Source organism: Homalodisca vitripennis, chromosome 4 (assembly GCF_021130785.1).
Source record: "Homalodisca vitripennis isolate AUS2020 chromosome 4, UT_GWSS_2.1, whole genome shotgun sequence".
Taxonomy (NCBI): domain Eukaryota; kingdom Metazoa; phylum Arthropoda; class Insecta; order Hemiptera; family Cicadellidae; genus Homalodisca; species Homalodisca vitripennis.
The window spans coordinates 154,471,590-154,543,678 of record NC_060210.1 but is presented as its reverse complement, the minus strand read 5'-3'; positions in this window follow the sequence as shown (position 1 = coordinate 154,543,678).

Genomic DNA, 72,089 nt, shown 5'->3' with positions numbered 1-72,089 from the left:
CTTTGTTTCTAAGAACCTTATGTGATATGATACTAAGTTTCAGTACAGTACTAAACAGTTATACTGTACCCTCTGGAAAACATAATTTTCTTGTTCCTGATTTAAATCTACCCTGTATACATCCTTAAAAGTAACAGAAGAACAATATAAAACAATTGCAAACCATAAAAATTTAAATCATTACGAATATTGGCAAAATACATAAAGCTTAGTGCAAGCAATCAACGTAAAAAATCCAGGGTATTACGCGGAATTTGGAGTGTTGCGTGTAGTTTTTGCCCATCAAGTACAGCCAAGGCTTGGATCCCAAAAGGCGTCTGACAAGTGTCAAGGATTTTTTATTTCATCATTAATATTTCGAAAAAAGTATGAAATTAGTGACTGTAAAAGGCAAAGCCGACTCAAATTGGTAACATGTCAGTGGACAGTGACAGCTACTCGCAAATAAATGTCAATAGGATGTTCTCTGATGCGGTGACAGCTACATTAATTACATTATTATTTATCGATCATCACCTTTTGTGTTGCAACCTACCTTTCCTTACCAGTGATCTTAGTCTTCATCGCTAAGGAAATAATAGTTCAAATTACTGCTTCAAGTAATAACATTATCTATATACCAATTTAGTTTTATCAATATTAGTTTTAAACTAAACTTTTTAAGTGCCAAAGTATTCCTTTAAACTTTAACTTAACGTTTTTAGGTACATAACTTTACTATTTTAAATCTAGTGAGATTGACAAACAGCATCACTAACCTATTTTAAGAAATGTATTGAGAACGTTCTCTTATGCCTAATACAAAATCTGACAGATCTGTCGAAACTGCAAAATATTTTGGCCTGAAGTAGTACTCTGAAACATTTTTGGATACATTGACAGGTTTGACTGTGGCATTGAACGTGTCATATTTTGTATGACATTAGTATTAAAAAAACTGTCACATAGTAAAAAAAAACTGCTCAGCCTAGTATAGAATAATGAATTTTAAAACTGTTAACATGTTATATTTTGTTATGTAAATACATTTTTGGGAAAAAATCGAATAATTTTACGCTACTTATTCTACGATTCTTTCGTTGGCATCATGGTTATCCGTAAGACTAATGTAAAAGTATTTGATAACGCTCAGCACAATTCATTCAAACTTAATTTTTGAAGGTAACTCTTCCTTTTTTATAATACATTTTATAAAATAGTATTTCAAAAGCCAACATTAGAAGATGTTTCACATTTACTGCACACAGCAGGCTAATCATCGTTATCTAACGGCCGATTAAATTTGTCGTAATCAGTTTGGAGCACGGAGGGAACTTAAGGAGGCGACACAACCTCTAGCCACCCCCCCCCCCCAACAGTCCATAGCTTAACTTGTACATTCTACCTTGTCATCGAGTTGTCCTTACTTAAGCTACGCAGTGTACACAGTGGCCGTGTCTTTATTTGTATTGCAAATACATCTTATATATAAACAACACCATATATACTTACGTATATACTTACTTATATATATATATATATATATATATATATATATATATATATATATATATATATACTTTAGAATGGTATGTCATTCAAATTTTAGTACTCATTAAAAATCCTACAAAACTTTTGAACCTACTAGCTTATTTTGAACATGGCTGTTGCCACATTGGAATCATGCAGTTATTTAAAATTTGTGTCGCCAAATCAAAACTTTAAGTAACATTATTTTTTAATAACACAGTTTTTTACTTCATTGAATTAATATATCCATCGGGTCGAACAGAAATCCTCACTTCGTATTGTACTAAATATCGGTAAATATAATATATCGGTAAATGTAATGCTTTAGTTATATTTTTTATATTGATAAAAACATCAGCCATTGCATGTAGCAAAAGAGATTTAGAAAATATCTTAATCCCGTCACTACTACTTAATCAACTGTGTTGGTTAGACTTTCATTCAATTCTAACTAACGCATCACCAATAGTATGACAAGGTATTTCTTGAATTGTAAAATATAATACCGTTCTTAAAACAAATCATTTTAATTTCCTGAAACACATTCCCTATGCTGAAATGTCACGTATTACAAATTATTAATGATTTAGTATTGCCGCCAGTAATATCGTCTTCATTTCTTGTAAGTATATGATGATTGGGTGTGAAAGTTTGTCTCCTCAAAACGTAGTTTTGGTACGTTTAATTCACCTTAAATCTCAACCATTTAGGATATAATACATGACATCGTCTACCGAGATAAACTATTAACGCTACAGGGACTGCATTGATGGTACCAACCCTTCCTATAATTTATGTTGTTGTAATAACATTTAATCTTCATTTAAGCTTTGTTATGAAAATCTAAACAAAATAAAATTAAACTGTAGTAGTTATGAGATTTGGAATAAACATCGGTGATCGGTGGGTGAACCTGCCGGGAGGTCTCATACGTCAATACATCTGACCATAAATCAGATAATGCCCAAAGGTGATTAGAGATAATCCTGTAGCAGCCATCATGGTTGGTCATAAGACCTATGTTAAAATGTTTTCAATATATTTTAACTTTAACCTTCTGTTCTATCTTGTACCAAGAGTATATGGTTTTAAGTTTCTAAAATCTGTCTACCAAGAGGGACAGACAGTTACTATTTTACGAAGGATCTGTCGGCTTTTTTATAATTCATTCCAAATGAGAGTGTAGAAGATGGATCGAGGAGTGAGAGCGATGTGTTACTGTCAAGTAGTTCTTCTATAACTACTCGTAGAACAACCGTCGTGAAGTACCCTAATATTGAGAATAGTTTGAAACATATAACTTTCTTAACATAGTACATTAAGACTAAGGAGCTCTTTATTTAGTTAAGAATGTTTCTCACTATTAACCATTGCGTTTAAATAATAAAATATAAATAACCTAATATGAGAACATTTAATCTGGCAAATCAATACATATCTTAAATATAAAAAACGATGAATTTTGATTTAACGTTACGTTTACAAAGTTCAAACCATATTTATTAGAATGTTTATATAAGTTTTAAGTACAACAGTAGCGATTCTAATTAATATTAATGTAGTGAAATGTGAGTTACAGTTCATCTACACCTAAAGCATAATTTCTTTGCTTGTTATATGTAAGATCATAATTTGCTCTGATGCATGTATTAAATATGGACACGATAGTAGAAGAGAACGTAAATATAAGATTCATAACTAGTTTCTTTTTAATTTTGGCAGGCACTAAAAAATACTAGATGATCTCAATTCGCTAAGGGAGCAAAAACCCGGTTACAGAATCTGGATATATTAGGGAACAAAATTACTTTCTGGTCAACATAACTCCCAAATGTGATACTTATAATTATTAGAACATATCAGAAATAAATCTAAATGTCACCGAAGATGGCCAAATATGTATTATAACTAGTTCATGTTAAATGGATGTGTATAACCATCTTACAATCCTTTTCGAATTTCAAAACTACATATATAGTACATAGTGAATATTTAACAAATTATACATAGCTCGGAACTCGTCGTTTATTTTAATACAAAACAACAACCATTAGTTAAATACAATAATTAGTTAAGTAGACGTTAGAAGAGAACTTCAAAATAACAAGTAATTTTGAATCGTAATTGGTATTAAATTGTCTCTCATGAACAACGGTATAATTAATTAACCTTACAAAATAGAAATTTAATAATAACAACTATTTTATTCTTGGTTGAATTTTGTATTGTTTTATGCCATGTAATTCCAACCTTAACATTAATCGCTAATGAACTTTACAATGTTTCAAACCAAGTATTAAATGTTTGGACAGACGAATGATTGTAAATGAACATTCGTTTTGTTCTGAAAAGGCTGACGTACGCGGCTAATTGCAGTGACGAGCTCGGGGCAGAAAGTTAGTTTAACAGCGGATATTACAGAAAGCAGTCCCATGTGGACAACTTATCTGGCCGCGGGATAGGAATGGTCCCTCGCCCCATCGACATGCGCCGCGTCCTTTTTACGTTTTTTCTGTTTCAAAACAACACCAAAGCTCGAAAATCTTTATCAACAGATTTAGAATACCTGTTATCCGCGGCTTCTCAGAAAAATTTCATAATGGAAGTCATCACAGTCCTTAATAAAAGCGCTTATGATTTCAAATTATGAAGTCCTATGAAATGTTTTAATTATGAGTATGAATACATCAGGTACATATTATTTCAATATCCATGCTCTAGAAAACCAGTTTTACCTATTAAAATCATTAGGAGCATTTCTGGTACAAATTAATTATATTTTCAACACCACAACTGACATTGCTATGTTGCCCAGATAAAAAATACAAACGCATAGGTCTCGAAAATCAGCTTCAGTCGAAAAGCATTTAATGTAGACGTATAGACAGTACTTATACACCATTGTAATATAATACAGTACTTATGGATCCATTCTCATGAACTTCCGGTCTAATATATTTCCAGTGCTATTCCAGAGTTTGCCTTGTTGTCTGGACAAATAAACATATGTACATACTTAGGTCTGAGAAACCTACTTTGGTTAAAAAGTCTACTTCAGACCGTATAAAATCCCTTACGGTGCCACAGTTGTGTTTTCTTTGTTTCACCGATCAAAAAATAAATACGTATGGAGCTAATAAAAATCTACTTTTGTCAAAAAGTGACTACTTCAGGCTTTTTTTCCCGAGCCTTAATTGAGTTTTTGTTGCTTTCCCAATTAATAAAATATAGATACATACGTAGGACTGAAAAGCCGACGGTCTAAAGGAAGATCCTAGCTACTTACTATTCATTTCCGGTATAAGGAGGAATTTGATTCTTATTAAGTTCATGCAACTTTTTTAAATAATCGTTTATAAAATGTTGTCTTGTTGTTTTTTGCATTCCTTTCCAAGACTCCATTATTTCCCATAATGGATAATTGAGATATTTAGTACTTATTTCTTAGTTTTTCCTTAAACCACATGTGGGAGAACTTCTCGTACAGGTGAAGTATACAGTATTTTCAACGTCCTAGCTGGGATTGTCTTGCTACCCGATCAAGAAAGTACAAATAAGAGTATGACTGGAGAACCTATTTTACGGTTTACTTCTACCCTTTTTTAATGTACTTCCGTTCTAAGAAATTTCCGGTGCCATATTTGAAGCAGAGAAAGTCTATACTAAATAAAACTAAATTCACGCCATACAGGTATAAGATAAGGAACCTAATCTTCCTTATCAATATCAGTATTATCTGTAGTGAATCAGTAAAGCTGTATTTAGTTTCGTCGTTTCATAAAGTCACGCAAATTTAATTAACATAACAAATTAAATGTGATGTGATTAACAGCAAAGTTGAAATATTTCCAGTTTATTGAGAATCGCTGGTTTTATATTATTTATACAAAAAGAAAGTTTAAAAGAAGAATATATGAAATGTGCAATTTATTTCCGGAAGACAAATGCAAACATATCTTGCAGCAACCTGATATCTTGTATATTTTGGATCTAGAGCAGTGAGAAGTATAATGTGCTGTTTTCCATAGACAACCCAGATGTGCCACTCAGATACAGAGTAAAATAAAACTCCTACTTGTTAAGTTGTAATGTTAAATCGTGGTAAAGCTATTAATGATTTATTGTGTTCATATAATTAATTAATCATTAACATAGACCATATTAAATGGGCGTAGCTATAAAAATCTAATTATTTGTTTCTATCAGAATGAAAGCTGTAAGTTTTTACGAGCTTACTGTTGAAAGGACGTTATATTAGGGGAGCACATTGTGTCATTGATTGCAGAAGCGGTAAGTTAGCATTGTTTCCGCACAAATGGCACTATTATTCAAATGCCTTGTCAAGAGTTACTGTGTTATGTAAATATCTCCAGAACAGTTGAATACAAATGTTGAATATCGCAGCGCCCTCCGAGCTTGCGGAGGTGAATTTGGCTTGTTCTTTATTACCTAATATTTTTATATTTGCTGACGGAATCTTTGTTTTTTCACAATATCGCAAAAAAAAAACTTATTCTTATTATTTAGATTCAAGGGTAAAATACAGTAAACACAGTTGCGATATTCAATATGGATGCTAAAACAAAATGAGTTTTACTATCATGAAAACAAATTACTAATGAGTTTCACTTACATTTTTAGCATTGACTGTTTATTTTGTGAACCGAATAAAACAATGTATGCCAGTAATTTTAAATATTATTATATCAATCGCCATTCTATGTTGGTAGAACATAAGAGATTTTTAATCTCTTCACACCATTCATTACATTGTATTTTAAAAGAGTGTAAAGTTTCAAAATTATCGGCAAGTTGAACATGTCATGAGGCTCAAAAGAGTAAACCTCTTTATGGGAAACTTATAATTATAATTACTTATAAACAACACTGATGGATAATGGAAAACAAATGTTTAATCATATTGTAAAAATAAAATAAAATTATTTTGATTAAATATAGAACAATTCTGTTAGTATGTTCAACAATAAGTTGGATGGGTCGGCAGACGGAGACGTTTATTTGTCTTTATCGCCAGTTTGTACTGAAGCTATCGACATTTGCATAATACAGGAACAGCTAAGGATTACTGACTCTGTTCTGGTATAGTACGTTTATTGCACATCACTTTCAATAGCTATGTTGATAATTCTTACAACAGAAAGAAATAAGAACAGTTTCTTTTTTAATTGATATTACGTAGTACTAAAAGAGATTTTTTCAGTAAATACAAAACTCCATTTTACACAAAATAAAAGATTATAATACAATAATCGTTAAAATCGATTACTTTTCTATTTATACAGTATGATGAAGGTTGCTTTTTAGGGACTACTCTAATTAAGGGACAACAATAAATTAATAATTGTATATACATAACGTAGCTATTGCCGGAGTAGTTGATTGGTTGATTCAATAACAATATTCAATTTACCTCCACTTGTCCTCCCTCTTAGTACAACGCCTGAATTCTGAGAAAAGCTGAACACAACATTCGTGGAGAATGGTATGTTGTCAAATTTAATATTTTGTAAATATGTTGTATTTAATCATATCGACGCGTATCACTGTGCAGGATAAGTTGTATTTCATAAAGGGTTTGCTTAAACAAGCAATACAGGAATATTACGGTCCTTCGTAGTCAGAGTTGACAAAGAACTCATCATCGTGTTACTTTTGAACAGGGGCAAAAATAAACAAGCAAGTGTAACACATGCATACTGTAGTCCTTCTTAATCAGAGATGACAAAGAATGCATACTGTAGTCCTTCTTAATCAGAGTTGACAAAGAACTTGTAACTGTGTCACCTTAGAACAGGGGGGAAATAAAATAGTATATGTAACACATGCATACTGTAGTCCTTCTTAATCAGAGATGACAAAGAATGCATACTGTAGTCCTTCTTAATCAGAGTTAACAAAGAACTTGTAACTGTGTCACCTTAGAACAGGGGGGAAATAAAATAGTATATGTAACACATGCATACTGTAGTCCTTCTTAATCAGAGATGACAAAGAACTTGTAACCGTGTCACCTTAGAACAGGGGGAAATAAAATAGTATATGTAACACATGCATACTGTAGTCCTTCTTAATCAGAGATGACAAAGAACTTGTAACCGTGTCACCTTAGAACAGGGGGGAAATAAAATAGTATATGTAACACATGCATACTGTAGTCCTTCTTAATCAGAGATGACAAAGAACTTGTAACCGTGTCACCTTAGAACAGGGGGAAATAAAATAGTATATGTAACACATGCATACTGTAGTCCTTCTTAATCAGAGATGACAAAGAACTTGTAACCGTGTCACCTTAGAACAGGGGGAAAATAAAATAGTATATGTAACACATGCATACTGTAGTCCTTCTTAATCAGAGATGACAAAGAACTTGTAACTGTGTCACCTTAGAACAGGGGGGAAATAAAATAGTATATGTAACACATGCATACTGTAGTCCTTCTTAATCAGAGTTGACAAAGAACTTGTAACTGTGTCACCTTAGAACAGGGGGGAAAATAAAATAGTATATGTAACACATGCATACTGTAGTCCTTCTTAATCAGAGATGACAAAGAACTTGTAACCGAGTCACCTTAGAACAGGGGGAAAATAAAATAGTATATGTAACACATGCATACTGTAGTCCTTCTTAATCAGAGTTGACAAAGAACTTGTAACCGTGTCACCTTAGAACAGGGGGAAAATAAAATAGTACATGTAACACATGCATACTGTAGTCCTTCTTAATCAGAGATGACAAAGAACTTGTAACCGTGTCACCTTAGAACAGGGGGAAAATATAATAGTACACGTAACACATGGATACTTTAGTCAGGATCAAAATATACTTTATTAATAGTATTAAATGAAAACATGATTAGAAATAAACTAACAATATTGATAAATTTATATTGATATCACTGTTTATGAAAGACGACAATATATTTATTTAATGGATAGTATAATATGATGTAATTCAAACACGGTTGTACAAAAACGACAATGTACCGTACAATATTACTACGATACATAAGTACCAAGAAACAAACATAAATAATACAATGAACGGTAGCTAAACAATATTCCTAACTAGACTTTGTGACCGCATTAAGCGTGACGACCGAGGTGACGTCATTCACTGATCCCGTTGACTGATCCCGTTGACTGATTACTGCTGTCCAGATGTCTCGTTGAGAAATGGCTACAACAGGCAAACTCTTTCTCTCTTTGGTGCTAAATAATAAACCCAAACAATGCAATAAAACTATTTTATGCAGTAACGTATATGTAACATGTCACCTATTTAGTTATCGATATAAGTATAATTTATATATGTTATCCGTGTCAGAAAGTATACATGTAACAGCCGTATGTACATAGTAATGTACAGAATCAATCCCCAATCACTATAATGTTTTGAAACGGTCTGTAAAGGGATCCGTATAAAATCCGCGTAATGTTGTGTTTAGTTCTAATAGTCCGGGAGCCCAGACTCAATGTTCATTGTTTGTGTTATGTGTTAAGACAATACTTTGGTTTCTTGTAATCTATAAATACATGTTCCCTAAAATAGAATTCTTCAGCCGCGGTATGTTTTGGTGGAGGTTTGAAAGGGTTTAAATTGTCAAATAATAATTTATCCCCATATGTTTGTCTTAGTTTGACGCTTTTGAAACCCACTGTAGATAGGTAAATAAATATTAAATCAGCGTCAACTAACCATATATAGACGCTTGAAGTGTACTTTCAGCCACTTTATCTATTTGTGTGCGGTTTCAAGGTTCCATGGACATAACACCAAGGAAAATATAACCTGGAATAGGTTTATTGTTCTATATTATTAACTCTTTCAATACCCACTCATTTCGACCTCCGCCAAACCAAGTGATGTTGACGATCGATTTTTAAGGAAAACTCCTCTTTAGATTTCAATAACAACAAAGTGCAGTGTAGATTGGCTGTTGACTCCAGGAATAAAAGTCTGCTCTTTGATATTAAAAGTGGTGTTTAAGTACAAACTGTGAATACTAGTTAATGTCAGTGTACCGATTGTATTAAATAGTAATTTTTGGGGGTAACTGAATTACCGGTGGAAGGAGTAGGCCCAGAAGAATGATAAGGACTGGACAGTACAAAAAAGCCTTCTATCAGCGAGGCGCGCATCGCAGATAGGAGAGTTTGATAACGAAATTGAGAGGTGGGGTGAGGTAGACGTGCCGTACCTCCCGTCTCAGTTGATCTGTAGTAGTGGTAACGATATAAAGCCTTTGAAAGTGTTTAGAGTTGTTTCTTGCTAATCGTCATCGAACCTGTGGGTAAGTGAACTTTTAACTGGAGTCCAGACATTATTCATTCTTAGTTATTTTGAATAATCTTGGGGAAAGAAATATTGTAAAAATTAAATTTAATGGGAATTTAGGAACTTGTCCTTTTGATCTGTGCAATATAAAACTTGTTGGTGCAGTGAGCACATGTATATAACATTTTATGTAAAAAATACTAAAAGAGTTTTTTTGTTGTTACAGATGATTTCAGCAATTTAATTCTCTAACTCTGAAGAATATCTTTTAATATTCTCTGACAAAGAAGAATTTTTATAACACAAATATAGTTTGATATTTTAAAGTAAAAGTAAAGAAAATTAGTAACAAAATAAAATTGAATTTTTAAGATAAATTAAAGTGAAGAATTGCCAGATCAGATTAGAGTGTGAAAGTTTTGAATTTTGAAAAATTGAATAAAAGACAAGCTGTGAGAAATTTGTACGTTTTTTTTAGTGACGAATATATTGCAAAGTTTGAACTTTATAAATTTCAGAAGATTTTCGTTTCCTTTTTGAACCTTCACAAAACTTAAATTTCATAGCTAACCCCTTATGTGCCAGTAAAACGGTACATAATAAATGCGCCAATCTGCTAACTAGTTTTAAAACTGCTTACTAGTTTTAAAGTGCTAATTAGTACAAAAGTTTTGTAAACAATAAACATAACCTCAATTGACTTTGTATATCAAGTGAACTGTTATTTGAAGTTTTTTTTTTATTTTAAGAAGTTTGGTTTTATTTTTATTATTCAACATGGAGTCTGCACATGTTGACTTATTAAATAAGGAAGAATGAGTTATGAGTTAAGGTTCAGAGTTATTGACAGTACTGATGGCAATGTAGCCGAACTTAGGAAGACTTTAAGGTCTGTGCTAAAGTTAAAGGAAACTATGGTAATTTAAAAAGCAGTATTGTCATTTCCAGCAGAAGTAAGTCACATGTCTAATCAAGTAGATTTATTAAATATTAAGGCAAGCGAGTATGATGAAATTATATGTAAAGTTGAGTTGGTGCGTTTGCAATGTCTAGGTTAACCACTACTCAACCAGAATAGACAATTTGTATAAAATTTTTCAAGGTTACTCCCGAAAGTAAGATTGTTTTGGAAACTTTAGTAAACAAGGTAAAATAAGTCAAGAAACATGTAGGTGAAGATAAGTTGACATCTGAGGATGTATTAGCAGTAAATGAAAGTTTGTTGAACTTGAGTGTAGAAGAGGAAGTCTTAAATGAGCAGTTAAACCAAAAACCTATAGATAAGTTTACTGTAGAGACTGTCCCTACACTGGAAGTAGCTAGTGGGATGTCCGCCAGTATTGCTAAACTGCAGAATCCTGTTGAAAGATACCTATAAGCATTTAAACCGACTAACGGCTTAAATGTATTTCAGTTTGCTGGATTACCTTCGGGTTATGTTGCATGCATTGGTATCTGAAACTCCACTAAATGATAGTGAAATGTTTAAATATTAGCATAGGGTATGCTAATGGGCCATTGTACCAAAAGTTACTGGAATAACAAGGTAAGTGGCAAGAGTATTGTTGAGATTCATAAAAGTCTGATGAATTTCTTTGTGCCTTTTGAACCTTCACAAAACTTAAAATTTCAAAGCTAACCCCTCATGTGCCAGTAAAACGGTACATCAGCGTTCCTTCACGTCTTCAACAGGAGTGTTAACAAGCCATCGTACACATCCTTTCTTTACAGATAATACAAATTGTTGAACAACTTATTGCGTTTAGATTTATAGTTTCTATGCTATATCAATAGTATAGTATGCTATATTAATTGTATGACCTATTAAAACATTAAATACCACTATTGTGGAATTCTAAAGTAAGATATTTCTACAGTAATTTCTTGCAGAATTTTGGTATCCTGACCGAAAAACCGTAAATTTGGGAATGTTGGGAAGGACAGACGATACAGGTTCATCAATATAACTATTATTTTTCCTTCTTCCTGATTCAATTCTTCTGCAATAAGTATTCAAGCACAAATCTACATAATACTGCAGCGAATTTAAAATATATTAAATACATAGCTATTAACTTCGACGTTCTCGATTTTATATCCCATAAAACGACGTCTCATCACAACGTTTATGACACACACCTGTTTATCGTGAAAGAAGATATGGGGTTTTAAAACAATTTCTACGTTGCATTACATTTTTAATTGAACATATTGAAACTTTACATGAAACATTATTTCCATATACATAATATTGAGTTCGATAATGGATGATGTCACTTCATAGGATTTGGACCACCTTTAGCGAAAATATTTTGGTCTTATTAGTAATCAATCATTTTAGCAACGAGAAAATCTCAGAAATAATAAATTAGTAAACAAACTGAGTACAATCACTGCGAGTGTCACTCCATGGGATTTAGCTATGATTTCTGTAATATTTTATGTAATATTAGTAGTCATATAAGTAGTAGTGGAAGTCTTTAATTTCAAATTTGTCACTTTTATGACTTGCTTCTTAATTTCATGCATTTTTAAAATAGTTCTACAGTTATGTAGAATTATTTTATGAATATTAAATTTATTGTAAAATATTGTGAAAATTTAAATTATAAATATATAAAATATTAACTTTATGAATAGTTGTAAATATATATATATATATGTTTTATTGTGAATTTTATAGTGAAGAAAGATATAGTGTTTCATTTTCCTCAAATGCAAACTGGCCAGTTTTTGTACAAGATGAACTAATAAGGCACGGTTACTGTAAGCAATCAGCAAATCCAATTAACTTAAATTTGGATTTAACGAGTTTGTGTAACTATCATATTCCACTTATCGGCTGATACTGTGGGATAGCTGATTCGGCAAAGTTCAATAAGTGAGCTTATTAGTATTACTACGCCAACACTTTGATATGATAAGCTCAGAAGAGTTAATTAAAATAGCTTCCCAACTTTGCATTATAATGATGGTTCCAGAAATCATAGCTGATATTACTCTTCCTTAATTACCTCATTACAATGTGCATCTCAACTTGGTTTTCCTTTCTAAGTCTTTAATATTAAATATCATTGTTTTGGAAAGCTGTAATCAATGAAGAATTAAATCAATATAATAATCCATAAGTAATATGTGGTTCACCCTAAAGTCGGTATAGAATGAATTAAAAGTGTTTTCTGTTTTACAACACGTAGATTACACATTTTATTTTATTTAATAAAACGATAGCTATTAAACTACTTATTTTAATTTGAGTCTTTTTTAAGGATTAATCATAAAATGAAGTGATCCCCATCAATAAGTTTCTGCAGCTTCTCCTCAAGGGGTCCGGATTTTCTCGATTATAAATATCCTATATTACAGTAAAGAGCAGTTGGAGCTTTTTAGAATCGCTAGCAACATCATCAAAAACAAATGTAATTGGAAAGAATGTAATTGGAAAACGTCGTTTACAGGAAGGGCGGTGATATTCCAAGCTGGGACCTATGGTATTCGAGCATCTTTCACTTTGAACGATTGGATGACTACTTGATTTTGTGCAATCTGGAACTTTATATCAAACAACTAGATCGGTGGCTGTGACATGAAACGGTCCTAGCGGCAGCGCTCGGCGCAGCTACTGGCCAACAATAAGCAATCTTCGTCACCCGAGTCCATTAACTCCGATATATTTTCCACGCGTTCTTTCTTTTGTATCGTCTTTTCTGGAAGTATACCAGTAGAAAATACTACAAATATTTTTTGCAGTGAGTATTTCACACAATCACAATGCACAATATATACATTACCGGATTGTTCATCTGAACTGTTTTTGGCTTCATAAATATAGTTTAATGTTCAGTAAAACGAACCAATATGACAATCCTTCAAATATAAAAGGTATATAAAGTCAATTTTAACTATTTTAAATTCTTTAGCATATTTGAAAATTTATTTTTAATGAAGTGTGTGTGTGTGTGTGTGTGTGTTATGTGTGTGTGTGTGTGTGTGTGTGTGTGTGTGTGTGTGTGTGTGTGTGTGTGTGTGTGTGTGTGTGTGTGTGTGTGTGTGTGTGTGTGTGTGTGTGTACATAATATATATATATATATATATATATTATGTTATTAACTCCACTTATAGGGTTATCTATATATTAATGTAATGAAAATAACTAAAACCCTTTAATTAAAGGGTTTTAGTTATTTTCATTACATTAATATAATATATATATATAAAGTTTTTTTTTTTGTTAGTTTACACGTTCTCAGAAAGTCACGAAACACACTTAACAGCCACACGCAATAAAACAAAACTCGTAAGGGCCATACTATTCTACAATAATAAAGGTCGTCGTTGTGGTCGATGTCGATATAGGAGGGTATTGAAAGTGGTAACAATATGAAATGAGATTTTTTTCTCAGGTCATGTTTTTTAACTAGTTTGACGTTCATTTATGAATCTGAAGGTCGGTATTAACTAGATAAAAGTAGTATATAATATAATCTGAGAAAAAGGAAACAGGATTTTTCCGGACATTTGCCATCGTTAAGTGAAACAAGAAAACAGTAACACTACGTTTCGAGATCTGCAATCTGATCTCTTCTTCAGGTAAAGAACTAACCTAATACATAATTACAAACTAGGTTAAAATAAAACAAATCTTACTAAAGCGTTGTGGCACGCCTGAGTCAGGAATCACAACCTACATGTTGTATGTCAATTTTCACTAACACTAAAGACATGCACTCAACAAAAAAACTATACAAAACACTAATCACTAAACTAAACTACGGAATACAGGTCACAATATGTCTACTAACCATCTACGACTGACCAGAGGGGGTAGCCAATGGTAATCGAGACGGCCGGCTAAAACAAGATGGCGGAAATACAAGGGAAGGGGAACAGGAATGGGCCCTTTCGTTATTATTGGTTCATGCGAGATGAACTTCTTAAAACCATATTGTGACTCCGCATTGGTTTATTGCAAATATCCGATCCGTTTGATACTTTTGGTATTCTCTTTAGTTCATTTTTTAGAATTGGCAACCAAAGCGGCCTAATCTCGACTGATGGTTGACTGATTGGTTGGTCTGCCAATTTAATGTATGTTGCCTCAATTAATTTCCTTTTGAAGAAATGTGGTTCCCGATGTATTATGTGGGCTTCATCCCAATTCATATGATGGTCTTCGGACCAACAATGGTGTGCAATTTTTGACTTTTCTGTGAAACCCTTTCTCGTGTTTTCTTTGTGTTCTTTTATCCTTATGTTTAGTGGTCTTTTTGTCTCGCCTATGTATTCCCTATTGCAGCTACATTTTATACTGTAAACACAGTTTTTGGAATCCTGTGTGCCATTTTTTGGTTTTGTTTTTACGAGACTTTGTCTAAGAGTGTTGTGTGTTTTAAACGCGGTTCTAATGTTGTACTTTCTACCTACTCTTCTAATTTTCTCCGATAATCCCGGCACATAAGGGATTGACATAAACGCAAATTTATCACAATTCTGTTTTTCTGACTCAGGAATGATTCTTCTGGTTCGTTTGCACTTATTAATTACTGTGCAATTAAAAAAATAACCTGTGAAGGTAAAAAAATAACCTTCAAACAAAGAATCTGAGAAAAGTTACTATTTTATATTTTTATCCATTTCAATACCCTCAAATTTCAAACCTTCTGTCAAATTAGCGCGGTTGATAATTTCTTTATTTCTTACAAAACATTCTTACGACTTTATGAAATTATACGATGTAATCGGCTTGTTCCTTGATGTTTTAACAGGTTTCTTATACTTCGAGTATTATATTAATATTGACATGTGTATTTATTTACATGTGTCAATTTACTGAGGAATTCTTTTAGAAAATCACTTAAAGTCAGTGTTTATTCGGGGATTATTTTTATTTGTGATTCACTGAGCTATCATCATATTCTTATAATTAGGCTGATATTCTTTCATTCATTGCATTTAAAATTTACTGATGGGGCTTTAAACCCAACGATTACATTATGAAGTATTAGCACAGAATTTACAAGGTGTCTCAAATAACTTAAGTGCTGTTCAGCCAATTTGATCAATTTGGTTAAGTGCAGCGTTTTGCTCATAGAAAATTTAAGCGCCCTAGAGTTGTAGACGGTGTACTTCACCCTGATAGGAGACAGTAGAAGTAAAACCTGGGTACTTAGGGGAAATTTTGAGAACAACCTAAATGTTAGAGCCACCGACTTTAGCTACGATCAATAATTAACCATAGATCAGAAATATCATGTAAAATATACAATATATTTAATATAAAATATAAATAATACAATTTTTAAAGTTTAAGTAGTACATACTTCAAAAACCAGTACCAAAAATCCAGGAACTAAAAAGTTTAAAATAATTTTAATTGGAAAACATTTTATTTTTTTATAAAAATGGTTATTCTTATAATAAAATAAAGTAATAAAAACCCGTTGTCACCCAAATGAAGGTAACACCAAATTTAAAGTGTTACACATTAGAAAATTAATTCCAAAATTGTATTACAAACGCGAACAATAATGCGGAATTTTTCATATCAATCCAAAGCATTTATATTTAGAATTTAGAAAATTGAATTCGATAGTATAATAATAAAATTGTATTGGCCGTAATTTTAATTGAATTTATCATACAATTTATTATACTGTGTGTTTTTATATGTATAACAGGTTGTACTCTCATTGAAATTATGAATAATAAATTATTCAATAGCAGCACATAACAAAATTCAGTAGGAACGTATACTTATGTTAAAGAACAGAGATAGTGATATTTAATTTTGTTAATCTATATTTTAATAATAGATTTCACAATAACATGTGTACGTATGTGTATATATATATATATATATATATATATATATATATATATATACACAAAATTATATATTTAAATACGTCTTTTTATCATTTAAGCATGCATTCTTGCAATTACAATATATTCATAAGTTAAGTTTGCTATCATAAAAAACCCACTTCCATGAATACAAAAAAAGGCTAAATGTACGAACCTTAAATTAGAAGGAAATTTGTATCTTGGGTGCTCGAGTTAGGTACTCAAACCTTCGATGAGTTAATATAACGGGGAATATTCAGGGCAGTTTTGGAAAGCAAAGATGTAGTATCTTTAGAAACTATATTCCAGGGACCTTTACTGACAAAGCTAAAAGCGTGAACCGTAACATTAGATTGCACGTAACGGCACAGTTTGATGACTCTGTGGGGAAGTTAGAAAGTCGCTGAGGCCATGTGTTGCTTAATATTATACGTATTATACGGCAGTCATAATGTTTTCACGATAGCGAGACCAATGGCAGGTGGAGAGTGTGCGGTTTACGAGTTTATGTAAAACCTCACACACTCCTTAGAGGTCATTCGACTTCAACTGTGTTAATTGCGTGCGTAACAGAATATTTACCTCTAGAGTACTCGAATAATTCATGTAATAAGCAAATTAAAAGAGGAGTAAACATGGTCTCAAAATGAAATAAGTTCTGGAGAATGGTAGTGTTGAACACAGTAGTTAACTCATATGAGTCCCTTTCTAATATTGGGGCAGTATGTAATACGAGAAAATAGCCGTTACCTTGTAAACTCCTCTAGTTGGGATTTTCATCCTTTGGTTTATACGTGTTAATGTAAATGAAATTGAATAATAATGTAAGACATTGGAATCTAATTAATGAACTATAATGATAATAACACTCATTAAGTAGGAATTTCCTTGTTATCGCAGATTAAGCGTTCTTTTTTGTGGGTTAAAATATATCCATAGAGAATTTATCTCTTTACTTTCTTAGTAAGCCAAATCCGTAAGTCCATAAAACTTTGTAGGAACCACCTTATTTCACCTCAACAGGTTAGTGAAGTGTCTCAATCGTCGTTATTATTGATGGGAATGAATATCACTAGACTTAATCTCATCAAGAGAGATTAGATATCCTTCTCAAGAGAGAGCCTAGTAAGTAGCATCCGTCTTCTAACACCTCAATGGGCTTGTGACATGTCTCAAACATTCGTGAATATATACGGGATTGAATATCACTAGATTTAATCTTATCAAGAGAGATTAGACATATTTCTTAAGAGAGAGCCTATAAGTAGGAGCCGTCTTCTAGCACCTCAATAGGGTTGTTAAATGTCTCAATCATTCGTGAATATTGAAGGGAATGAATATCACTAGACTTAATCTTATCAAGAGATATTAAATATCCTTCTAAAGAGAGGGTAATAAGTAGGATTCGTCTTCTAGCACCTCATTAGGCTTGGGAAATGTCTCGAACATTTGTGAATATTGACGGAAAGAATATCACTAGACTTAATCCCATAAGAGAGATTGGATCTCTTTCAAGAGAGAGCCTCCGGACATCCCCAAAATCCACAATTTCTAGGATTAATGAAAATATACATCTACCAAGTTCTAAATCTAACTTTATCTATTTGTGTATATAATTTCACAGTAACCGGATTTCAATCATTTTTCTTCGCACCCTGTTGTACTTCTTAAGGGTAAATTCTGTTTTAGCGGCACTGATATCTGACCTGTTAACACTTTCTAATTAGTGAGGCAAATAACTACGATGAATTCAGTCATGCATTTATACATTTTTTATTGATAATTATATGTGAGAAATTTTATTGATTGTGTAACGAGGAATGGAGAAATTGCTGTTACAAATTGTGTTCATATTGTACCGTAAACATCTTAGTCTTAAATTTTATCAAATCTTATCGGTAGTTCAATCAAGAAATTCAGCTTCACGTTAAGGTGCTATGATAAGTTGCTAAACTTGCCAAGTTTCTTCCTTTTGGCTGAGTTGGCTACTTGGATTCCATGAGTATGTGGTTGCTTCAATGAGCAGAATTCGGTAGTTTTTGAAGTGATAATAGATAATATGTGACTAATGCGGTAGATCTTTTATCATCGATTTTGATTCCATATGGTTTAGGATTGAGCGCTCTTTCTACCATTCTTTTATTCTTTACTAAATAAATGTTGCCTTAAGAGGATTACGGATCCGGTAAAGCAGGCTATGTCAGCTCAGAGGATTATCTTCAATCTGGACAAGTCCAATGTTTTCTCTCGTCTCACCCGTCAAAGTTCAGATGCCCAAGACATGCACTTCGTTTCATTGATAGCTGCCCAAATATGCATTAAGAACTGCTGGATTATTCACCCCCCACAGTCACATAATCCTTACGCAGTACATTTCTCTCTAGCTTGATAGAGATAAGGAAACAAATAAATTACAAATTTAAAGGAAAAACATGAATAATTAAAAGAATACTAAATATACAAAAGTTTTCAAGAAACGATTTTCACAATTAATTATTTGGCCAAAGTAAGCTATGTCACGAAACGTTAATCAATAACTCTGCATAAATGTTCTTTAATATGTCACCACTATGACTCCGTAAATAATTCAACAAGTCTCATTCTTGTTTAAATAAATTCACTCTGCAGTCTGCATTTACTTTGATAAAAACCAGTAACAAGTATTCCATTTAAAGTTTCCATGTGACGTTTTTTAAAACAAACCGTTATTTAGATTGATCACAAAAGAAGCGGAACAATTTAATTTTGCAGGTGGACAGTGTTTGCAGCCTCTCTAACTGTTTGTTCAGTGGATTCGCGACGAACAGGCAGGTCTTGCTGATCCTTTTTTTTTTAAAAAAAAACTACTCTTTTATGGTGGTGCTGAAAAATTACGTTCTTTTTTGACGAACAAGTTGTAAAAAAACGCGCTACGCGGTTGGTAATAGTTCCTAAATTTGTCACTAGAGTTTAATAGCAATCAAACAGCATTATAGAGAGTTTAACTTAGTACAATAAACGCCACTAGATTCAATTAAAATGTATTTCCAGCTGTCATGCACTGCGTAACCAGACAGCTGTTGCAAGCGTATAAACATAATTGCCGAAAGATATTATTTTAATCTATATGTACAATTTATCACAGAAGAAGAGCGATACACTTTTTCTACTTAATATCCAAGTACAACAACACAAAAATACACTTTTACCTTTCAATCAAGTACACAAAACCTAAAAAAAAACTGTAAGTACAAGTTATATGTAGAAGTTAAAATTGCAATTATTCATACATTACAATATTCGTAAATAGTTATAATAACAGTAAGTGACCTGTCAGATGGTTGTATAGCTAAGATCAAGCCCGAGCCTATTGTAAAGGCGCAAGAAATTAGATTCATATATATGATTGGTTTCTCTGAAGATCAATAAAATTGGAACCCGGCACGATGTTCTCAACCCTCCCTGATTGTTTCAACAAGCTCTCCTCCCACCACCTGACAACCACAGCTAACGGAATCCACAAACATAAAACGTATAGACCTAATTCGTTGGAAATGTATAACATTTGAAATAATATTTTCTATATTATTAAAACTGTTTGAATAGTCACCAAGAAATTGTAATTTGTAAAGTACGAAATTTAAATGAAACAGATAATTAATATTCTTAAACATACGTTTAAACGTTAATTCATTATACATGACTATTCATAGTGGTAAAACCACAATACCCAATTTTTTTTAATGTTGTGTTAACCGTGTACACTGTATATTACTTTAAGAAGCATTTATGTATATGTATATTTATCTAGCGAACTATTTTGCTTACATTTAATAAGAATAAGATTTGGTCTAGGAAAACGTTCAAATACAAATGTGTGGTTTAAAAAGGCAGTAAACCCTTGTACATTTACCGTATTTTTAATAGAGCTCTCAAACATTTTTAATTCGGCTTAAATATCTAGGAAAATTCTTTGAGAAAGTAGTCGCATTACATACAAAAATAACCAAGATGTAATTTCAGTTATATACGATAGTAAAATTGTTTATTATCTTTACGACTTTACTATTTTTGTGTAATATGAAACATTTCACATTTTTCATCCGCCATTTAAAAATGGATATTTATGTGGATATATATATATCCACATATTATGTTGAAAATGAAACATAACTATCACACACACACACACACACACACACACACACACACACACTTTTCCACACACACACACACACACACACACACACACACACACTTTTGAATGTTTTAGTTGCGTATTTACATTTTTGGTTATTTTCTTTTTATTTGTTGTGTTTCTTGGTCTATATATAGAAGCTTGGTGGAAATATATACAAGCTTTATATCTTTCTTTTTCATTTAAATCTGTGAAACATATATATGTGTGTGTGTGTGTGTGTGTGTGTGTGTGTGTGTGTGTGTGTGTGTGTGTGTGTGTGTGTGTGTGTGTGTGTGTGTGTGTGTGTGTGTGTGTGTGTGTGTGTGTGTGTGTGTGTGTGTGTGTGTGTGTGTGTGTGTGTGTGTGTGTGTGTGTGTGTGTGTGTGTGTGTGTGTGTGTGTGTGTGTGTGTGTGTGTGTGTGTGTGTGTGTGTGTGTGTGTGTGTTTACATTACATTACACAGGTTTACTTAAAGAAATCTCTAAAACTTAAACCCAGATCTATGTATATTGGGACTATACTTAAATATTAGTGATTAAATACTGTTGATTTAGTGGAAACACTGTTGCCGATAATCCATTCTGTAAACATTTATTTGAGATGCCTTACCTGAAACACTCTGTATACCTGAATATCGGAAATTTAACAAAATTTGAAAGAAGATACTGAGAATCTGATAGAGTATGTGAACACAATCAGTTTCGAAGTAAATACTCGCTAAGGGTAAAGAACAAATAACTCGAGAAAACAATCATCCAAACGGATTTTAAAACGAATAAATAATGAGATAAATCCCTTGATCCCTGCAGATGCAGGTTGGATTATCTTGCAATCATGTATTGTAAATATAACAACTCTGCCATTGGTTAGATACAATCAAACCCGCAACTGAAAGTAAACATTATTTTTATATTACCAACTATAGATAGAATATTATTCTTCTTCCAAAATATCATTCTTTTCTTTATTGCTTCATCTTATGTATAAACTATTTGAGTTTATAAGATCTAGTATCACATTTCTATTATCGTGTCCAAATATTGATAACATTGTTTCGACTTGAAATATTCATCATTTTCATAAGTTAAGTTATACTATTGTGGAAATAAACAAATTTCAAAAGAATATTTTACCGATAAATGGACCTAAACTTTTAAATAAGTTCAGATATAAATTTCTTTTCAGCTCCCATAAACTGACTATTTAGGCCTATGGAATATGTTTGTTTTATTCCATTTAATTTTTCTGAGTAACTATATATATACTATAGAACTATAAAAATAAAAAACAAAGCATCAGTGTTTTCTACATCTATTTCAGTCATCTTTAACACAACTAGTGAAAATACAACCGTGTATTTTAATCAGACCCTAAGTAGCCTCGTTATACCTTCTCATATTTTTTTATAATACTCTGTTCTAATTGAGCTAAATTTTAGATGGTTATATGTAGGTCTAAAAATCCTCTATCGAGATATACTTATTGTTTAGAACAATAGTAACTACTTCAGTAAGTACTTTAAGTAATGTCCTTACCAACTAAAATAAAACCAGTCAGTTTAGAAGAAATTTCAGACAAGATTGCTTCTAGACTTTATACAATAAAAAAACTTCCAAATCAAAACAAATTATGTGAACCCAACTAAAAGCTAAGAAAAGGGATATGATTGTGTTTTTTGTTTTGTTTATTATCATACCTTAATTACAAACTAAACAGTGTACACCAAATTTATATATTCTATTTAAACTTTAAAATTCGATTCCTTGATTATGTTGAACACACAAGAAATTGTCTTTATTATCTAAACCTTTAACTTTGTGATAGTATTGTTTCTTGACAATATTAGATCTAATGCTTTCATTGACATAATACGCTACTACACTAAGGTGATTTCCTTATCCCACATTTCATATATCACGTGATTAAACCTTGAGTTTGATGAGGGATTTTTAATTTGTTACATGACTTAATTCAAAATGTTACCTACAAATTTATATCACTGTGGTAACTTTTCACTATGGAACATTATACATATTTGGACACTTCAAGTAAAATTTTAACATTTTATTTTATGCCAGTGTTTTCGTTATTTCCATTCATACTTGTTAGCCAGAGTAAGGGAACCAGAGAAAGAGAGAGAGCGATGATAAAGGGACAAATAGAAAGTTTGTGAGAGAGAGAGATTCTCTGGTTTGCTGCCATAGCCCACCGTGTACACAAACCTCGCCTCTTCACTGATTAGATTGCATTACATTGAGCCGCAATCACCACGTTTATTAAACGACAAATCCACTTACCATATACGCATCATCACCAATATTGGTATTGCCATTGTTTGCTTTTATACATTGTCAACAATAATGCGAAATTTAGTATCTATTGTAGTGGAAGAGTTTATGTTTCAGATATTTTATGCCATTATGGTTTGCTACTTTATTAAATTACACTATTTTAATATCTATGATTTCAGTAAGTACATATCCAGAACTAATAAACTTTATGAACGTTTGTGTATAAATTTATTAAGTATATACGATTATTAATTATGATGATTATTAACATTAACAGCGATTTTTTTAATTTTAAATTTAAATTATTACAAAATTTGTGATTCTATCATTAAATTCATCTAATTATATTGTATTAATTTATTACTATCGTTAACATAATACTTTGAAGAGTCAACAACCCATATTAATTCTAAATGTGGGATGTGCGTATGTAGGCAACGCCGACCTTGGCAATAAGGACGAAGTGGCTCATTTTGTAGTTTCTCTTGTAAAAATATTTAGATTGTTAAGTTATAAAAATTATTTTGATTGCCTATTTTTATATTAGTTCCAAAAATTTGTTCAGTTACATATGAAACCCGCAGAACTCTACAGCTGTATTTCTTCCGGGTTTGACTGAATGTTATCAGTTCTCTTGCTTTGTGGCACTCTTCAGTCACATAAGCAAATCATTATATTCTGGATAAAACACTACTGTAAGAATTTGCCTATGACTATCTCGACCTCTATTCGTTCCTCCCTCTTCATCTAAATGAGGGATAAGAAGATCATATTAAAGTGATAACGCTTCTAATCTTAGTTTGCCCATTACAAATTTCATAAATCGCCTATCTGGACTCTGTAAGGTCGAACATTGTTGACAAGGGTGTGTGAAATTAGATCTCGTACCCATTTGATCACTTCACTATCTGTAGTAGGTCTCCAATCGATATAACGGTCCAGACATCTCTTGTTTTTTGATACAGATCATTGTGCTTTTAAGCTTTGTCTTTAATATATCGGAGCATGTCTTGGTGTGATCTATTTAACGATTTCCTAACAATACATAATTTATATTAAATTTATCATGTATCTCCTCCGATGTTAGGTCTACAAAGTGCACTTTTTTCATTTGTTTATACAGTTTTTTATTAATTTGGAAGCAATTTTTTTCAGATAATTGTGTAATATATTTTAATTGCAGTATAATCCTGTAAAACATACTATAAGTGTTAAATATAAGTGATGGTACATTAATAATTTATTTACGTGCGTTCGGGAAAATGTTTTTTCTCTTTAATCAATGTAACAGCAGTCCAGACGGCGGTTATCTCATTATAAATCTGTCATACTGAGTATAGAATTCGCCTTACATGAAAAAAGTTGCAGAACTTCCTTTACAAAAGCTAATAATACAATGATTCAGTGATGAGTTTCGGAAAAGTTCGATTTTGTAAGTGGTTGTATGTCCTGTTTATAGATGTGATGCCCAAATACAAATGTAATTTACAATGCAATCGATAGCAACAAAAGATCATAAAACCTTATCGCAATGATAATATACCCCCCAGGTGTCAGAACTAGGTAGGGATAACAAAACACAAGTTGCTATAAAAAACAGTCTGTCCATTTGCTTTACAATATTTAAGAATAATAAGATTTAATATTAGTCAGACGTCTCGGTAGCAATTTTAATACTGGTTTCACCGTATAAGTGTATTATAGCAGCAGTTTATTTTCCACATCTTAGACTTGAAACCATTTGATTAATCTTTTGTTACAGACGACCATGTTTTTTTGTTTGTTACTATATTTATGTTTATGTGTGATATAATTTAAATTTATTATAAAGCTACTTTATCTTCACCTTAGTGAACTATGATGATCAAGGAAGGAAATATAAACAATACTTGTTAACATAATATGTCATCACAAGAAGATTTAACTAACCAACGAATATTTACAGAGACTAATAAACAAACTTTATACAAGCATAATTAATGCTGTGTGTCAAATATTCCGAACTTTTCTCTTTTTCAGCAATAGGGTTTTTTCAGCTCGGTCATCTGAACATGTATTTACCAAATGATGTACCTGTGGGTCTGCATGAAGTACATTGTTTGCTTGTGTACCACGGCTGTAGAAATTAAACTTAGGACCTAAGAAATCGCGTTTACAGCAACTTCCATAGTTGTTTGCAACAACGCATTGATGTTAACAGAAGCCATTTTTCTGATGGTAGTTCTCAAAAAAATAACATTATAACGTTTGGAAGGATAATACCCTACTAAAACATGTTTATAATCAATTTGTACTACAACTTCAATCTCTGTACTATTTACGGACTAATATTTTTATAATCATTTGATCCATTAAAGAGAAAAGACAAACAATGCTGAAAGAATTTATTTAAAAATATTAAGATTAGCAGAGAATTTATGCATATATGCGTCAGTTTTGGACACTTCCATTAAAGTGTCCTTCCTATAAGGATAAAATTATCATATCGGCTAAGAATTACAGAAATAGACTAGTACGTTTAGAGTTTTCAAGAAAAAATATTAATATTAATTCATAACTACTTTTTGAAGTAGGTAGTGTTTATCGCGTAGTATTATTCCTACAATAAAATTATGATAAACTATAATTATTTTGTTATTTGATAAATACAAATTGTTTATTGTAAGGCAAATTTATTCAGGTAAAGTAGTAAATATTATTAAATTACACACCGAATTTAATTCTTTACGTTTAAAACTAACGTTACGAGTTCAATTACCTAAAAAATATGTTATTCTCTTTTAACATTATTGTTTAAATATATATGAGGATGCTGGAGTCTTCACTAATTGACGGATCACAAAACCATTCCTTATGCATTGAGGGTTCTCTTACCCTTGTTGGTTATAGGTATACCAATTGTTGTGTTGATAACTATGAAAGTGGCAAGTTTTAACTGAAATTGGCAACTTACAGTCACTTTATCAGTGGTCTGGCGGTGATATAACTAACATTTGTATGTGCTAACCATTAGTGTCAAGTGCATTTAGCTAGGACAAATCAAATTTTTGAGAACAATTATAGTTTCATATTTTTAACCCTTCCATTCTTGCCTCCACCTAAACTATTGTGGCTGACGATCGATTTCATTATTAGGAACAATGCCTCTGTCGATTTCAATACAAACCAGGTTGTCTGCCTATGCAATGCAAATGTGACTGAAAAAGCGCACTGAACAACACATTCACATTCACCAAAGACAATAAAAGACTGGAAAACTGTGATTGAGGAAAAAAAGAATTCTAATTCATATAATAATGCTTTAGCATTATTTTTTTAGTTCACTTTACTTATTCTACGTTCGACCATTATAAATTTTGTTGACATTTCAACTCCGATCATCGAAAACAAAAAAAATCGTTATTTTCCTAGTGGTATTTTATATTTTGTATTAATACATTGGTGTTCAGACAGACAGCATAGTGAGACTCCCTGTCTTGAGAACATCGAGGTCTGACTCCAACTTGGCGGAAAACAGCAATACAGTACTTCATTTTTTGCTATAAGAAAACCAACACACTTTAACTTTCATCATTTTCTTGTTTTGTCTCAGAACTCTTCTCAGATAAGTCAAACTACTTTGAGATAAACAACCGAAATTTGCTATTTTACATTTTTGTAATTTGTAGCGGCATTAAACATTGCTGTAGTTTTTTTTTTCTCAACAAAATCTGTATGAAAATGCAACTAATTAAATTTATTTACTTTATGTACAGAGCTTTATTCGTGCATTTTAAAATTATGCTTTTAGTTTTTGCCGTTTATTCCAAAATAAGAAAGTTTAGTCTCCTAGGCTGGTGTAAATAGAACATTTGATTGAATAATAATTCACATTTCTTTATGATTATCTCCATAAATATTAACTATGTCTAATTAAGTGTGTTTATAAATTCAAACCAATTTTAATTAAATTGAAAGCTTGTAAAGTATTTTGTATAGTAATAACTAAGCTCAGCAATATTTTAAATAATTTCATAGTTAGATTTAATATACTATCTGTTTATAAGGAATTAAGGAGTACAAGAAAACTAGCAGTTACAGCACACTTGGATATAAACATGTGCATGCTGGAGTGTGAAGAACGGGTTAAACAGTGAAAGTTGCTGATGATTTTAGTTCCTAATCGCAGTTCTTGTAACTTGAATTAATCAAAGTGAGGGATCAATAAACAAGTGATCAAGTTTGAAGTTTAAACATTATACACTAGTTATTCTACTTTTTCATTGGCATTATTTGCCCTAATCTTTAACCATAAAAATGTAAAGGTAAGGCAGTATTAATAAAATGTACAACACCTGAAAAAGTTTGTAATCGAAACTAATATAGGATAACAAACTAATAAAATGTATTTGAGTCTGATTTTGTTAACAACATAGTGTTCGATAATGAAGCAATGTGATGTCAAATAGTACAAACTGTGATTCAATGACATACTATAGACATTAATCTCGTTTTAATATGTCACTGAATACAATAGACACAGCACTCTCATTGAATCAACAGTATACAAAACATTACTTTCCCTATTTCTTTTTGTTTGGTAAAAATTTTATCATATATAATCTGAAATTTTCTCATGCAATTTTTATCTTTAAATCACTTGTTCTTTTAAGTAAGACACACACTTGAAAATGTGTAGTAATAGGATGGGAACACGATGCAGTGGTGGATAAGGCACTTGTATCCATACCCAATATATCTTTAATGCCCAAGGGTCGAACTGTCTAACCAGACTGCTCAGGTCCCGCAACTGTGATGGGAACACGATGCAGTGGTGGATAAGGCACTTGTATCCATACCCAATATATCTTTAATGCCCAAGGGTCGAACTGTCTAACCAGACTGCTCAGGTCCCGCAACTGTGATGGGAACACGATGCAGTGGTGGATAAGGCACTTGTATCCATACCCAATATATCTTTAATGCCCAAGGGTCGAACTGTCTAACCAGACTGCTCAGGTCCCGCAACTGTGATGGACATTTTTTTCTAGTTTGAAATTTTCACAGCTTACAACCACCCAGAACATATTTTACTACTTTTTATATGACTAGAGTATCAGTAAGAAAACAAGTCATCCCGCAACTCTGATTCCTCTACGTACAAAATTGTTTATATAGCTCTCTCTCTTCCTGAGAACCCTTGTGTTGATTGCTCCAATTCAGACCTAATTAAATGGTTATTCACTCTGAGATTGCCAAATTCTGTGTATGTCCTTCCTCAATATCATACTTACGAAACAGACTGGGCACCATTAGCATTGAAGATAAGCTTTCAACGCATTGAAGATCTCTCACAACTCATTATGTGTCCACAAACATATAGCCACTTCTTCTATGGACCATATATCAGGTTTTCAGCGATCCCTATCAGTGTTGCTTAGTTGCTCATGTAAAGACACACTTCATTCAGCATCAGTATTTCCGTGATTATATTCTAGCCAATTCTAAAAATGTTACTTTGTATTCTATAGTGTGTGTACTGTAAATCGTGTTGCAATTGAGGTTTCAAATCCAAATATAAGAAAAGTTGTGTAGTTTAAAATAAAAGAAAGAGAACTTTTATGTCTGGTGACTCAAGAAATAAAAATCTTTAGATCTCTTGCGCCATTACTGAAATATAACTTATCGTGGCTTGAGAGATTTTAGCACAAATATTAGTTTCTGTTATTCCATCTGGTGACGTGTGCTTCAGTTGTAGAATAAATGTAAAACCTGTACTTTTATTGTATGGTATTGGCTTTTATTTTTATTGTATTTTAATACAGAACTCCCCACAATTAAGAAGATCTGATGATATTTACAAACAGAAACTCTTTATAAACAGGCATTATGGTTAGTTCCAACAAGATTAGTTGGAAATCTAACTAATTTTGAAACTCCCACAGCATCAAATCTCTAGCACTCATTTTAGCACTGAAATAGTAAATTTAACATTCTCAAAAATAAAAATTTAAAAACTCATACGCACGTATGTTAGGTCAGTGATAAGGTTATTTATTATCCTAATATCAATATTTTGTAGCATTTCGTTTGGTGTGATTGTACGTGTCAACTGCATACTGATCGCGAGAGAAAAGAAGAGACCTGGATTCTGGCCTATCTGAAATTTGCAGGCGCTACTACTAGTATGTTGCCGCGCCTTGTTTCGTAATTCCACTATTGTTTCACTGTTCCATTGCTATGATAATCAATTCGCAGGGTTGGCTGTGGGGGCGAAGCGCCTGAAATTACCGCGCGGCAACACACTAGTACACAGCTGTGCGCCGGCACGGGCCATTCTCTTCTTTTCTCTCGCCATCAGTAGAAATGTTCAATAAGTGTATTCACAATTTGTCAAATTAATTATATAACTCATAATTATTACTCTCTTTTCTATGTTTCATAATACTCAATTCGTTCATTTATATTCAGGAATATCTTGAGCGACGTTTAAAAGTTAAGAATACGATTGGCCCCAGGCTACGATTGATTAGCTGTCCTGACTGATGTCGACATCATTAATGAGAAAAGTTTATATTGAAACATCTTCTAAGAGTTGATTGAAACTTCGTTATCACTGTGCATTTAATATTTATAGAAATACAGTTTGCCCTTATAAATTAGAATTTTTATCTTCTTCTCCATTTGACTGCTACTAATAAGACTGATAAATGAACAGATAGACGTTACAGTTATTCCTTCCTTAAAGTCAAACATTATTTCCATTTACTTGCTACCTATTCACTACAACATAATTCTCGCAATATTTTTTTAGCTAACTTATTTTCTTCTAGAACTCATGATTTTATTATTTTGTTATTATTTACTATTGGGAAAATAGCGCTTTTGGGATTCAATTCCTATAGATATTGTGTAATAATAATAAATAAACAAGTTTAGTTGTGCATAGTGCCATATATTTGTATTATTTCATGTATGATAGAGTACATCACACCACTAGTCACGTAACACGTTTCGCTGAGGTTGCATGCAAAATTTCTAATCTGCAACTCATTTAATTCCTGAGATGTCCTGAGAGCAGATAGGCAGATAGAAAATAATACTGAAAATATATCGACAGAATTTTATTGTTGGACGTATACCATCATAGAACATATTCTTTTATATATAAAAATGGATCTACATGCAAAATTTAATTCTATGGATAAAATCTCTCTCAATTTATCTTGCCTCATAACACACTCATATATTTGTTCAATTAGTTCCATGGCAATGTTTAAATAAATACTACAACGCAAGAGTTAGCTGAACTCAAATGTTGTCACTTACTTTTAACATGTTTCCACTCCATTATTTTTCAATTTTACTTTTTGAATAAAAACTTCACATCCTCAAATCACATAAGATTTTAAGTTTGTTTTAAATTTATTTATTTTATTATTAAAGCTCAGTCACCAATTATACATTAAGTCGATTAAGTATTGTTTAACAGATTTTATCTCATTATGCAAATTTCACTGTTAGTTAAAGTAGGCTTTAAATTATTCTATACAAAAAATAGGTTCCTTATAAAACCAAAAAGTTTAGCTTTCTGACATTATGAATGGAACAGATAATTTGAAATCGTTATCTTATAAAATAAAGTTTTATAAAATGTTTTACATTGTTCCATACTGCTCAAACTATTTATAGAAATGAATTTCATTAAAATTGAAGTACAGATGAAATTTAACTAAAATTATATTAGGAAGAACTGCTCGAATAGACTAACTATTTTCTTTACTCCCTATGAAGAGAAGCTGTTATAGAGCAAGTGCCTTGAAGCCCCACAGTGAGTCTGTTCAGCAAGTATTCAAATATCATAAACTTTTATATCAATTCCCTAGAGTACTTTGCACGAAATCGTTTGGTTATCGTATTCAAATGAATCGCTAGCGTGACCATTTAGAAGGCGTATCTCCAATATTTCATACAGTACATTTTTCGTCGTTTATATATGTTTTTCTATACTCGCATCTATTTCAATTCACAATGACTGGTTGAGTAGCTCTTGGTTTTTATTTCGCATTCAATAATGCTATCTATTACGATCACTGTGCTTACAATTAAGCACAGAAAAATTCTTTTTAGTTTCCTCCATTTACAGATTTTGTCAGGAATACATATTACATATTATTAGGAATAGTGCAGACTGGCCTTATATTACAACATCCATCATCAATATTTTAGTAATTTCTTTAATAAACTCATTGATTTAGATTAAATAGTTCATTTATTCATTCTTTGATACGTTTTAACAAAATACTAAATGTCTTTTGAAAAATACATATCAGAATATCTCATTTATATACAGACTGCAACAATCTCCAATAAAAATTTATCCTATTGCATACAGTATTTCCATTTAATATTAATGTATTAAACTACACATTACGTTTTGGCAAAAAATTAGTATTATTTTTTAACTGAAACGCCCAATCACAAATCAGGATGAATCTTATGTTCTAAGTTACATCTAGTTAGTTATAAACAGTAACCATTAAAAATGTGTTTTAACATTTATGATTTTCTTCCATTTAAAATAGTATACCTATCAAAATATTGTTCATTATATACTACATTCTTTCACTTTCAGCATATAAAATTTCTTATGATTAACATTTATAATAATAGAAATAGTTGATATCAAATTATAGCTCCTGGACAAGGCCGATTAACGTTGAAGTACATATTTATTATAATTTACAATTGATTTATAAATTATTTAACAGAGGTTAGGTATAATAATGTAAGATATTATTGGTCAATATGAGATATAAATAAATAACAAAATAAACAAATCCGCAAATCTAAATCAAAGTTATATCAGATTTTATTAAGACGTATTACATAGCATTAATGTAAATTGTAACGTTACATAGCATTTATTTGAGGCATTATTATTGAAATTACATACTGCTTTACCATATGTTTAATATTTTTAATAAAACAAAAAAGTAAAATATAAATAAATTTAAAGTAAATGGTTTACGGTATCAATATACAATTTAAATTTGAAAAAGAGTTAGCGGAATCATTCAGTTTAACTCTTGAATACAAATTTTAAAATTATGTATTACAAATAAATGTAACAAATAGAATTACTTAATAGCATGTAGTGCAAATCTGTTTCCTGTCAAGAATCACGAGTAGTTTTGTTTTACTTAGAGATAAAGTGAAAATAGTGCAATGCACACTTTCTCTTACTAATTTTCTAGTGAGTTGCAGATATTACAGAACTGTTTCAATTATAAATAATGGTTCTAACTGTTATACTTAAAATTATTAAATCAATTATACATAAAAAATACTTTCCTTAGAAATGTTCGTTTCTATTATGTTATTTCATTTATCAGCCCCGCCATGACATACTTGGAACGGCGGTAATAAACTAGATAACTTTAAAAGAAACCGAGAATGATTACTTATACATTGCCCCGCGTCAATGGAGTGACCGCCACAACACAACGTGCCTCTCCGATGTAATCAGGGGAATGGACCTGAGTTTGATCTGGCGGTCCTAACACCTGATCTGTTGGGCTACGCCTCGCACTAACACTTGCTATGTATAGCCTGATACAATTAAATAGTTTGTAATCAAGAAGATTGACCTGGGTTTGATATGGCTGTCCTAACACCTAATCTGTTGGGCATACGCCTCGCACCAACACTGCCGTCGCATCCATGCTATATTGCCCTAACACCTAAGGAACTACCCTACGCACTATAGTATAGCCTGAATACAATTAAAATAGTTTGTAATCAAGAAGATTGACCTGGTTTTGATATTGCAGGTCCTAAAACACCTAATCTGGTGGACGATATACGCCTCGCTCTAGACACTTTCTGATGTATAGCCTGATACAATTAAATAGTTTGTAATCAAAAAGATTGACCCTGGGTTGATATGGCTGTCCTAACACCTAATCTGTTGGGCTACGCCTCGCACCAACACTTCTCTGTAATAGCCCTGATACAATTAAATAGTTCTTTGTAATCAAGAAAGAATGACCTGGTTTGATATTGCGGTCCTAACACTTAAATCTGTTGGCTACGCCTCGCACTAACACCTGCTATGTATAGCCTGATACAATTAAATAGTTTGTAATCAAGAGGATAGACCTGGGTTTTTGATATGGCGGTCCTAATACACCTAATCTGTTGGACTACGCCTCGCACTAACACTTGCTATGTACTAGCCTGATACAATTAAATAGTTTTGTAATCAAGAGGATTGACCTGGGTTTTGATATGGCGGTGTCCTGACACCTAATCTGTTGTCAAATACTACGCCTCGCACTAACACTTTCTATGTATAGCCTGATACAATAAAATAGTTTTGTAATCAAGAAGATTGACGCTGGGGTTTGATATAGATGCTGTCCTAACACTTTAATCTGTTGGTGCTTACGCCTCGCACCAACACTTTGCTCTGTATAGCCTGAATACAATTAAACATAGTTTGTAAATCAAGAAGATTGACCTGGGTTTGATATAGCTGTCACTAACACCCTAATTCTGTTGGGCTAACGCCACTCGCACTTAACACTGCTATGTTGTATAGCCTGATACAAATATACTATTGTTTGTAATCAAGAGATTGACGTAATACCTGGGTTTGATATGGCGGTCCTGACACCTAATCTGTTTGGGCTACGCCTCGCACTAACACTTGCTATGTATAGCCCTGATACAATTAAATAGTTATGTAATCAAGATATTGACCTGGGTTTGATATGGCGTCCTGATACCTAATCTGTTGGGCTACGGCCTCGCACTAACACTTGCTCTGTATATCCTGATACAATTAAATAGTTTGTAATCAAAAAGATTGACCTGGGTTTGATATTGCGGCGTCCTACACCCAAATTCTGTTGGGCTACGCCTCGCAACTAACCACCTGCTATGTATAGCGCCTGAGTACAATTAAATAAGTTTGTAATCAAGAGGATTGACCTGGGTTAGATATGGCGGTCCTGACACCTAATTTGTTTGGACTACTACGCCTCGCAACTAACACTTGCTATGTATAGCCTGATTACTATTAAATAGTTTGTAATCAAGAGGAGTGACCTGGGTTTTGATATGGCGGTCCTGACCACCCAAACCCCAAAATCTGTTGGGCTACGCCTCGCACTAACACTTGCTATGAATAGAGCCTGATACAATTAAATAGTTTGTAATCAAGAGGATTGACCTGGGTTTGATATGGCGGTCCTGATACCTAATCTGTTGGACTATACGCCTCGCACAACCACATGCTCAACACTTTCTATGTATAGCCTGATACAAATGTAAATAGTTTTGTAAATCAAGAAGATTTGACCTGGGTTTGATATGGCTGTCCTAACACCTAATCCTCTGTTGGGCTACGCCCTCGCACCAAACACTTGCTCTGTATAGCCTGATACAATTAAATAGTTTGTAATCAAAAAGATTGACCTGGGTTTGATATTGCGGCGGTCCTATCACCTAATCTGTTGGGCTACTACGCCCTCGCGCACTAACACCTCCTATGTATAGCCTGATACAATTAAAATAGTTTGTAATCAAGAAGATTGAACCTGGGGTTTTTGATATTGCGCGGTCGCTAAACACCTAATCTGTTGGACTACGCCTCGCACTAGACACTTGCTATGTATAGCCTGATACAATTAAATAGTTTGTAATCAAGAGGATTGACCTGGGTTATTTGATATGGCGTCCTGAAACCTAATCTGTTGGGACTACGGCCTCGCACTAACACTTGCTATGTATAGCCAGATACAATTAAATAGTTTGTAATCAAGAAGATTGGACCTGGGTTTGATATGGCGGTCCTAAAAACACCTAAATCTGGTTTGGACTACGTGCCTCGCACCAACACTTGCTCTGTATAGCCTGATACAATTAAATAGTTTTGTAATCACGAGGATTGACCTGGGTTTGATATGGCGTCCTGACACCTAATCTGTTGGACTACACTAATACCCCTCGCACTAACACTTTGCTATGTATAGCCTGATACAAATATAAATAGTTATAGTAATCAAGAGATTGACCTGGGTTTGATATGGCGGTCCTGACACCTAATCTGTTGGACTACGCCTCGCACTAACACATTTCTATGTATAGCCTGATACAATTAAATAGTTTTTTTGTAATCAAGAAGAATTGACCTGGAGTTTGATATGGCTGTCCTAACACTTAATCTGTTGGGCTACGACGCCTCGCACCGAACACTTCTGCACTGTATAGCCTGATACAATTAAATAGTTTGTAATCAAGAAGATTGACCTGGGTTTGATATAGCTGGCGGTCCTATACACCTAATCTGTTGGGGCTACGACCTCGCACTAACACCGCTATGTATAGCCTGATACAAATTAAATAGTTTGTAATCAAGAGGATTGACCTGGGTTTGATATGGCGGTCCTGACACCTAATCTGTTGGGCTACGCCTCGCACTAACACTTGCTATGTATAGGCCTGATACAATTAAATAGTTTGTAATCAAGAAGATTGACCTGGGTTTGATATGCGGCGGTCCTGATACCTAATCTGTTTGGGATACGCCTCGCACCAACACTTGCCTCTGTATTAGCCTGAAATACAATTTAAATAGTTTGTAATCAAAAAGATAGACCTGGGTTTGATTAATGCGGCGGTCCTCCTAACACCTAATCTGTTGGGCTACGCCTCGCACTAACACCTTGCAGATGTATAAGCCTGATACAAAATTAAATAGATTTGTAAATCAAGAAGATTGACCTGGTTTGATATGGCGGTCCTGACACCTAATCTGTTGGGACTACATACGCCTCGCACTAACACTTGCTATGTATAGCCTGATACAATTAAATAGTTTGTAATCAAGAGGATTGACCTGGGTATTGATATGGCGGTCCTAACACCTAATCTGATGGACTACCGCCTCGCACTAACACACTTGCTATGTATAGCCTGAATACAATAAATTAGTTTGTAATCAAGAGGTATTGACCTGGGTTTGATATGGCGGTCCTGACACCTAATCTGTTTGGGCTACGCCTCGCACTAACACCTGCTATGTATAACGCCTGATACAATTAAATAGTTTTTAATCAAGAAGAATTGACCTGGGTTTGATATTGCGGCGGTCCTAACACCTAATCTGTTGGACTACGCCTCGCACTAAACACTTGCTATGTATAGCCTGATACAATTAAATAGTTTGTAATCAAGAGGTATTGACCTGGGTTTGATATGGCGGTCCTGACACCTAAATCTGTTGGACTACGCCTCGGCACTAACACTTTCTATGTATAGCCTGATACAATTAAATAGTTTTGTAATCAAATAAGATTGACCTGGGTTCTTGATATGGCTGTCCTAACACCTAATCTGTTGGGCTATACGCCCTCGCACCGAACACTTGCTCTGTATAGCCTGATACAATTAAATAGATTGTAATCAATAAGTATTGACCTGGGTTAGATATGGCGGTCCTAACACTTTAATCTTTGGGCTACGCCTCGCACTAACACCTGGCTATGTATAGCCCTGATACAATTAAATAGTTTGAGATCAAGAAGATTGACCTGGGTTTGATATGGCTGTCCTAACACCTAATCTGTTCTGTTGGACTACGCCTCGCACTAACACTTGCTATGTATAACGCCTGATACAATTAAATAGTTTTGTAATCAAGAGGATTGACCTGGGTTTGATATGGCTGGGTACCTGACAACACATAATCTGTTTGGGACAAACTACGCCTCGCATTAACACTTTCTTCTCTGTATAGCCTGATACAATTAAACATAGTTTGTAAATCAAAGAAGATTGACCTGGGTTTGTGATATGCTGTCCTAACCACCTAATCTGTTGGGCTACGCCTCGCACCATACACTTGCCCTGTATGTAGCCTGATACAATTAAATAGTTTGTAATCAAGAAGATTGACCTGGGGTTTGATATTGCTGTCCTGACAACTAATCTGTTGGGCTTACGCCTCGCACTAAACACCTGCTATGTATAAGCCTGATACAATTAAAATAGTTTGTAATCAAGAGGATTGACCTGGGTTTGATATGGCGGACCATGACACCTAATCTGTTGGGGCTACGCCTCGCACTAACACTTTTATGTTTCTATGTATAAGCCTGATACAATAAATAGTTTGTAATTCAAGAGGATTGAGACCTGGGTTTGATATGGCGGGTCCTGATACCTAATCTGTTGGGCTACGCCTCGCCGACCAACACTTGCTCTGTAATAAGCCTGATACAATTAAATAGTTTGTAATCAAAAAGATACTGACCTGGGTTTGATATTGCGGCGGTCCTATACACCTAATCTGTTGGGCTACGCCTCGCACTAACACCTGCTAGATATGTATAGCCTGATACAATTAAATAGTTTGTACTCAAGAGGATTGACCTGGGTTTGATATGGCGGTCCTGACACCTAATCTGAATGGGGACTACGCCTCGCACTAAACACATTGCTATGTATAGCCTGATACAATATAAATAGTTTGTAAATCAAGAGATTGACCTGGGTTTGATATGGCGGTTCCTAACACCTAATCTGATGGACTACGCCTCGCACTAACACTTGCTATGTATAGCCTGATACAATTAAATAGTTTTGTAAATCAAGACGGATTGACCTGGGTTTGATATGGCGGTCCTGACACCTAATTTGTTGGGACTACGCTCGCACTAACACTTGCTATTTTATAGCCTGATACAATTAAATAGTTTGTAATCAAGAGGATTGACCTGGGTTTGATATGGCGGTCCTGACACCTAATCTGTTGGGCATACGCCTCGCACTAACACTTTGCTATGAATAGCCTGATACAATTAAATAGTTTGTAATCAAGAGGATTGACCTGGGTTTTGATATGGCTGGTCCGGATAACCCCCCCCTTTAAAAATCTGTTGGACTACGCCTCGCACTAACACTTTCTATGTACATAGCTTGATAGCAGTTAAATAGTTTGTAATCAAGAAGATTGACCTGGGTTTGATATTGGCTGTCCTAACACCTAATCTGTTGGGCTACGCCTCGCACCACACTTGCTCTGTGTATTGAGCCTGATACAATTAAATAGTTTGTAATCAAAAAGATTGACCTGGGTTTGATAGATCGCGGCGGTCCTAACACTAATCTGTTGGGCTAATAACGCTCGCACTAACACCATGCTATGTATAGGCCTGATACAAATTAAAAAAAAAAGACTTAAATAGTTTTGTAATCAAGAAGATTGACCCTGGTTTGATATGGCGGTCCTGACACCTAATCTGTTTGCGACTACGCCTCGCACTAAACACTTGCTATGTATAGGCCTGATACAATTAAATAGTTTGTAATCAAGAGGAATATTGACCTGAGGTTTGATATGGCTGGTCCTAAACACCTAATTCCTGATGGACTATCACGCCTCGCACTAAAACTTGCTATGTAAAGCGTCCTTGATACAATTAAATAGTTTGTATAATCAAGAGGATTGACCTGGGTTTGATATGGCGGTCCTGACACCTAATTTTGTTGGACTAACGCCTACGCACTAACACTTGCCTATGTATATAGGCCTGATACAATTAAAATAGTTTGTAATCAAGAAGATTGACCTGGGTTTGATATGGAGCTGTCCTAACACCTAATCTGTTGGGCTACGCCTCGCACCAACACTTGCTCTGTATAGTCCTGGATACAATTAAATAGTTTGTAATCAAATAAGATTGACCTGGGTTTGATATTGCATGTCCTAACACCTAAATCTGTTGGGCTACGCTCGCACCAACAACTATTGCTCTGTATAGCCCAGATACAATTAAATAGTTTGTAATCAAGAAGATTACCCTGGGTTTGATATTGCGTTCCTAACACCTAATCTGTTGGGCTACGCCTCGCACTCACACCTGCTATGTATAGCCTGAATACAATTAAATAGTTTGTAATCAAGAAAGATTGACCTGGGGTTATGAGATGGCGGTCCTAACACCTAATCTGTTGGGCCTACGCCTCGCACTAACACGTTGCTATGTATATCCTGATACAATAAATAGTTTGTAATCAAGAGGATTGACCTGGGTTTGATATGGCGGTGTCCTAACACCTAATCTGTTGGGCTACGCCTCGCACTAACACTTGCTATGTATAGCCTGATACAATTAAATAGTTTGTAATCAAGAAGATTGACCTGGGTTTGATATGGCGGTTCTAATACCTGATCTGTTGGGCTACGCCTCGCACTAACACTTGCTATGTATAGCCTGATACAATTAAATAGTTTGTAATCAAGAAGATTGACCTGGGTTTGATATGGCGGTTCTAATACCTGATCTGTTGGGCTACGCCTCGCACTAACACTTGCTATGTATAGCCTGATACAATTAAATAGTTTGTAATCAAGAAGATTGACCTGGGTTTGATATGGCGGTTCTAATACCTGATCTGTTGGGCTACGCCTCGCACTAACACTTGCTATGTATAGCCTGATACAATTAAATAGTTTTTAATCAAGAAGATTGACCTGGGTTTGATATGGCGGTTCTAATACCTGATCTGTTGGGCTACGCCTCTCACTAACACTTGCTATGTATAGCCTGATACAATTAAATAGTTTGTAATCAAGAAGATTGACCTGGGTTTGATATGGCGGTTCTAATACCTGATCTGTTGGACTACGGCTCGCAACCAATTCTTGATACGTGTGTAATTAACAACATTTTGTAATTAACTTTCGTCTGAAGTTTCTATTATAATTATTTGTACAGACGTATAGTTATGATAACGTATATCTTGGTAAACTAGATCCGTATTCTCATATGAAGGCTTCATACAGTCTTCTATTTGTTAGTCAATCTTACGCAATCTGCTCATTTTTATAACTTTTATTATGGTGTGAATATGGAACGAATAAATAATAGATATATTATTTAATTATGCCTTATGTGTTGTGGTTATAAGGTACCACATGAAGGTAAGTATTGAATACTACTGAACTTTTACGTAAGTCCAGTTATTTATACGTGAAGGGCTTTTTATGCGGCCTGAATATTTTACCTTGGTCCATAAATATTTCAACTGATTTACAACAAACCTCTCCACTTTGTGAGAAACTTATACATTATTCAGTGTTGTGTCGAGCCACAAATAAAGCGTTTGGTTTCTAACATTCTACTGTAATTGTTTAAACTTGGAAAATAAAATCTCTCTTAAAGAACTCTCCAAGTGCGGCATTTTAGAAAAAGTGTTTCTAAGATGAAATTTGCTTGTTTCCAGGGTTTTATTTTGGAGGCACTAACCCAGCGAACATTTAGTTCAAGATGTACAATAACGTTCCCTGGTGGCAACAGGCTTTATTCAGCGGTATGGCATACCTTGATAGAGGTAAAGAATTTTTCTAAAAGATCATAATTACTACCTAGAGCCTGGAAGTAGCAGACAGCCTAAATAAAAATATAACAAATATGACTCCTTGAAAACGACACTTCTGGGTTTAGTTTAGCAAGATAATAGTATGACAATTTTCTCTAAAAAATTTTTAATAGACTTAGGTATATTTTTATTCACTTAATCATTTATTCCATGAATATTTCAAAACACATTGTAGAACACTGTAAGACATACCCCTATGCACTCTCCTAAATCAAGGTTCACAACAGCACAAGTTGAGCAGCAAAAACCAAGCAACCAAGAACAGCACATCCGCACCCAACAGGAACTTTGAGTTGATCGCCACATACTTACTAGTGCTTTATGGTTGAGTATGCTTAACTTCATGCCATAAGGTATTTTGACACCTGAAAAGGTAGATTCTAAATCACGTCACATACATTAAGGGGAGATGTACGCCCTATACCAGCTCATGTTAATTTTCAAATATTTATGTTCATTTTTCTCAAGAACTATGATACCTAACGAATTGAAATTTTTAGCACTTCTAAAACATACTATTATACACAAGCCCTGCCACTTTTAAAGATTTCCAATCAATATTTTTGGCTTTAGAAATTTTTTAAGGATACTCAATGTTTTTTTCAATTATTTGTTTTAAATTTTTTTTTTTTTTTTTTACCTACACTTATGAAAGTGGCAGGGCTTGTATGAGTAGGTATGTTATATATATATATGATATAAATTTCATGAAGATTGGACAACTAGTTCCTGAGAAAAAAGGAACATTTATTTCAAAAAAGTAAATTTTCGGTAATTCACAAAACACTTTTATGTATACAAAAATATGATTGAAAAGTACCTTTTAAAACATTCCTGCTTCATAGTCTTGTTCCTTGGCCTTATCATCATTAATTAGTTTCTTCCTCACCATTCTTGCCCGTTTCCTAGCTTGCTTTGTCTCTTCTTCACCAGCTTTTTCGGCTTTCCTCACTCGGTCCTCATCAATCTGACGTAGGGTATAAACACAGTTTTGGCCTAGCTTTATACCTAGATCATTAAGCACTTTTATTCTGCCTTGACTTCCTTCATTAAAAGTAATAATACTGTCAAAAACACCAAATCTTAGTGTTTGCAGGCCTACAAAATTTAATTTAGGTATACGGGTCCACAACACAGAATTAAAACTTTTGTTTACATTATGTGTTTGACCATGGAGACATTTTTTAAACAGGTCTGGTGAAAATAATATTAAAATATTATTAAAATAATATTAAGTAATATTAAAAAGTGCAAGTTATGTATATTAAAATGCTCAAAACAATATCCTATCGTTCAGAACGTCTTCGATACGTCTGACCACGGATCCGTGCGCCCGACTAGCATGTTTATAATTTTTTTTAGCATATAAATATAACCCAAATATATATGTATTATATATCACTGAACTCAGAAAAATCTATACTTTAAGATAAAAATATAAAAAAATATTGATTTTTTTACAATATAGGCGTACATCTCCCCTTAATGTAAATGAACATATTATTCTATTTTTGTAACAATAACGATGGCAAATGTCCGAAAGCCTAATCATCCGTCGATAATAATAAACTTTAAATGACAAAATACCGATTATTACGATGATTAAAGCCGACATGTGCTGTATATATAGTACATTTAATAATATGTGAAATGTCCGTTATAAGTATATGTATGGACGGATGCTCTAGGCCCACATAGACAGAGAAGGCATGCGTCAGTGATGCTCGGGGATATCGTGTAATTAATTTAGATACCTCCGACTATTCCCTTGTTGGACACCAATAGCCTCTGTGTCTGATGTTATTGAATATGAATCAGGTATGTATATGGTAACTTATAATAATACATGTTACAAACTTCGGCTATCGTTACTGGACATTTTGGCTTTTGGTTAAAAGTACACCGATGCCTTAGTGAAATCAGCTTCTGGATTTAGGCCGATCAAAATGGATAATATTCTTATATAAGGATTTGCACAATAGGCGTACAGGCCTCAAATTTGGATCCTTTCTATCATCGAAATGAAAACTGCTTAAAGAATAGAACCATAGTTGTAGCTTATTAGGTTCTAATGGATAACTCGCTGTCGTGATACAAGTTCTCGGATTTATAAGTCTACTAAAAGTTACGGATTAAAAATTCCGTGTTAAAAAACTATTAGACTATTTCTTTAGATAAAAATGTATTATTTTTTTTTAGATCCAATACTTTAATTTAAGCCAGTGATAATGGGTTATACAATTTCCCTAGCAGTTTAAATTCATGGTCATGTAATAAATCTGACAGTTAAATTTAGTCTTAAATAAGAATGAACAATTCAGAATATAAATTCTAATAAGCATTAGTGGATAATATTTTAAATGAAAAATTCTAAATTACTTCTCAATTGTTTTATGATTTTGACGTAAGTAAATCTTTACATACAAAATTCTACTCCCTAAACATCTCATTATAGAATAAAGTTACACATGAAATTGGGCAGTAAATTTCGAACAAGTAAACTCAATAATACTTCTTATTTTAAAATGAAGATCATAAATGGTTAACTACAACTTGATTTTCAGTGCGAGAATCTCATTTTTACAGCTTCGTAACTACTTTCATTATATACATCGATAAATAAATCTATATTAAAAAACTGAGTTTATATTCAGCATTAAATAAATCTTTAATAACAGAACCGATGGAAGACATTAACAAAGAGCAGTAATATAAATGAAACTGTCGATGTGATCTACGAGTATGTCATAACGTCTACATCGCGTCTCGGCGGTGCTTTTATGTATTAGTTACTGCTGATAAGTTGAGTAGCGCACAGCTGGAACCGTTCTCTTGGTGCAATACAGTTCTGTATTTAGTCAGTAAAATATTTAAACAACACTATGAAAATTTAAATAATTTATTTTTAGGATTTGTATTAAGGTCAACCAAAACAATCACAGAAACAAACTATACTGTGTTGTAACAGCCCTAACATCACAACAAAGATATATAAATGAGCTTATCAAATTATATGCTGGATAAGCGAGTCGGACACACGGTGTTTAACTTGAAAGTGTTATATATTTTATAAGTAATTATCAAAAAAACTACTAATTACGAAAAGTTTGTTTTGATGTCTACACATATAATTTTGAACCCTATTGCCCTAAACAGTTTTATGTTTTAAAAACCTAAATATTTTTTAGATCCAGGAAAAATTCCTTTATTCATTGAATTTTCATCTTACCTTAGTGCTTGTTGAGTTAAGAATTTTGTAAATTCCATACATTGTACTTTAAATTGCATTAAATAAATTATTGTGCATACTTTTGAACCTTATTTCCCTAAACATTTTTATGTTTTCAAAACCTAAATATATGTTTAGATCCAGGAAAAAGTACCTTTATTCATTGAAGTTTCGTCTCAGCTTTGTGCTTGTTGAGTTAAGAATTTCGTATTTCGATTTGGCGACTAGGTAGGTATTCCCTCCTCTCCCTCCCATAGTGTTCACCATATCTTACAGCTTGACAGGTAAGATATCCTTGGTTGTTATGACAACATAACAATCCGAATGGGATGAAGAGCATGTTCTAGGCTTGAAATGGCCTTAGCCTGGAATGTCCAAATACACATGGAAGAAGGAATAGGCCAAAACACTTCACGCCTTTATTTGATGTATAGTTTTGAAGTTACGGAGAAGTTAAAATCTCTGTAGTACGGGTCAGAATATACTTCGATCGTTTCCGTTCACATAATCTCCTTCATAAAAATAATTTATAAAGGAAAACGATATTTGGAAATTCTGTCTCAAGTCCTGTTATAGAGTTGCGACCGATCTCTTAAATAATTTATTTTTAGAATTTGTATTCAGGTCAACCAAAACAATCACTCAAACAAACTATACTGTGTTGTAACAGGGTGTTTCTAATCAAACGTGTTGAATATGACGCATTAGCTCGGGCTTCATCCCATGATGATGGAGTGTGGCAAAGAAACAGTAATCCGACATAACGCTAAATACCCGATATGGTTGATAAAAGAGCCAACGACCTGCATGTCATTGTCACTCAGGTGATAAGTGGAATTCCTTTATTGAGTGATTCACACGCTGAGAAAGTAAAAAAATATAGAGATCACTATTTACTGACATGTACATTTTTCGTTGTTTAGAGTATTAAATGTTTAGATTAAATTTATAATTTTACTATGTTATTAAAAGTGCGAGTAAAAACATATTTAGTCCAAATAAAGTTAGTCTTTTAAACATCACAAGTGTACCAGTTCTGTAAAGCCTACTAACGTTTTAAGTGAGGAACATAGATTGAAAGTTTCTAAACACCAACAGACACATGTAAAATCAGAAGTAGGCTATGGATGACGTGACTGTCCAGATTCAGCCACTTGACACCTCTTCACATCAGACGATGACTGAGAGCTCTTTTTATCAAATGGTGGCTCGTTTGGTATGCATGTACTTCATAGGTTGAAACACTCGAACATCACAGTAAAACATTACCAAGTCTAACACGCTTTGTAGGTCTATTGGTTGTAAAATTCGAAGAATTTTAAATACTATAATTGAGTTTATTCTAATTATTATCCTACCCTATCTGTAAATGTACATAACTTGTATAAGTGATATGGGAATAAGTTAAGTATCCATAATCTTAATCCATGAATCGTGTATGCACCAAGGAAGTTGAATCACTATAAAAAGCTATAATTTAATGTTTAGGAATAATTATCTCTTTCCTCACACACACAAGGGATGAGCCATAAAGTTAATTAACAACCAAATAACTCAGTTACGAATTTAGGTTTAACGATTCACTAAATGTATTTTCCACGTAATCAATGTAATAATAGTTAGGTATGTTATTTTAAATTATAGATAACGTATAGTTATGTGTAGAGAAAAATGTTATTTACTTCTTCCATTATCTGTTATGTTTGTAAACATTAAAACCTCAAGGATGATACGAAGTTTCGTATAAAAATCATATACGTATTAAATCAAATAATATAATAAAAATCAAAATTACTTAATTTTGATTTTTATTGATTGTAGATGAGCAAAGCTGTGTAATAAAGCTACTAGTTCGAGTCTCATATTTATTATAAATCAGTTATAAAATCACCGTCGCAATTTTATAGGTATTTCAGTTATAAGTTTTAAGTTATTTGTTTCAAGTTATAGTTTTAGTGAAGAAAAATATGAAAGTAGAAACTCAAAAATTAAGATTAAACAACTTAAAAACACTCGTTTAAACTAGCACCAAGCTATTAGTTCTGTCACTATCTAACAATCATCCAGACGTATGACATTTGAATTCAGCTAGGACATGTTCCAAACATTATATCGGAAGAAAACTATTTCGTTTTTATAAATTAAACAACGGTTACTAAGCAAAATGAGAAGTAGTTGAGCTAACAGCATCATATGACAGATATTAACAAAAGTAATCATTGTTACTGTTTAGGTTATAATCTAAGCTTTGCATAATCTAAGCCACATTTTATCTATATTATTAAACTACTAATATTTAACGCCTATTATCAACTTTTCACGACGACAAGAAATCTTATTCACTAGGAATTTTCACATTGCACCATATGAAATGTTAGAAAATGAGCTGGTTAACACTAATATGAGGTAACAACAAAGGTTGCGTGTCTTGGCGGCAATCAGTGCCTGCTATCGGGTACGAGCTCGCTACCACACCACGACATGAGCACTTCACAGTTTTTATAGGGTTTTTACATACACATACTTAATACATCGCATGGGTAAAGACTTCCTTACTATTACATAGAATTTAAATTTTAATTCAAGTGCATTAGCTAGAAAATATAAAACTCCATCTAAGATTTAAATGGAAGCAAATATTTTATTTAAGAATAGAAGAGGTTGAAGAAATCTAATTTCTGTCTGTCTGTCTGTCTGTCTGTCTATCTTTCTCACAATATCTCGAGAAGAAACTGACCTATAAACCTGAACATTTACACAATGTTTCGATTATGGTTCATGTCACTCCATGGGATTTACCACTTTACAATGACCCGGCCATACTGATCACAGTAAACCGCTCTGTAATGCTTTTACTCATTATTGTGGTAATGGACTCTCCAACACCAGGAACAACACACAGAGAGGATGTATCGTGTAATGATGTATTCACGGTTTTTAACATTTGACAACGACATAACCGTACTGATTACAGTAAAGAGCTCTGTAATGGTTTTTACTAATTATTGTGGTAATGCTCTCTCCAACACCAGGAACAATACACACAGAGACGTGTATCGTGTAATGATTATTCACGGTTTTTAACATTTGACAACGACATAACCGTACTGATTACAGTAAAGAGCTCTGTAATGGTTTTTACTAATTATTGTGGTAATGCTCTCTCCAACACCAGGAACAATACACAGTGAGGTGTATCGTGTAATGATTATTCACGGTTTTTAACATTTGACAACGACATAACCGTACTGATTACAGTAAAGGGCTCTGTAATGGTTTTTACTAATTATTGTGGTAATGCTCTCTCCAACACCAGGAACAACACACAGTGAGGTGTATCGTGTAATGATTATTCACGGTTTTTAACATTTGACAACGACATAACCGTACTGATTACAGTAAAGGGCTCTGTAATGGTTTTTACTAATTATTGTGGTAATGCTCTCTCCAACACCAGGAACAACACACAGTGAGGTGTATCGTGTAATGATTATTCACGGTTTTTAACATTTGACAACGACATAACCGTACTGATTACAGTAAAGGGCTCTGTAATGGTTTTTACTAATTATTGTGGTAATGCTCTCTCCAACACCAGGAACAACACACAGAGAGGTGTATCGTGTAATGATTATTCACGGGTTTTAACATTTGACAACGACATAACCGTACTGATTACAGTAAAGGGCTCTGTAATGGTTTTTACTAATTATTGTGGTAATGCTCTCTCCAACACCAGGAACAACACACAGAGACATGTATCGTGTAATGATTATTCACGGGTTTTTAACATTTGACAACGACATAACCGTACTGATTACAGTAAAGGGCTCTGTAATGGTTTTTACTAATTATTGTGGTAATGCTCTCTCTAACACCAGGAACAATACACACAGAGAGTGTATCGTGTAATGATTATTCACGGTTTTTAACATTTGACAACGACATAACCGTACTGATTACAGTAAAGGGCTCTGTAATGGTTTTTACTAATTATTGTGGTAATGCTCTCTCCAACACCAGGAACAACACACAGAGGTGTATCGTGTAATGATTATTCACGGGTTTTAAACATTTGACAACGACATAACCGTACTGATTACAGTAAAGGGCTCTGTAATGGTTTTTACTAATTATTGTGGTAATGCTCTCTCCAACACCAGGAACAACACACAGAGACATGTATCGTGTAATGATTATTCACGGTTTTTAACATTTGACAACGACATAACCGTACTGATTACAGTAAAGGGCTCTGTAATGGTTTTTTACTAATTATTGTGGTAATGCTCTCTCCAACACCAGGAACAACACACAGAGACATGTATCGTGTAATGATTATTCACGGGTTTTTAACATTTGACAACGACATAACCGTACTGATTACAGTAAAGGGCTCTGTAATGGTTTTTACTAATTATTGTGGTAATGCTCTCTCCAACACCAGGAACAATACACAGAGACATGTATCGTGTAATGATTATTCACGGGTTTTAACATTTGACAACGACATAACCGTACTGATTACAGTAAAGGGCTCTGTAATGGTTTTTACTAATTATTGTGGTAATGCTCTCTCCAACACCAGGAACAATACACAGAGACATGTATCGTGTAATGATTATTCACGGTTTTTAACATTTGACAACGACATAACCGTACTGATTACAGTAAAGGGCTCTGTAATGGTTTTTACTAATTATTGTGGTAATGCTCTCTCCAACACCAGGAACAACACACAGAGACATGTATCGTGTAATGATTATTCACGGGTTTTAACATTTGACAACGACATAACCGTACTGATTACAGTAAAGGGCTCTGTAATGGTTTTTACTAATTATTGTGGTAATGCTCTCTCCAACACCAGGAACAGTACACAGAGACATGTATCGTGTAATGATTATTCACGGTTTTTAACATTTGACAACGACATAACCGTACTGATTACAGTAAAGGGCTCGGTAATGGTTTTTACTAATTATTGTGGTAATGCTCTCTCCAACACCAGGAACAACACACAGAGACATGTATCGTGTAATGATTATTCACGGGTTTTAACATTTGACAACGACATAACCGTACTGATTACAGTAAAGGGCTCTGTAATGGTTTTTACTAATTATTGTGGTAATGCTCTCTCCAACACCAGGAACAACACACAGTGAGGTGTATCGTGTAATGATTATTCACGGTTTTTAACATTTGACAACGACATGACCATACCGATTACAGTAAAGAGCTCTGTAATGGTTATAATTAATCATTATTTTGGTAATGCTCTCTCCAACACCAGGAAACAACACACAGAGACATGTATCGTGTAATGATTATTCACGGGTTTTAACATTCGACAACGACATAACCGTACTGATTACAGTAAAGGGCTCTGTAATGGTTTTTACTAATTATTGTGGTAATGCTCTCTCCAACACCAGGAACAACACACAGTGAGGTGTATCGTGTAATGATTATTCACGGGTTTTAACATTTGACAACGACATAACCGTACTGATTACAGTAAAGGGCTCTGTAATGGTTTTTACTAATTATTGTGGTAATGCTCTCTCCAACACAAGGAACAACACACAGTGAGGTGTATCGTGTAATGATTATTCACGGGTTTTAACATTTGACAACGACATAACCGTACTGATTACAGTAAAGGGCTCTGTAATGGTTTTTACTAATTATTGTGGTAATGCTCTCTCCAACACCAGGAACAACACACAGAGACATGTATCGTGTAATGATTATTCACGGGTTTTAACATTTGACAACGACATAACCGTACTGATTACAGTAAAGGGCTCTGTAATGGTTTTTACTAATTATTGTGGTAATGCTCTCTCCAACACCAGGAACAGTACACAGAGACATGTATCGTGTAATGATTATTCACGGGTTTTAACATTTGACAACGACATAACCGTACCGATTACAGTAAAGGGCTCTGTAATGGTTTTTACTAATTATTGTGGTAATGCTCTCTCCAACACCAGGAACAACACACAGTGAGGTGTATCGTGTAATGATTATTCACGGGTTTTAACATTTGACAACGACATAACCGTACTGATTACAGTAAAGGGCTCTGTAATGGTTTTTACTAATTATTGTGGTAATGCTCTCTCCAACACCAGGAACAACACACAGAGACATGTATCGTGTAATGATTATTCACGGGTTTTAACATTTGACAACGACATAACCGTACTGATTACAGTAAAGGGCTCTGTAATGGTTTTTACTAATTATTGTGGTAATGCTCTCTCCAACACCAGGAACAACACACAGATACATGTATCGTGTAATGATTATTCACGGGTTTTAACATTTGGCAACGACATAACCGTACTGATTACAGTAAAGGGCTCTTTAATGGTTTTTACTAATTATTGTGGTAATGCTCTCTCCAACACCAGGAACAGTACACAGAGACATGTATCGTGTAATGATTATTCACGGGTTTTAACATTTGACAACGACATAACCGTACTGATTACAGTAAAGGGCTCTGTAATGGTTTTTACTAATTATTGTGGTAATGCTCTCTCCAACACCAGGAACAATACACAGAGACATGTATCGTGTAACTAGTACAGTCACGGTGTTTGTGTGTTGATGTTTTAACGTTTGACACATATACCCAAATTACAAACAAAACATCTTCAGAGAGATTTAATCTGTACATAGTAACGCATGCAGCTAAAGACTTGATGTTTTGAGTCTAACTTTGAAAATGATAGGATTAGTAATTCTTACCGTCACACACAGTATAAAAACTTAAATATTACTCCAAAATTGGGTATTTAATTTAGGTATTAAAACAAGCACTGTAAAAAACAAAAACTATATTTCAATGCGATTCGAGTCTTGCATGAAGAGAACCTTTATTCGCCAAGTGGTTTAACAAAACTTAAACTAAAATATTTGCTGTGAAAGTGTAGATTAAATAGGTTTTTCCCACGCTATGTAAACAGCTCTGTAATGGTTTCACTAATTACCATGGGGGTTCCCCCTCCAACACCAGCAACAACACACAGAGAGGTGTGTCGTGTAATGAGTGTAGTCACGGTGTTTACACAACACTTGACAACACTCGCCATGCTGATTTGCTGATTACAGTAAACTGCATTTCGAGCGGTCACAGTTGTAATTGTTTTTATTTTACTTCTTCCTCAAATTATCATATCGTCTCTGGAGGCGTAACGGTTAACGCATCGGCTTAGCACCCGAGGGGCCCGGGTACTAATCTCGACACATTTACGGAATTTTCACACTAACAAAATAATAATTATATGAGCCTAGCTTGAAATAATATGATAATTAGTTAGCTAAATCTTCTTTTTGATCATCGCCAGCAGAAAAATAAACATAAACTTTACAATTTCTTGAAAATAAAGAGAGACATTTCGATAAACTATGCTTGTAAATAAAGAGAAATAAATTTCCCATTAGTTTTCCTTTCCCACCGTTACCAGAAGATGGTCTTATATGTATATATCATTGTTATAGTATAACGATGAATAGTATATCAATGTTTAACTATTAACTAGATAGCTTATGTTGCTTATGTTTACGAACGAAACGGATTAAATATTAGTTAAATAGATTATTATAGTTTAAATTGATAAAGCGGTATATCACCGATAAATATTATTAGCATTGTTGTCTTTTTCCTATTTGTAACATTCTGCATCTCACGCATTACAGTATGTAATTACATTATTTACCGTGTAGTTATTTTGAAAAAGTGAATTCTAAATTTCGATCGTAGGGTATTTAAAAAACAACCTGAAAAAGATTAAATCAGTAAATAGTACGGTCATGTGTTGAAATAAAAGAATTAGTGTAAAATTAAGCAAATTTAATAAATAATTAACAAGTTTACTAGAAATAAATCTGCCTGATAAAATAAATCCTCACTTCCGTCGCCTAAGAAATGGGAACTCGTTAAATAAACGTAAAGTGTATTGTGAATAAAGACAGAGAAACCTTCAGTTCTTATCTCATATGTTTTGAAACCGACGAAAGAAATTCGGGGTTTTGAACGTACACAAAACAACAATCGTTATCATTTTACAAATTGCATTTCCAAAGTTAATAATGATGCTCAGTCGAAGGACATACTTATTTTGTCTTTGTTTTGATGAAAAACTATAAAAATGTGTCTGTTAATTTCCATTAAAACTATGTGCAAATTAATTTTAAAATTTTAAAGTCAAAGCTAAATATTTACATAAGGTTTAAACTTAACAAAGAACGAGGAAACCTTCAACATACGAAACTAAGTTAGGATAAAGTTGAATCTAAAACTTATTCAAATTATTATTTAAACTCAAATATTTGTTACTAAGGAATTCCTTAAAACTTTCTACTACTAGGATAAGGTTTATAATAATCTTTAAGTAATAGGGAATTTTGGAGCGGAAGCACCTCATTAAGACATTTTTAACATGGCGGAATCAGCACACTTACCGTGGCACAATAACAATTTACCCATTACTGATGACTGATATTCATGATCTTTCCATATCTCATGAATCTCGTTAGTTTATATCCTCTGGTGTACCCCAGTAGAATTGCCACGGTGTAGGACCGAGCGCATTTAGCTTATGAAGATGACGAGGTGGAACCCAAACACATGTATGAAAAGATCAGCGAATGACGAGAGATAGGTGATGGTGGACTAGAAGCAAAGATCTACCCGTTTTAACTGTGATGGTGAAATACCGAGTTTAATTTCTGACAATCCATTACACCCTATGCAGGCTGGGCCCTATGCTATCTTTGTGAGGTGGTTCTAGCCGATAAGACTAACCTCGATTTGATTTGGGTTTCCCGACAGCATACTGCTTAGTACAACTACAGTTCAAACATTTACATCTTGACCGATCAGCATCATTGGATTGTAACTTATCACTTCGCGAAGACATCATTTAGTTATGGACAATGAATCAGAAATTATATATGTAATCATATTCACTTATAACGATTCAATTGGATATATCTTTTAACTTTAATAACAAACGTCATGAAATCTTAAAATTATCAAAAGAAATGAAGAGTAAATGTTGTTTGGAATTTCTTGAGAAGTTTATTAAAAGTCAATTTTGATTTATGTTGTAAAATACCTGATATAAGAGTTTTGCTCAAATGTGATTGGATGCCATTTTGAAGCGTTTGGTTGGTAAGAACAGCTAACGAAATAATCCAAGGTATGTGCAAATGTGTTCTCTGTACAAAGTTTGTCCTGAATATACAAGATTACAGCGGTTATCGTATTCGTATATCGTATAAAAATGTTGTATACAGTATTACTCAAGACTTTGTAACTTAGCTATCTGTAAATCTTACCATATGTAAAAACACATGTAAATCAAACATTAATGTAAGTCACTTGAGATTTCTGAAACACTTCGTTGTTTTGCTCTACAAAGCATTATAACTAATATATTTATAACCATTACTTTGAAAATGGCCGCCATCTTAAAACCTTATAACATATATCGGAGCGTAGCGAGGCGACTGTAGGGCCTTGATAACGGAGATAAAGTGTATTGTCACATCACACAATCATCGTATCCCACTTATCATCTGCTCTCCTCTCTCAGTCTACAACAACACTGGGGCCAAGAAACATTACTCTTACCTTTCTTCTTAGATAAATTATGATCAGTAGACTAGTTTTATAAGCCTTCAGGTGTTATAAGCCTCGTTCTCTTTGTGTCTTCAAGCACTCTGAGGCTTAAACATAATGATTTACTGTTGTAACATTTTTTATAACACATAAAGCGTAATCAGTTGGCACGTCAACTCAGTTCTACATATCTGTGTGAAAATACAGAGCTTCAGAGATAGTTGATCCGTTTCTCAATTGAAAAAATGAAACTGATAAACTAGTATCTTGTTGTGATAAAACAACAAATTATATGAACTGCTACAGCATACACTTGTGTTAATATCACTTCACTGCGTCATTTCATTGTATTCGATTACTTTCAAACTTCCCAATACGTACGCTAAAGTAATTTACTGAGAATTACTTAGGTTTACTGAGTATTGCTACTTACTATACACCTGAATACAACTGTGCTGTTACAGGGAAAACTACCCAATCAGGTAAGTAAATGAGCTTGGTGCTTCTACAAATAAATTGTAACAAAACAGAGATGTTTTTAGTTTAGAGTGATGGATATGCTCTAATTAATCTATTAATTATATTTATATGATTATAAATATATATATAAAATTATTTATATTACCTAAGTTTATATGTTAAAAATAGTTGCTGGCGTATACCAACTATGTTGACCCGCTATGTCCTGTGATAAAGTTTACAAGCTTTTGTTGTAGACAAAGAGAATGTAAGCTGCATTACTGAACTTGCTCTCTACAATAGCCTTGTGTCATCCAGCTTTGCACCTCACTGTCTGAAACTTCAGACGTTTATTTTACGCTTTTTATTATTATTAGTTTTCTAAGAATAAAACTTTTCATTTCTTCTAAAGTATTAATAATATTATAATTTTATTAATTCATTTAGATATGTTTCCTGTAGACAATTATACTTTTTAGCTTTCGGGATAAGTTAATTTCTAATAAAACATATAATATATTGAGTACGTCTAACCTTTTTCGTGAATTAGTGCAATTTTACTTTTTAGAACATACCTCCAACGAATAAAACACACCTTAGAAATTAGAAGTTTTAGATGGATTTCATAGAAATGATATCACCGCAGTGACTGTTTTTCTGAGATTTTTTACATCTTCGATAATGGCATTCGGAGCCCAAAACCATTATAATCCGAAAGAAAAGATTCGGAAAAGGTTCAAAATATCTTCCGTCATGGAGGTGTTATAAATGAGGTGATAAAATGGAAACTAACGTTTCTCTTGAAAATAGTAAATGATAAAGGCAATATTGGTTTAATTGTCAAAGTTAAGATAAATTAGTCTTGAGAAGACTCTTGATCAACAGCAACACCAGATACGGACATTGTTAATGAGAAAACTTCATAACTGACTCATCTTTCAGTTATCAAATACCAAGTTGTATAATACGTAGGCCTACAACATGTCGTAACATAAATTTGTGTTATGTTTATACGTTGTAGTGTAGCACATTTTTAAATCGGCAACTTTAACAGTTAATCATCAATATTCCTTTAAGATATCGATTTTAAAAACCTGTTCTAAGAACTGAACTAAATTAAACACAACTCTCTGTTATATGACTAACAAAACACTTTATGAATATTACATTTACTTGTATTTAACAAACTCATTTAAAAAGTTATATATTATTCGTTTCATAAAAGTTATAGTAAAAATTAATGTAAAACTATTTTATTAAATTTTAAACAATTGATTTATAATTCACAAACAATAATAACTGAATGAGTAACCTAGATTTGAGAATACTCACCTAGGCCTATATGAAATCACCTTTAGTGATAATAATTTGTACCATTGCCGACTTATCCATACAATAGTAGAATCATACTTCCTTCCGTTTGTAAATATTTTAATAGAGAGATTAACAATTACCAAGTTGGTCATAATATTATTCTACGTTGTTACTAGAGATTATTAACACACATAAACTTAAGATCGCAATTAATTCATTTTTTATATCCTAGCACTTACCTTTTCTCTATTTTTTATATTTTAAAAAGCATCAAAACTGTTTTAATATTTAATTGTATTTTGATATCGTTTAGTCCACTATTTGTGTCACCTCATTCTCTGGATCGACAGAAACTATATTATCAATTATAATCAGCCAGACCTTCACATAATCATAGTGGAATTGGGCCTTGTTCTATCATAGCACCATAACTACACAGCAGCCAAAGAACGTCACACATCACGCCCCAATGGATACCACCAGCTGAGGAATTGGATCCATCATAGCTCGACTACAAGCAGCTCTTCGACATCATCAGTACATAAGCTCTGATGATGTCTTTGTGAGCTCGTCCCTTAACTAATATTAGTCTTTTATTGATTATTCCAAATGTAATCATTATTACGAGGGCTGTTCAGAAAGTAACCTCCGGTCGATTGAAAAAAATACACCAAGTTAAGTAAAAATATTTTAATATATACATCTTACAACTACATCTTTGCACTATTTTTCGACATAGTCTCCATCACGATTGAGGCACTTATCGTATCTCTTCACAAGCTTTGAAATTCCTTCTGCATAAAAATCACCCGCCTGTGCCTTGAGCCAGCCTGTGACCGCATCTTTGAGCTCTTCGTCGTCATCAAACCGCTGGGACCCGAGCCATTTCTTCATATGCATGAAGAGGTGATAGTCGCTTGGCGCCAGATCTGGGCTGTAAGGTGGATGGTTGAAAACGTCCCACTTGAAGGACTTAAGAAGGGCTGTTGTTCTGCAAGCAGAGTGAGGACGGGCGTTATCGTGCAAAAAAAACGATACCGGAAGTCAGCATACCACGGCGTTTGTTCTGTATAGCCCGTCGTAATGTTTTTAGTGTTTCACAGTACACGTCTTGATTAATGGTCGTCCCACGTTCCATGAATTCAACCAACAACACCCCTTTGGCATCCCAAAACACCGTTGCCATCAGTTTTCTGGCAGAAAAATCTTGCCGGGCTTTTTTTGGTTTGGTATATTGATTTCCATTTTTCTATGAAATATTAGTTCTTCTGCCTAAAATGACGATTCTGATACTGAAGTAAAAACTAATTTCGTATTGTTTTACATTTATTAACTTCTTCAACATTAAGCTTTAACTATTAAAAAAGTATTTAGTTGAAGTTTTATTTTACTAAATTGTTATCTGCTAAACTTAATATAATTGTGTTAATAAATTTAAACCGTTTGTTTCAAATATATTATTGTTTCTTCTTCTGTTTCGAATAAAATTAGGTAGAGAAAGTTACAAAATTCAGTGAAAGTACCGTGAAGTATTAGTTAATTTATAGCAAAACTTACAAGGATTAATTCTACTAAAATAGTTTTATTATAAACATTTCATGTTTTAATTCTTCACCAATGTGAAATGAATCAGTTAAAAACCATACAGACAAATGAGTTAGTAAAAAAGTTTGATTACATTTGAAATTCCAGGCTAAATGATTTGCATATGCATATACATGTGCATTTCATATTTATCCATTCGGGGTTAGATTTACATCTGGTAGGAATATCAACTGATATTATAAACACTTAAAATCGCTATGTTCCTTCATATTTTTCAGTCAAAATATCATACACTTAAGTTTTGTAGTGTTACATGTTGTATGTCACGTTACATAATAATAAATAATGTGTTAATAATAAATACATTTTATTATAACATATATGCAAGAAATGTTGAACTTGGATGATTCTCAAGGAAATTGCAGTTATTTAATAGTCTTCAATTCTGAATAAATCCTATGCAAAGCTAAGCGTTTACGTACATTTTGAATAAAATTACACCCCTTTCAATTACTCAGCTAAGAACGCTTGAAGGATTCTCGATAACAGGTTAGGGTGTCTCGTGTCAATCCCCAGCCTGTCAGATTGAGTAAAATATACGACGTGGTTCAAAATTTGTATTTATATATTACACATTTTCATTACAAAGTGCTAACATTTCTAAAGACATATTGCCATCCATATTTTGCACGGTTAAAAATCTGTTAAAACATTTTATCTTCAACTTGCAAGCAAATTAACTTGTTTAAACTATGGCGTGGAAGTCATCCAGGCGTTAAACACATAAGTAACCCTCGAGTGTTAATTTTAAATCAAAAGTCTATATGTCAGTCAGGCTCATTTACCTTAGGAGCTGGCTGTAGCGATACAATTTAGTTTTTCTTTCTCTTTAAGAACAATGCGAGCAGACCTCATACACTTTTACGCTTTTATTTTCGATCGTATTGTTATATAAGGTGTCTCATTCTAAAGCCATAATTTAAGTGCATCCAAACAATTTTAGTAAAGTGTATACTTTTTGAATATTTAAACAATAAAGTACATAGATAAACAATTTAATGTTGAAAATTACACTTATGTTGTGTTTTTAACAGAATCGCGATCTTAACAGAAAAAAATCATTATTGGTTACACCAAAAAATATTATAGGTTGAACATTATAGGTTGAGTAAATAATTCAGTTTCTTGGCTGATTTTACTGTATTGAAAAGCCCTCAGATTATCCTGAATTGTATATAAAGTGGTGAGGTAGCCAGAAAAAAACACTGTATTCAGGAATCCGGATGAATGTGAAGCTGTGAAGTCGCAGTGACAGCAGTTCCGTGTATCGACATTGTAAATCTGGAAGCAATATCAATAAAAGCTTTGGCGTCAGATTGTACCGATATTTTTCGAAACGTAATCTATCATTCCAAATATTGGTAGTCGTTACGAACATCACGTACTAACACCTTTCTTAGGACTGCTAACACGTTGAATTAATAAAGCAACCGGTGAAGTATTTACCACATTTGGTACAACTATCCACGTTGAGGGGATTGCTTTGAACTATTATTGGTTATTAATAGTAGGAAAAGAAAAAATATATCCAGCCAAGCATTATTAGTATGGTCACGTTCACTGTATTTTTAAGTTCTCTTAAGTGTCTGATGAATGTAGCCACAAACCATTGAACCTTTTGTCAGTAGGTATTTCCTTAAATCGGGTATTGTATAAGCTGAAGAGTAGGTTTGGTTTTCTTTCGATGCTTTAAAGTGCAATATATTCATGATAGTATCCTAAATTTCAATAATACTTCAGTCATATTAATTATTTTATTAGATTAATTTAAAGTTATTTTTTTAGTTTACTCCATTCAGACTGTAAATATCTTAAAGGGGTTTGATTATATTCTATATAGATATTATTGTTCCAGATTGAATTGATATATCCACTGTGTGATTAAAATGACAAAACTCATCCTTTTATATCGTTAAGATTCAAATTGAAAAATATAAATATTCCAGGGTATATTCCAGGGGCCACTATTTTTTGCACACAGAGTTATTCTTACCGGGTACCTAAAACTTAATTATTAGAAAGAAGACACTTTGCATTATACGTACCTTAGTAATTCAACGCCAAATAATACCAAAGTACGCGTAACTTACCCATTGTATTCTCCATCAAAGCTCTTTTCATAACTTGCTAGGATAATAAGACGTTTACATTAACATTACCGCTGCCTGTATCAGTTGAGATAATATTAGTTATCATCACTAGGAAAAAAGTGGTAATTATCGGAGGACAATTAATTGCTTTATGAAATTAGATTCAGAAATACAACTGGAAATACGACTAAGCGATATTTTGCTCCGTGTTGTAAAATATTGTTTTTATTATACAAGACACAAAATTAAAATTTACACGTTTCATTTAATTGTTATTACATAATAACTCAATAGTAATACGTTCAAGATTATACATATAAAATAGCTGTAATCTGAAACTAAACTGAAAAAAAAAACAAAGTTTGAGGTTAGCGCACTTAATTGTGCGCCAGCTGATTCTTCAGATCTCTGTTATAAGGTAACGAAAAACAATTACTTTATAGATCTACTGTAGATATTAAGATCAAAAACCGTTATTATTTTTGCAGTATTATAAAAATTCTTATTTTTAATACTAGATCATTTATCATGCGATCAAACTGCCTGAAGTGGTAAAGGTTTTTTTCAAATCTCCACTAAATTTACGAAAGTAATCTTTGAAATTAAGTAAGCCGAGCCACACTGTTAAACGGTACGGTCTGCCAATAATCTTCACGGCTATTAGATAATGTAAGATGCTATGGCCAGAGACACATAGGGTATTCCATAAGAAAGTTTGGCTGCCATATTTGTAAATAGTGGTTAAATTTTGAAATTCTAAATTCTTCTTTTTAATGAACGCCAAATACGAAAATAAAGTCTCCCATTTAAACATTTTTTAAATTTTAAGGAATCGATAGTGTCACATTTAAGATCTAAAGCCTGTATTACAGGATTATACAGATCTGTGTGAAGATTGTATTAATTTAGTATGTTATCATATATACTATAAACAGGTTATATTTCAATTAATACTATTAGTCATGCAGTATTTAATTGTGTAAGTTAATCTATTCATTTGATATTGTACATTATAATACTATTTTAATATATTTTATAATTTTAAGCATTTAGAATTATGGAATAATAGTAGGTACAATCATTTATAAAATGTAAAACATTGTTATGCTGTCAAACATCTCTTATACAGTGTAAGCTTTTTTATTTCTTAAGAACACTACACACACGATTGTTTTACAACTAAATTCATTGTCACAAAAATGAAATTTATTCGAAGTTTTATTTTAACGTCTTATACCGATGGAATATATTCACGTTGTCTAAACTTACCTTATGAAATGTAATAAGGTCAGACCTGTGGAGTCACGCAGTTTTTTGTATCAATTAGATAATGATTTATTTTATATAGCAGAGAAGCGGGTGACAGACGGTTTTGAGTCGACCAAGAGAGGATCTTTTCTTATTATCCTTCGAATGAGATGTTGAGATAATTATTGAATACTCCAAACTCTCTCCAGGTTTGGTGGTGAGTCTTTCTTTGTATCTCCTAGTATACGAGTAACATAAAGGAGTTCTATGAACGGTAGTTCATAGCTATCTACCAGTAAGAAAATACAGATAGCAGAACAAGGAGCCTTGTACATGACATGCCAGGGACGACACACTTGTACCAGAGAAGAACTCTGAAAGCTAACGGATGACAAGTGAAAGGAGATGTGGTTGGCTGAAGCAACAAGAGCTCTGTATCAGTCGTACGTCATACATTCTAGTCTACATTGAGTGTCCGGACAAGTACTGACACCCAGGGCGATCTTTGGTGTTTTAAGGTCTTGCACAACTTTTTCAAGAGCAACAAGAAAAATCGGGGTCAGTCAAGGTAAATTTAGAGAAAAGCGATATATAAAGAGCTTCAAATTCACTGAAAGGGACAGGTAAACATTTTGCTCATTTATATCTGAACCGATTAATAAGATAGAGCTTTCTAGGTTTCTAGGATGCAGCTACCACCACGGCTTAATCTTATGCTCCAGTCTGCGTTGTCTTCGACTGCTAAAGGAAAATTCATGACCCGGTTAAACCATCAACTGCAAGTTCTCAACAACTATGATATGCAGATGCACATGCTTGAGGAAGAATGGTCAGCATTCAAGTCGTGGGAACTGCTGTGTGATAAATATTTCAAAACTGTGGAGGTTAATTCTGTATGAAATCATAACACATAAAATTTAATTTAATTTAAAATGCCTTTACAAAAAGAAGCAGAGTTAGGGCTATCAAGCCCTCTCTACCAATCAACCTCATATTGTATACAGTAAATTTACAATAGTTTGATACAGTTGTGGTAAATCATTAACTTATTCTTTAAATAGAAAAAACAAAAATGCTTAGCCTATACCAAATTAAATTAACTTAAAGTAAAAATCTAGAAACTGAAATGAATTCAATACTTAAAGTACAAAAGAAAAACTTTATAAATATTATGATAAATACAAGAAAGACGAGATTTTTCAGTTTATTTTGGTAATTTAGTTCATAACTGTTAATTTTAAGTTTCGGTGCGGAATCAATATTAATTCGGTTTATCATTCTAGAGTTACCAACTATCATTGCTTGCGTTTTCTTTTCATTTAGTTTCAGTCTGCGTTGTATTGCCCAATGACCTTGTAAGTTAATAGCTTCAATATCCAATTTGATTAGTAACACAAAACCGGTTTTTTTCTTTTGGTAAACCTTAAACATATATTTGCAAATCATAGGCGTAAATATAAAAACTTGAATGTGTTATAATTGAAGTGACGTGTTTCTATAAAGTGAGAATAACAGAGGCCTGTGGGACCCCTCGTGTAACAGGTTTCCTGTCAGACAATGTTTCCCCTTCTTCACACATTGCTGACGCCCGGCGTGTTCTTTTTATTGTTATAAATTGTCCACCAGTCCTGGTAGCTGACAAGGCGAACGATGATGGGCGGTTGTCTCTTCCTTCCGTCGGGGCCTGGCTTTGGCCTAGCGCCGACCCCGATGCGACCTGGAAATTGCTGATGCAGGCAGGTTCGCAACGAGCTTATCCCGGCAGAGGTCGACCACAATGAGATTGGTTTCATCCCCCTGTCTTCTCTCCACCACTGAAGATGCGAAAGCATCTCTGGTACTGCTCCATATCATCACAGCTCCCTGCAGCCGGTCGTCAAACTCATCCAGCCTCGCAGTTAAGGTGCCCACCAGCTCCCTGCAACCTTTCCACCTCATCATGGACTGTCGACAGCGCCCGAAGATTGATGTTTACCGACAAGTTCGGCGATGACAGTCGCGTCAACCTTGGTAGCCTTGTGAATTCCAGTGGGAGCCATTGTTGTTGTTTCTTAACAGCTGGGGTCGGACGACGAGGATAAGGACCGCACAAGCTTCTTATCAGTTCCTTCAGATAATGAGACAAGCTCACCTTTGGAACCGGACCCCAATTTCGGCAACGCATGAAATATGATGTCTAAAACGAATTTTATAGCTACACACCTAATCTATTGATTTTAAGGACTTTCTGCAAAAGTAATGGATTAAATTTCGCACCAACCGATAGCAACACTTTTTCTACAAACAATTAGATATATCCCGGTGAAAGAAAGTACGCAGCCGACGTGCACGCGTGTTCACTCGTTATCGATCCCCCTCTGTAACACATTACACTACGATAGAAATGCTCAATAAATTAACTCTTGATTTTCAATCATATTGTTACTATTTATTCATCATTTTTATGTATATTACATAGATCAGTTTGAATTTAACCTACTAATAAATATATGCTAGTATTTATTACTTCCTATACAATTTTCATTACTCCCAACCGACTTGTGTTTACATACATCATATTATACTTCCCCTTTGAGTCTGAACCAATTATTAGTCAGTGACCTGACTCCTCTATGGTACAAAGTAAGCAGTTCTACTCTATTTCATTCATTTTTTGTCATTGAAATAAAATATAGTTATCATAAATGTTAATCGATTCACACACCTAGTATCACTGTAAACAAACAAGGAATGTCCTCTTTATGTAATTTAAGAATCTGTGTCAATATTTAGACAAAAATAGTGTTAACAAAAATACATGGCTGTATTGGAAAGATATTGAGTGTAAACTGTACATGACATAGAACTATAAAGTCAAACTAATCCTCCATCATAGCCAGACTATGTGTATGATCTATTGTTTGCGGGGCAGCCAGGCCCAGACGTGATTTGTCACCAAACACTGGATTGGTTTGATTACCATTTGAGTTATACCAATCCTGTATAGCCCACAGTGGCCAAACTGGGATTTTGATGTTGTTTCAGTTTACATTTTACTTTCAGAACTTTGAATATTAACTCTTTTGTCAGGTAATTCAATACGTAACGTAGCCATTTAATTGGAATGGCTAAAAGCATGTATACTAATAAGTTATATTCTAGAATATACCTAAGGATATATTACTTGCAATTCGTTTAATAATTAAATAGCGTCGCTTTATACAGTGTATAGCACAATTGGCTGAGCATTAACAAAGCCTAACACTCGTGGTGCTGAAAAAATGTAATTTTGTCCATCTATCAAATGTCCGCATGATTAATAAATGTATAAAGAAACTCTGTATACTCGTAAGATATTTTAAGTTTTGGCATATTAACACATGCAGTCTAATTATCCTGACACATCCAACGTCATTTTGATCGAACAATCGTTTTTAAATGTCTTGGACTCAACATTTACGAATAAAATTCAATAACTCGGCCGCAAGAAGATTAGGATTAGGACTTTTTGATCTGATTAAATAAATAACATTGTAAGGACTTAAATCCATATATTGCTGTTCATAAGAAAGTAAGAACTAATTTAATACTATAAAAATACTTGTTTTTAAAAAACGAAAACACCAATCAACATCTCAAATTTAATTGCTAATAAAAAAAATCACATAACCTATAAAACTAATTTATGTAAATAACAATTCAATTATCTCCGTAATGACTGGACATTACACGTATTGATTGAGAGATCCAGCTTGTCCTCATTTGAAAATAAAAATCACTACAAAAAAGAGTGGTGTGTGTGTGTGTGTGTGTGTGTGTGTGTGTGTGTGTGTGTGTGTGTGTGTGTGTGTGTGTGTGTGTGTGTGTGTTTAACTATATGTTTAACTTCTATTGGATTAATACCTGAAATAATTCACCTAATTGCCTCTAATTGTACATTCCCTAGAGAGCTAATCCATTTAGAAGAGCGAGATTACATTTCCCCTGCAAATCACCACAGTCTGGTCACTCCAACCAAACTCGATATTTCACATATGTACATTCCATGCATTCCAAACGCTATTTCTGAAGAGGTTAGGTGTTTATGATTTTGTTAGAAGCCCGCATATTTTTAGAGTTGAAATGTCATCGTTGAAGCCACGATCGGAGCTCAGTATATGTAGCATTTACAGGGTGGCATCGTCTTTTTCCTAAGCTTTACAATCATAATGGTTATAAGGTTGTTAGTATGTTAAGTAATTTTATAACGCATCTTAGATTTTCGGTCTACATACTTGTAATAAATAATGTATACCCACACTCAAATAGTTACATAAATCCCTTATCATATTAAATTTAAAAAATAACTAAATCAATAATTAATTTATTCAATATTACAAATTGAACTATTATTTAAATTCTTACAAGCAGCACTGCAATATGGATACAAAGAGAAGAGAGAGTAAGCCATCTCATCTCATCTCATTAAGAAGAATTAATGATCCCGCTCGTTTAATTGTGCTCTCTCATTGAGCTTAATACTTGAGAAAGATCTTCAGTTGCTAAAACCTTTAAATATATTGAAAAAGTATATTTTACAGCACAAAACAGTGAACCAACTCTGCATGCTCACAACTGTTGTAACTCGCATTGTTTCCTCAACTTCGAGCTCTTCCTCGATGTCAAAAAATACTTACGTTCTTGCACCTTTATGCACTCTACGGACATTATATCTGCAATGACCTGAACCGCAGGTTCATACATAGACTGTCCGTTACGATCTATTTTCGAAGAGAAAGAAGCAAAAGGTTTATTTAACATAATTTCATATCTTGATTTATTTTTACGTCTGTCCATGTGTGCTTTTTATTAAAGAAGTGGCAATAGCTTTAAGACTTGACATTTTGCTCTTGAGAAACCAATAGAGCAAAACATTAAATAAATAACCTCTTTCGTTTCAAAATATTGCTACATTTAAACGTTTTCAGTTTTACTATCTACAAACCTTTCACCTATAAAAATTGTTTAAGAATATTGAATAAGACCATTTGCAAGAGAATTTTGACAATGCCGACTCATATCACCCTAAGGGTGTAACAACTACACTTCCCGAGTCTTGTAAAAATGTTGTATGGTGTAAAAATGAACAACATACTACAGCCAAACTGATGAAATCTCTAAATATTGTGGGTTCAAAAGTATATCTTACTCCAAAAATATGCATATACGTATTTGGCTGTAATTTCCCACTATGGAATAAATTAATGTAATATGTTTTAATTCTAAGAGTTTGCACAACTTAAAACCAATATCAACTCATTTTACAGCTACCATTAACCAGAATCCACACATTGGCTGATCAATGGCGCCGGAGATACAGTTGTTGTTGTAACTTGAGCTGAACTTCAGTAAAGGACTCATAATGTACTATAACATCCAGAACATTGACATCTTTTAATGGCAATTAAAGATGAAAGGAATAAATAATTATTTACTAATTGAATCACAATGCAACGTTCCTTTATTCTATACAGTTAATTGTGTTGATACGTAGTTAAAACCTTACTTCGTGACACCCTGCTTGACAAAACTGTTATGTTAAGTAGTTTCTCAAAGTTCTTTACATAATACTCCATCACATAAAACTAGATGATATGCTATCTTGGACTCTTTGTGCTTCCTGGGCCCACGCGTTACCGAGAACCCTAACGTCCTATACTCACCCTACGATAAAAGTTAAGTAAAATAAATAATGTATTATTTTACCAGAAGAAATTACGGTTAAGAAACTCTCTCTAATAAGATACAAAATGTTGAAGCCTGAAAATTCAAAAGTTTATGTTTAGTATCTTCCATTTTTCAAAGGACAAAACGTTCAAATTCCGTATCAATTCTTCATTTTTTATTTCGCTTCCAATATATTATACTAATTGGACAGTGACTCCTACTGAAAAATGAAAAAACCTATACATTTAAAAATAAATATTCAACATCATTATTTATTCGATGACAAATCATGTTTGGTGCAATCTTAATACAACAATGCTGTAGCGTGTTAAAGCTACGTTGGTTGACTTTTTTAATTAAGACTTAAATTAAATGACAATTTTAATTATATTGTGAAAAGTTTGGATAAAAACGAATATGTAATCCTTTGGCAAGTTAATGCTGGCAACTTTAAAAATTATTAGGAACTATAAAAACCACCAGCTCATAATTTTCGCCCTTCTTTTGGTTATGATCGTGAATTAAGTTGATTATAGTGCGCCGTGTTTCTAAATTTTTTCCGCGAGGAATTTTTAGGTAAGCACCAAATTTATTGTACGTTATATTGAAATAGTCTTCCAGATCTGATATTAAATTAATTTTGTTGTCTTTTTTATAGGAATAATTGAATTTATAGAAACTACAGAGCAATCTGCATAACTGATTATTGATGAACAATAGAGCACAATAGAATCATACAAGTTATATTTGGTTCAAACTTGCAAGAAAAGTGAATTAAAATTGAACTTTGTTAATAACTAATTGAAATTTGGAAATTTAGTAATTTATTAATATTTAATTGGAACTGTTTTATTATGAATTGGAAATTAATTGGACTAATTGGAATTGGAATAAATTGGAAATTAATTGAACATTAATAATTGTTTGAGAGAGTTGTATCCGAATTTTTTAAAGACTTGAAAGTTAAGGTACAACTAGTGGAAAGAGAAGTTTGATTTTTTATTTTGAATTTTGAGTGAACTTAGAAGTGAACATTTTTATTTTAGTTATTTCCAAGTGGTATTTGATTTTCTTTGAAAACTTTATTATTTTAATTCAGAAGAGAGCTCTGATTTTTAGTTTGATATATCTTATTAATATTTTTATTTCTTGCCAAAGGACCGAAGAGTGTGAAAAATCGTTTGTACAGTTAAAGAATACCTTAATTTAATGAACATTAAACATTATTTTTTAGAACTAAAACATGTTTTGTAAGTTTCTTATTGATCACAAATTTCTGTTGGCGGTTTCAAAACACATGAAATACAAGGGAAAGCTGAAGTCTTATCTTTCTTTTTCTTATTCGGAGTAAACTTTCCATTTACTTAATGGTCCTCCTCGCCGTGACTAACCAGGGCTATTATGTTGCAGCAGATGTTTTGTTCTTCTCTTTCATTTATTCTTTTAAGACCAATTACTCTTTTAATGAATTTTGTAGCTGCAATTTTGTCGTGCAGTACAGTTTTGTGTGAGTCGATAATTATTATAACTACAATTATTTCTAGCAAATGCTGTAGACATCTAAAATGTTTTTCTGTAAATAAATTATTAATTTACGAGATGTGTAGACATTACCAAAACCTAATAAGAACTTGACCATAAACTATAAATATTGCAATATTCAGCAGAAACGTTAATCTAATACCAACAAATCAACTCGTAATCACCAGTGAGTCCACGCTGCGGTCACAAGTAGTGGTTCTCATTATGCAGCCGACATTCTGACCGGAATTATTAACTATGCAGTTGTAATGGTTTGGCTCATAAATGTCAGTATCTACTGATTATCTATTGATCTATTAACTGGAGTATAGTCTGTTTTATTACTTCCAAGCATCAAAACTATAAACATACTAATGCTCATTTACAATGTTAACAACATACTGTAGTACGGTGGATTAGTTGAAACTAATCTGGGATCTCTTGTAGTGAATGGATTATAAAAACTTATATAAGTGAAATACCTGATATAATTCACATATATGCAGGCTTGAGTAATGTTAAGATACCCTTTGAGTATATTTTGAATGTGAATACCACGAACTTTAACAATAAATTATTCGTTTAAGTGTAATTTTCTTAATTTTAATATAAGAAACATAATAGTTTATATTTTAGAGATATTAAGCAACCATCCATTTTGTGTGAACCATTCGAACAATAAAGAAGAGTAGCAATCTAAGGGTAGGACAATTTCAGAAGAGGCTTTGTAGAAAAATAAAGGATGGACTTTTGTCATTAGCAAACAAAGTGATGGAATGATCGATAGATAACAACCGTATAGTGGCTGGTAAATTATTGACGTAAAGAAGAAACAATATTGGTCATAGCATTGATCCTTGAGGAAGAACCTGATTATCCATGAAGAACCTCCGATTAAAATTATGTTGCATCTTTTTTTAAACATTGCCAACGTATAGCAGCTGATTAGACTCGTATGAAAAGGACCATTCCAATTTTAAATCTATAATATCGTAGGAAGTATCATTCAGACGCATTTGGAGATCAACAGCATAAAAATAAACGCTAACATCACAAAATGCACTGACATCCGTCAATAATTGGACTACGGTGGACGTGGCTTCAAATTCAGTGTTCTGAGGTAAGAGAATATTTAAGAACGTCAACACGAAATAATAGGAACAACACTTATGAAAAAAGTAACTTCTTAGATATCTCCAACACACCATAACAGTATTTCCATACGATACAGATCTTTTTTCATATATGAAGTTATCACTTAGATTGTTTCATTTTATCAACATAACCTACATTTGCAAACAATAAAACCTATAAACAACGCCCCGAGTAAGCTTCGACACTCATCGATTAGCAACTCATATTTTATCAATTCCATACTGTGTTTGGATTTAGTCAATAAAGTATACTGGGATTTCCAATTATGAACAACGAGCGTATCATAATATGGGTAGTACATATTACTGCAAATCCAGTGTTCTGAGGTAAGAGGAGTGTTTAAGACCGTCAAAACAACATAATGGGAACAACAATAATGGAAACAGTATGATAGTAACTTCTCAGATATCTCATAATATACAGAGGGTAGATGTTGCATCATTTCAATTTATTCATATCATATTAAATATGGTGTTAGAATAATAAAAACTGTAACATAATTGTACTGGCTAATATGAAGCATGTGAAATATCAAATATATCACATTTAAAATCATATGTGTACATTAAATTTGTTTAAAGAAGTATTTACAAATGGAGTTGAAATACTAGAAAATACCTTATTTTGTTATATCATTCTTGGCTATTATGCATGACTTTCTCTACTATGAATATTAATTTTTCTTAAAGCTTTGAATATTTTAGTATAAAGGATTGGAATTTTCTGTGTGAGTGTAGGATCTCTGAATGTCCTTTCTTATTCTTAACAGCGGAGACCATTTACTTTTAAGCACTTCAAGATGATAAGTGTAGTAGAGTAGGCAATAAAAACCAGTGCAATATTGAGCAGTAAGAAGCAATATAAAAGATATAGCATCTTGAGACGCTACCGTTGCTGCCTCACTCAAGAAAATGTTCTTTCGATACCGTTTCCCTTCATTTTGTTAACCGTTGAAACAACAAAATAATTAGATGCTTTTCAATGTATTATTTAAATTAAATCAGTACTCGGACCATCTGACCAGTTTTGAATTGGAATACAGTTAAGTTCTATACAGAAATCTAGAAGTGCTTTTAATTGAAAAGTTACATAAATTATTTTAAAAAGACAATGATCTCGCAGAATCTTTAACGTCACTACCTCAATCGATAGAAGCCTTTATCAGAAAATCATCAGCATACTACTCTGGTACCGGAAAAAAGTTAACGCAAGTAAGTGGTGCTAAGTAGAATATTTTCTTATACAATGCATTTTTATTCCAAGACGCTATACGATAACAACAGCATTAACATTAACAACATTACATTAACAACAGCATCGCTATACGATACAGCACCTTTTCCATCCCTAGATATTGCTATTGACTTATATTTTATCAATCATTTGCTATCATTTTATCAACCTAAGTTTTCAAACAAGTAAACCAATAACCAACGCTTCTGAGCTTCTGGCGGCACAATTACTGTCAGTTAGAAACTCAATCTTTTATTAATTTTGTATTTCGCTGCATAAAATTGGAGCATATCTATTGTAGATTCATGGGCTCATTGATGTGTTATGCTTTTATCAACAAAGGATACTGGAATTTCCAATAATTATGAACAACGAGTGTATCATAATATTAGTATTATGACATAATATTATTGGGGTCTTTTTTCCAATAAACTCTTAAGTTCAACTTAAGTTCTTTTCTTCGTTATCCACAGGCAATAGTTACCACAACCTTCACTAGTGACCAGCTAAGCCCTACCATGTTCTCAAAAGAAGTACACAAAATTAAAAAATAATAATAATATAGTTAAAAAAAACAAAGTGGAAAATTAAAGTTAGATTAAATATATTTTGTTAATACATTTAATAAGGCATGTTGTTCAGAATCTTTGTATTTTAGAAACTTCTTATGTAGACAGAGACGTATATGTCCTAAAATAACTTTCTCCTAAACATTTTTTAAGTATTTATATATTTTACAATATCTACTTAGTGTGCTATAATTATGAGTATAAATACAGTGGTTTTACTAACGTTAAAAGGTATTATAAAAACTGTTGGAATCTTTATATCCAATGACTGTGCATTACGATATTGTTTTGATTAAGGATCTAAATTATATTTTTGTATTCGTAAATAAAGTATATTTAATTTTAGTACATAAAAATTCTAAACAAATTTAGTTGGGAATAAATATCATAATATCATATATAAATAATAACTTCCATGACTTCTTAAAACTTAAAGGTACAAGCAAAACAAAACTCGGCCCAACAATATATTTTAAGAAATTAAAATAACTATAAATACATGAACGTATCATACGTTATTGTTCTTAAACACACTTTTATTGTGTTTACTAAACGACAATTATGTCACGAATAATTTGTGTAATTATTTTTTATAATTAATTTTAATAAATAATTTTCATTCAGCATATCAAATGTGCTGATTAATACGCATTAGCTGGGGCCTTATCCTATGACTTGTAGTAAATAAATAATAATCCGTCACTTTAAAACGCCAAATTGCCGATATGGTTTATAAAAGAGGCAACTACATGCGTGTCATCGTCACCCAGGTGATAAGTGAAATTCCTTTATTTAGATATTTACAAGCAGAGAAGTTAGTAAAAGTTAGAGATAACTAGCCACTGCACCAGAACTACTTATTTACATAAACATGTGTATCGTATTCTTAGATTGTTATTATAGATGGTTAAATGTTTAGATTAAACTTATGACTTTATTACGTAAGTAAAAGTATATTTAGTCCAAATGAAGTTACTGTATTAAATATCACAAGTGTACCAGTTGTGTAAAGCCTACTATCTTTTAAGAGTGGAATATAGTTTGAAAGTTTCTAAACACCAACAGACACATGTAAAATCAGAAGTAGGCTATGGATGACGTGACTGTCCAGATTCAGCCACTTGACACCTCTTCACATCAGACGATGACTGAGAGCTCTTTTTATGAAATGAGTTGCTCGTTTGGTATGCATGTACTTGATAAGTAGTAACACTAGAACATCACAGTAAAACATTACCAAATCTAACACGGTTTATTGGTATTGAAATCTTGACAGATATAATATCAACTTCATAATTTTAAAGGTGTTTCGGTTATAAGTTTTACATTATTTTTTGAAGTCATAGTTCGTTTGATAAAGAATGCGAAAGTAGATTTTAGCTACACATTTACACATTTGCATTTCCGATATACAAACAGATAGGCATGAAATTGAACACTAATAAAAATATTAAATAAACTGTTTCAACAAACAATTTGATAACAAGATTATATTAGTGTGTTCCTACTTGATTTCTTGTTCGTAGTTTCAAACGTTTTAGGAAACCACGATAAGTCTATGAAAATTTAATATTTAACTTGTCTCATAAGCCAAGTAACTACTTTACACGGACGTAATAGAACGAAGAAGTTTCGATTGGGTAAAAACTTATAGTTAAACCACAGAGTCTCAATACCTCATTGTAAAGATTAAAGAAATTATTAATAATTCTAGATCTGAAAATATCAATCTAGATTATACTTGCAATATTGTTTTACCCTAAAACAATGAATAGCAGTTACAAGAAGTGGGTTTAAAAACAAA